The following is a 60,948-nucleotide window of genomic DNA, read 5'->3' as shown; positions in this document are numbered from 1 at the left end:
TTGTTAAAACTTTCGATTACAAAGAGTAGCTAAAACTAACATATTGAGTCAATGTAAAATGATATAACGAGACTATACACAGTAATAAACAATAAACAATCTTTGTTCAACACTAAATACAAACAAAATGTGTGCACTTGTAAAGAACGTATGTTGAATGATCACTCTAAGTAACTTCTCTGAGATTTATTTGGTAAATATCAAGTTATAGAAACGACTGACCTGTTAAAGTATAAGTTTCAAATTACCAACTATCAGGTTTCTCAATATCATTGACATATAATTTACCCAAAACGGCATGCGATATATATCCAACGTGATTGATTATTCTTGCTGCAACTTAAATGAAGCCAAGGTCGAGTGATTTCCCCTGAACAGTCTTTGATGAACATTTTTGCTGATATTTTTAAAAATATTTCCGAGTTCTTGGTGAGTAACAAGCAAAATAATAAAAATAATGTGAAAAACAACAACAAGAAACAAATGTAACGGTTTTCCTGTATATATTCATAATAGAAAATATATTCAGAATAAATATCAGAACGTTACAGAAGATTAGATACAAGCAGTACATTCATTTTTCACATTAATAATTTATCTGTTGGGTGGTTCAATTTCACCTGCGAATATATATATGTATGTATTAAATTCAAGATTTCTTTTATTCATATTCATTCTCAAATTCCGGTTGTTATTTATTTACTTATTATTATATAACTTTCACAATTAATTTGCACTCTGCAAGATCTACACTGACGCACTAGTTACCTAAAGTTTTAATAAACTTAACTTTAATTGTTTGAAACTTGCAAAAGTATATTATTTTGTTTTCGAAATATCAATGATCTTTTAATAAGAGTGGTTCGTTACGTGATTCAGGAATGTAGTGGAAACTTTTACAATATTAATATGACTCTCTCTCTTCCTACACTTTAAACATTGTTTGAAATTAGTTTCTTCGTGTTATTGAAAGTATTTACAAGGAGTTTTATGGGATGGAGTTTGGGGTCCCAGTCTTAGGGCATTTGAAAAGTTGCGTTTCTCATATATGTCTCCTTCCACAGTGATTCTGCAGTAAACATGGCAATTTATAACAGTAAGAATAAATTTCGATACTCACAGTTGGCGCACCACAAATGACCCATTATGTAGCGTTTTGCTCAACAATGAACTAAACAAATAAATCCTCATATATAATAAGTATACCATTATCATTTTTAAATATAAATATAATATCTAAAACGTATAGGTTTACCTGTAGAAAATTATGACAACCGTTTCGATACTTGTTTAATAAAAACGATGAGATCATGATTATATGAAGGCTACGTGGTTGAGGAGCTCAACTCGCAATTTGTGTGTTCAAATACTCTACACACTAAACATGTTTGCCTTTTCAGCCTTAGAATCCCACTATTCGTTCGTAAAATAGTATTTCAAGAGTTGATGGTGGGTCATGATGATTTGTTGCCTTCCCTCTAGGACGGATAGCGCAGATATGTTAATTTGTTACTCTATCTTAAATATATTGCTTCATATCCATATATTTATTTAAACTATAAATCACATTATCAGGTAACACTGCACAACAATTTTTTTAAAAGTTTTGCTTCCCGAAAAGTTTTTGTTGATTGTGACAGGTACCTGGTGGGTATGCACAAATATAGTCTTGGTTTTGCTTCATCACGTAGGAACTCTGAGAAATAGACAGTTAACTGTTTACCGGCAATAACGTATTTAATTGCGTTTATGTTTCTAATGCGCTGTTAAGTTCAACATAATTAAGAGTATTTTGCTCCTGATTTTCGATTGTATTCAATGTCCGGTGCATCACGTTGCAGTGTCCGACAGTAGTCAGCAAACATTGACGGATCCCAGCCAGTTGCCCTGATATGGTTTTTCCATTGTAGCAATGTCCTGGTGAAAACTGAAGATTTCGATGAAACGGTACGTGATGGGCAAATCTGGATGTGATTTTTGTGATCAGCAACCAAAAATCTAAAACAAAAAGGAACACCCAACAGTGTTCAAGAAGCAAAAACTTTGTTGTGCAGTGCAATCATTGTAGAAAATTTAAACCCTAACTAACAAAAGACAAAACTGAGAGTTTGTGAATAAGAATGCATCAAGACTTTGGATATTTTAAACTATTACAGCTATTGCATAATGGAAAAAAGTTGTAACTATCAAATTAAAAATTAACTAATCTTTTTTACTATTCGAGATATTTTATGTAAATAATATGAATGTCAAGTTGCTGTTTGAATTATATTTTAATTCAAAATATTGAGAAATGTTTTAAACTGTTTTACCTGGCGGTAAAAACAATCAGTTGAAAATAAATTTAATAACATGTGGATTTCATTGAATAACTAATATGGCGGAAATCGTGAAGGAAGTGTTAGCTCGTGCATCTGAGGCAGTAGAAACATTTAAGCCTGTGACGATTTCGAAAGATATTGATGTAGGCTTTGATCTTGGAAATCTTTTAGTATGTGATCCAAACCCGATTGATACAAAACTGTTAAGGTAAGCTCTCGAAAATTTGTATAACAAAAGTTATGGTCAGTGTCAGAATTGCTCAATAAAGTTAGACTACGCTGATCTGGTGACAGATTTATTTGACTTGAACTGATAAAGATCCAAAATGTTAAAAGCTTGAGGGTATAATTACCACATCTTACAAATGCGTATTTTTACAAGTTGTTCCGTGACGAAAGAAAGTTTATCCTTATTTCTTAGTTCCCAGTGTAAAATATCCGTAACTTCCGATTAAGTGTAAACGAAATTTTAAATTTAATTAAGCTGTAAAGTTAACCATATGAATTATGATTATAAAGTCTACTTTTGGAAGGATCCTGCCAAAACACGTAAAATAAACTTTAAAGTAAGTATATACGATTTATTTTCCTTTTGAAAATTACGTACAAGACCCATAAAATAAATTACTTTTTACACAGAGTAAACTCTGAACGTGATATGACCTGGTGATGAAAGGTGCTCGACTTGCGGGTTGCAGGATTAAAACACGTCACTGATCATGTTAGCCCTTTCAGTAGGGAGCACTATAAAATAGTGGTAAATCCCATATTCATTTGGAAGATGTTTTCGATGAGTGGGTGATGTTGACATGCTTCCACATTAGTGATAGATCTCAAGTGGCAGCAAACAAGTACAGTGAAGAAAAGTTGAAGCTTGGATCTTTCCAATCTCTTGATTTCAAACATACATAAAAGTGTTTAGACACAGATCACTGGACTCTTGAAAGCTGATGATAGGTAGATTTATCCAGTAGATGGTTGTAAATGCAGAATTCTGGACCCATCAAAGCTGGAGCAATATTTTCCAACTTTCTTATTTGGGGCAATTCCCTCTGTCTGTAGAATACAATCTCTGGTTGATTTGTCCTAAGAATGCAGTCCTTTGAAGAGCTGCTGGGAGAACCAGTAAGGAATAAATTGTTGAAGCTTTCTGTAAAACTGATGTTGTGTATCTAGACTCCAGAACTCTGTCACTTTCAGACAGAAATCTTCACAAGAAGTAACTTAGTTTGGATTTACTTGGATTATGGTATACAGTTTTAGTATCCTTACCTATGATAGGATATTGAATTATTGAAATATCTCAGAGGAATATTAGGAAGATAATTTCATGGATAGAATTGTTATCTTATAGGTTAAGATGTTATTTTTTCTCTCTGAAGTTTACAAATATCTCCAGAAGATATATAATAATATCTGACTTATTTGTGCCATATTTTAAAGACAATAGGATGAGAAGGCAAAAGTTTAATATTTAGAAAAGATTGGCAAGGCTTCATTTAAAGCAGTTGTATCTTTGATATTGTGAGTGGCTTATAGAAAGTTGCTGTTGGTAACTATAGTAGAGGTTGGTTCCTTATAAGAGTTTAAAAGGAGAATCTGTGGTTTCATGAAAATTAAAGGATTGGTTTTACCTTTTCTTAGTGGTGGGTCTGCAGGACAGCCTAGAAAAGTGAAATGACTCTTGTTGTCTGTGCTTAGATTTTCATGAAATTGGGTAATAACATTTAAAAAGTGGGTTAGAAACTGGTTTGAAAGGGGTGAAATGAGATTGTGATAATTGGATACCTTTTTTAGTTGGAAACATGAATAGTGCAATCCCAAAAGGTTTATTTACTCATAGGATACATTTTGTTATCTGTTCCAATGATATGAACTAGTGTATAATCAAAATATTTGTAACTTTGTTGATAAAAATATCTGATTCTTTGGAAAATACTTTTGTAATGCAGAATTACTTGGCTTGAACAGTCTTGCTTAGTATGATAATCTGTATAAATTTAGTTTCAGTATTGACAATAAAATAATGTGGTGTTTTTAGGTTACTGATCTTGCAAGGATATTTTTAGTGTGTGGGTGAGTTTGAAACATCAGTATTGTGAAAAGAGAGAAGAATTAGTGTGTAATGATTGATAAGAGCTGTAAGCTTTCATTTGAATGTTTGGGAGCAATGACAAAAATAGATTGTGGGATCTCTCTAGAGAAAGTAAGGAGGTAACATTTAATAAATTTTGGTAAGGGTAAATTTGGAATAGTGTGTTCAGTTTTGGTCCTTATTTTACTGATCAAGATATGAATACATATTTCTACAATAAAGTCACTAATCACATAGTAAAGAATAAAAATCACTTTAAACTAATTTTTCCAGTAAACATAACTGATACAAATACAAGATCCGATACAGATTATGCAAGCACATTACTAAGAAATGAAATATCCCTTCAAGAATTACTAGAAGCAATAAAAAACACAAAAAACAAAGCACCAGGTGAAGACGAAATACAAGCTATCCTCCTAAAAAAGGGCACTCCGAAATTGTTTGACCACCTAAATTCACTTTTAACTTATCACTATCCTCAGGATACATCCCAGTTTCTTGGAAGCTTACAAATATATTAATGTTCCATAAGGAAGGAAAGCCAGCGAATAAACCTAACAGCTACCGACCAATTAGCCTGACCAGCTGTGTAGGCAAAATTCTTGAAAGAATAATCAGTAATAGACTCTCCACATTCTTGGAGATAACATCAAAATTGCCAAAAGAACAAAATGAATTCAGGAAATTTAGACAAACGACAGACCATCTAATCAGATTAACCAAAACCATAATAGATAGCTTCAACAAAAAAGAATGTACAGTTGCTTGCTTCCTTGATATCGAGAAAGCATTCAACACTGTTTGGCATGATGGTCTAAGGTTCCGAATGAATGAAATGGAACTACTGCGAGGAATTATTTGCTGGTTATCTAACTTTTTGGAAAACAGAAAATGTAGAGTAAATGTTGAAGGAACTTTTTCTGAATACTTTACTCTACAAGCTGGTGTCCCTCAGGGAGGGGTGGTTAGCCCTATACTCTTCATCATGTATGTAAACAGCATGCCACTGAGGGATCCAAATCACGGATTCTCTTCACAGTTCGCAGATGATGTGGCAGTCTGGAAAAGTGCAGCAACACCCACGATAGCAGCCACAAACATACAACTGCAACTAAATAGAATAAGTGAATACTGTCAAAAATATAGAATAAAAATAAACACAGCAAAAACACAACTCATAGTCTTTACGAAATCCACAAAACACAAACAACAGCCAGAACTATATATGAATGGCACTCCACTCCAGATTGCCCCATCGGCAAAATTTTTAGGTCTGACCTATGATTCAAAACTAACTTGGATCAATCATATGAACGAAATTAAAAATAAAGTCTGGCGAAGAACTAACTATGCTAGGAGTCTAACTGGTAAAAACAGTGGAGCATCTACAGATAACATACTAAAAATCTATAAAACATATATTAGACCTGTAATAGACTATGCAGCTCTAGCATGGATAACTGTAAGCAATAAAATAATCAAAACTAAACTACAAACAATCCAAAACACACTCCTCACAACTGCATATAGAGTTCCAAGAACTATATCATCTCAGTTCATTCACAAATACTTGAACATACCAACCATACCAGATAGACTCCTACATATTACAATTATGTACTTTAATAAGAATTGGATGAAAACCGAATTACTATGCGAACTATACAGGTACCTCATACATGATGAAGCTAGTCCTAAATATCTCTCCCCAGTTAACTTATATTTCAAATATAAAAATAAATAAAAAGGAAAAAAATATAAAAACTTTAAATAATAATAAAAATATATATATAAACTTTAAATAATAAAATAAAAACTAAATAAAAATTAAAAAAATATATTTATAGTTTATTTATTTATGTATTAAGAAAAAAATGCCACCAGCAAACTTGACATTCTGCTAATAGAATAAAAACTGTATACGAGCCAAAATACATGGACATTGCCCTGAAAAGGACCAAATAAAATTCAGTTCACAGTCATAAATATCAATCAGCCAAGAATATAAGTACTGGGAGGAGGAAGAGGTCACAGAGAACCTGACCCTCCAGGGTATGAACTTTTATTACCCAAACACCAAGACATTCATTCCTTATTTTAGGAAAAGATACTGATTTACTTGAAAAGACGTGATACTAATAAACTATCTGTTTTTAAACACTTTTAACTATTGGAGAGAAACCCAAAAATTGTTAGAGGCTTAGATAAGCTACCTATGAAAGGTTTATTTGAATGGTGTGTAGATAAGATTGGAGAAGAAATAATAAACAGTAGAGGTAATAAGTATGAGGCATGGAAATCCAGGTAGAGATGGTCTGAGTCATGTGTTTAGAAAAACATTTTTAAAGGCTAAGAAATTTTCTATGAAAGGTTTATCAGAGTGGTGAGAAAATAGAGTTGAAAAATAAGTGTGAGCTACAGAGGTCAAGGTTCAGGCTGGTTTACAGGTGTAATGTTTTCCTTCTTACAGATACTTGTAAAATAGGTTGTTAGATGTTGTGTTCACTGGTAGAATATATATATATAGGTTACATTGGTGACATCAGTGGGTCAAATGGTCTTTTGTTAGTACATGCCCCCACTGGCTTAGTGGTAAATTTGGTTTTGATATTTGGGATGGGCATATCACAGAAAGCTCTATATAACTTTGCACTTGACAACAATGATATAAAAACAAAAGCACACACACATCATGTATAAGCTATCATCATGTGTCCAGTCAAGGTCTAGTAAAAAAAACAAACAACTTAATTTGTGTTGTATCACTTTTGTGGGCTTTTCAACACCATGAGTAATTGAGCAGTTATACTTGGTGTGGAAAGCTTTATAGTTTACTGTCTTGGAGAAGAAAAACATCAATAGAGAATCTATTCACTTGGAAAGGTTTAGTTTATTGACCATTTAGTTATAAATCTAAGATTTAATAGTTTGGATATTTCTTTGTGATTAATTCATGCAGTACATGATGAAAATTTGGGGATAAAGGGTTAATATTTTGGCTTTGAAGTGAACTTTAATGAGCTAATTAATTATTTTAACAATGTTTTGAATATCTTTGTACCTTTTATATGTTGTGACAACAGAAACATCTGAAAACAAAGCATATATAATATCACACTTATATTTTACACATTACAAACATGCAAATTAATAATCAATATAAAACATTTTTCACAGTTTTTGTTGTTTAAGATAATACTGATTTTAAATTTTCTTATTCAATATAGTATTTCAAAAAATATTGACCAATAATATTATAAAAAATATAAAAATATTGTGTGATTAGTTTATTTTATAGCTGAATATATGTTTAAAAGGTATTAACTGTATGGGTATATCTTATGGCTATATCTATTGTCATATTATTACACTGTTTGCTTCTAATTTATAATTTTTCAAATCAAAATGTTATATGTACATTTTTAAAACAAATGTGTTCAAGATATGTTTGTGAAATTGTAAAGCTTCTAATCATCTGGTTTATTTTTGTGAGAATTAAGTTAAGTTATTTACAATACTGATGTGTACGATTGAAGATTCTAATTTGTTATTAATACTTGCTTTTAGAATCTTTGTGATCATTTAGGGTTTTTATGTAGGCTAACCTAACCCTCAGTTTTCCTAACTGAAATGTGTAAATGTTTTTATTTTCTTAATAGAACAGAGCAAGAAGTCTACATAAAAAATTTAGCCCGAGACAATACACAACTTATTATTAACAAAATTTGGGAGGTAAGTTATTAAGTTTTATTTTTTTTGCACCTAATGGTTTGAATTATAAAAGTATCAATTATAAGTTGGTTGCTTGAAAAGCTTTTAAGTTGAAACAACTTTAGATTCTTGCATCTGGTGGCTAGTACTGATTAAATGTGATTTCAGTTTTTATATTTATTTTATACAACTAGGTGGGCTTACTTGTTTTTACACACTAAGAACAGAAAGTATTTTATAAGAAACATGTTAAGTGATTACTGACGATAAAAACTGTAGACAACAAAGAACCATTGTTTTTCATTCATATTGTAAAATTCTAAAAAAAGTGTAAAGTGCTGGCTTCTAACATTGTTGGTAGCAATTAATTCCACAAGTCAATCAACTGTTAGTTATTAAAAAAAATTGATTTTCTTTCAGTTTAAACTATAAATTATGAGTCATAAAAGATCCTTTATAGCCTCTTTTTTTCTAGATTGCAATTTGTTCCACAGATTTACTGCTGTGTTGAAGAAATAAAACTGCCTCGATTGGAGATGTCTTTCCAAGTCTCAAATTTCTGATCTCTCATCCTATGCCCTCAGAATATAGCATAAAGAAATCTGATGTATAATTTGATCAGTTCTTTTAATCATTTTAAGTAATTCAGCTATATCAACTTTGACCCTTTGCTTCTCAAGTTATCTCAGACTGCCCTTATATAACCACATATCCATTCCTGTAGGTTTAATTTAGCTGTTAAGTATACTCTAAACTTCTTACTAAAACATTATATACTGCATGATAGAAGTTCATTCTTGAAAGATTGAAGTTATAATCTATGGAAATGAACAGCTCTATTAGAAAACATTTTTCAACAATGTAAAAACAAATTGACAGACATTTTTCATCTTTATTGTTCATGGATACAATGTGGTAGTTTTAAAAGATGTGTGTGTGTGTGTGTGTGTATATATATATATATAAAATTATTTTACTTACAAATGTCAAGATTTATTATTTTTTGTTATATTTTGATTTCACAAAAGAGTTTTGTTTTCAGCTCCCAACAGAGAGGTTTGAAGGTGCTTTGGTTGTTAAGGTGAGTTCATCTATCTCTAAACATTAACATACCTGAGAAATAGTTTAATTTTTTAAATACGTTCTGTATTATCGAAAGTGTTGTGTACTACAAAGGTTGATGTCTTTTTTTTTTTAAATTAATGTATCATAATTACAATATTATGTTATACATGAGTGACGTTTTTCTGTGGGTTTCTTTTGTCAGTGTTGGTCATTCTTGAGATCAGTATAAATTTGGTATTTATTTAGTTGTGTCATCTTGCAGTAGGCATTTAGAAACACAGTTTCTAACGGTGTTTTGCAAACTGTTATGCGATTTGACGAAATGTGTTGATTGATTAAAAACTCTGGAACCTCAAAAGTTTCAATTATCATTCATGTCAGAAGCAACATGATAGCAAAACAACTGGAATATTGTGATATTTTAAATACACAAGAATGGCAAAAAGTGTAAAGACTCACAGAATATGTTATTGATGAGACAAAGGATTAAAGAACAAACTTAAGTGGAACTAAAAGAGTCAAGTTGTGATGAAGCAGCTCACTTACATGCTTCTTGAGCACTTTTGAAAAAGTTAACACTATCAAATAGGCAAATGTGACTTGTGTGAAAATCTCACAAGTCAGCCCTTTATTTGTTAAAAACTGTCATTAACATTTTTGGATGGGTTTATCACTGATATATTTTGATCTTTTAAACCAAATGGCATGAAACATGGGATAAACTTAAGTATCTAATTTTAGCTTTAAAAACATTTTTATAACAGGTAGTTTCCTCAGAAAATTGTGTTGTGAAACGTTTCAAAATTTTGTCCAAATTTTAATTTTTGTTTGTTATGAGACAAATTGTTAACAAGTTTATTCCGGGTAGTTCTGTATGACATGTGTGAAACTTTGCACATTCACTGCTGAGCATCCAAAGTCTGCAATGGCGAAGTCCACGCTCACTAGGTGAAGTTTAACGTCACTCAACGTCAATAACGAGTATGCCCCCCATGAGCATCAATAATTGCTTGGCATCTCCTGCCCATGGAAGCGATGAGATGATGAATCACATCCTGTGGAATGGCTGTCCACTCAGCCTGCAAAGCTGCTGCAAGCTGAGGTAGAGTCTGCGGTTGAGGTTGTCGCCGTCCCAGACGTTGGTCCAACTCGTCTTAAAGATGTTCGATGGGGTTTAAATCTGGTGATCTGAAGGGCCAGGGAAGAACGTTGATGTTGTGGTGTCTCAAGAAGACAGTGGTGAGTCAGGCTGTGTGAGGACGGGCGTTGTCGTGTTGAAAAACGTCGTTGACGTTCACCATGATGGGTTGCACATGGGGCCTAGGAATCTCGTCGATGGTTGCATACGGTCTGATCGGAAATCCTACGCAGCCCTGGTATGGTTGAGGCAGTAGACGTCGCAGTGGTGGTCCTATCCCGAAGGTGACGTAACTGGATGTAGTGATCTTGTGTGGGCGTGGTCACACGAGGTCTGCCAGATCGTGGACGGCCACAAGTTGATCCATGTTGTTGGTGACGATTCCATAGCCTTGTGATGGTGCTTGGGTGGACATTCACAGCTCTGGCAACATCTGATCAAGATTCGCCTGCTTCCAAACGACCAATGGCATTGTTGCGTTGTGCTTCAGTCAGTCTTGGCGTAACTGTATTGCATGTCGGTGGCTTAACACTGAGCTATGGAAACCGAGAACCTGTCACTTTTATAGGGATTTTGCACATGTTGCACTTGCAGAACATGCAGATCTCTCAAACAAATTTATTGGACACGAATGCGTTTTGGCGAAAAATCCGATGTTTTCCTCCATTTTCAAAGTGCACAACTTTTATTGTCATTTTGGTCTGACAGTCAGTGCCTTAACACGTGTAACATTACATACTCTGAGCTTGTAACGTTATTACATATATTTTTCTTTAAAATAACAAAAATATCCCTTTTACGTTTCTTTTTTTGAAGAGTATATAAATCCTTTAAACAATGGTGGTGTATGTTTTAATTTTGAAAATTCTTCATTTCACATATTTCATCATACTTTCTTGTTCATGGACACACGTGATGGTTTCAAAGCGGTTCTATCTCTTTTTTCTACTTTTTCAAACTGTGATAAAAGCTCATTCTTAAAATATCAAAGTAACATTTATAATTTATGGTAATGAGCAGTTGTAACAGAAAACCTTTTCAACCTGGCTTTATATCAGTATTGATTAGCTATGTGTAAAATAATTTTGTGCATTAGTTTGTTCTCAATTGTACACTTTCCAGTGGAGATGGTAAAATATATAAAACTCCTAGTGATCTGATAAATGGGGTGTTCTATCTTGGATAATACTTGATAAACCACTTGTATGAAAAACGATTTTCACCTTTGTTTCGAACATGGCCTGCATTTTTTGTTTGTTTTTTATACTAATATAAGTTCTTTGATAGATTGTTTAGACAATATTCAGGATAAGTACACTGGAGTGGACAACATCTGTAGAGGATAACATTTCTGAAAGTCTTCCATCTTCAAATTCCGAAGATGGAAGACTTTACACATCGTTCTCTACATGTGTTTCTACAAGAGGCAGTTGCCAGTCGTTCTACTGTACTCATAATGTAGTATAATTTGTAAATTACAAACAATGAACTAGCATGTAGTACTTATGTATTACTTTATCTATAAACATGAAACATACAATTTTTATATAGTATATCTTATTTAATCAGTATTAACTAGATTCAGTTAGTAGTTAGTTAATAGTAGAAAATATGCAAAAGAAGTTGGAGCGAAGAAAAGAATGCCAAAAAAATACTGCTTTCTACTTTATGTTAAACAAAAGAGTAGTCTGAATTGAACAAAGTACATTTCATATGAAAATCTTTAAATATTTTCGAAAATTACATTAACAGCAAGTAAAATGTAGAAAAATATTTTTATAGATAATAAATATTATATCTGTCATAAGATTGTAGTATATAGGGTCTTATTCTGAAGAATACTATTTAATACTATTTCAACTACACTGTTTGTTCTATCCACTACTGATGACACATTTTACTCAATACCAGAATTCATCAGTATGTTTTGGACACAACAAACGCTGCAGTGATTGGGACAATATTTATATAACCTATTTACTGCATGAACAGTTGCTGGTAAATCATGATCATAATTTATAATTGTCAAATTATATTTTTTGAACACTATATTCTTTATTTAGGTCCTTTTACAATGATTTTTCCCTAAGATAAACTTTAATATTACAGAAAAACTATGAAGTCTTGTACGTCAATCACGGTTACAGGTTCATGATATTTTTTTTATTAAATTATCAAGGTTTTCTCAATGCAGTCAAACATATTTATCCACTAAAACTTGTTGGAATAAAAAAACATCTGGAATTAGATATGAATTTTCTTGATAAAGTATTTAAGTTGACAGTTTTTTTTGTGAAACAGATGATTTTAACTTTAATGTTAATTCTATTAACAATATTGGTTAGAATGCTTAATATAGTACGATATTTTTATCACACAGCTTCCACCACCAACGACAATTGTACCTCGAGAGAAACCAGTAAGTTACATTGTCTTATATCATTATTTCATTAGCTATAGTAAAATAATTTAGTTTGTTCTTAACTGTACACTCTACCAGTGAAAATGGTAGAGACTTGAAAAGCAGAAAAAGTTTTCTGTAAACTTTACAAGTGAGATGTGGTTCTACAAATATGCTTGATAGATCAGTTGTGGTTGTGTAAACCTTCTCCGTAAATTAACTGTCATTCTTCAAAACTGTTTGGTATGTAAGCTGTGGTTCTGTAAATCTGCTCCACATATCAATCATGTTTGTTTTAAACTGTTTCTTTACTCTTTAAAATTTTAACATTTGAGTTTCATGTTATATTTTTCTATAGAATTTAGTTTCTGGTTTTTATTTATTAACCATAAAATGTTTGCCTGTATAAAATTATTTCCCTGTGTTCTGTTTATGAGCGAGTAAAGTCCATGATAATTAATCTCTACTTCAGAGAATGTTGAATTGTTTTTTAGCTTCCTAAAGCTAAGCCTCCTACAAGATGGGAACAGTACGCTAAGAAAAAGGGCATTCAAAAAAGGAAAAAGGAAAAACTTGTGTGGGATGAGACAACACAGGTAAGTTTAGAATTTTTCTTTCTTGAATTATTAATTATAATGCTGTCAATTTACAAGATTTTGAGACAGTATTACTCTGAAAATTGCATATTAGGAACATGACTAATAGAGGTTCAGTGGTAATTTTGTGTGTGTATTCCATACCTATAGGTCAAATGTTTGTTGGTGTAAGTTGACTTTTGTTTCTTTCAAATGCATAGGGATAGCATCATTGCAGGATGTTTTATTTTATCAACAAACTAGCTTTTTAACCCTTTTATTATGTGTGAATTGGTGCCACCCAACTTGTACCCTCCAAAGTAACCATAAAGTAGTTATAACATAACTTTTTAAAAATGCACACACATCTTCATGAAATTTGGCAGATTGTCAGTTGACATTACCAGGGTTTTATACACAAAATATCAGGTTTTTAAGTTAATGATTTCCTTGTGCTTTTTTTTGTTTTCAAGTGTTGACTATCTAATTATCTAATATACAAAATAATTTTGATTTTAAGATTAAAAATACTTTTATGCATCAGAAAATTGCCAAATTTCTTGTGTAAAATCTCTCTAAGCCCCAGATAAATCAACATTTTTTTTAGAAAAAAAAAACCTGTATTTTATCTGCTATTTTCACTATTTTGTCTCTGTGTGGATATGGTCAATTTAACTGATTTCATAATAACCATAAAAAATTATGAAACAGTTATTCATTATGCTTTTTTTTGTTATAGAATGACAACAAATTATAACACGAAATTATAAATGTTTGACCTAAATAGCACAAATTTCATAATATCATACATTTATGTGTATATATAATATTTCTATTTATTGACCTTTCAGCCATATCTAACTAACATTACAGAAATTATAATGATGAGGCATGCATGCACTTCTTATAGTACCCAATAGTATAAATCTGATTTTTACAAAGTAACCTGTCTTGGCTTTGTTCTAGTGGACCAGTATTTTATAAAATATATCCACATTTCAGTTATTTTTTCTTAAAACATAGAAGTGTAAATAAAGAAGTATAGAAAAAAACGATCTCTTCTACATATGGACTTTGTACTCATTTGCTGTTTACCCTAAGTTGCTAAGCCTTGTCTAATTTTTCACAAGGAGGATGTGAAACAAAATTTCTTTAGGTTTTATATATACATTTGAAATAACAAGAAAATTGTTAATTCTATATCAGTACCACAGAATTCAAGTATAATTTATCAAGCTTAGTAAATGAGCTCTATTTGGGTCTAAAACAATATGCTTTTGCAAGCTCTGTAATCTCCTACCTTACAACTTTGATTTTGTCATAAAAAGAAAGATTTCCACATGTAAACACTTCGTAGTGATCTAATAAACTACTTGGGGGTGGGGGCATTCTGAGCTTACAACTGATTACAAGTGTACTATTGAGTGAAGTAAGTAAAAACAAGTATTTCCAAAAATGGTAAAGGCAAGAAGGGGCCACCTTGGTTGATTCACTAAATATAATAATATTTCAGTAAATAGAAATGATAGGAGGTTCTTGTCTTGTATTCTAGATTTTCAGTATTGGTAATTTGAGTTTCTAATTTATAAGAATTCACTTGTAGCTATCTATATGAATAATCTTATCTTATCTGAAACTTTGCTTTCAAATTTCTTGGCCAATTGTAAAATACTTCAAACACTTAACTGGTCTATAAATTTCTAAAAAATAATTAGCATTACACTAGAAACAATTTCTATGGGCTTTGTTTTAGGTCTAAAGTACATATGCATATTTCTTTAAAACCACATGCTTATCACCTTGTGAAACACATTCATCTAAGTTTGTCTTCATTATAACTTTAAATTTACATTACAATAATTTAGGTTCATTTCATTTCACAGGTTGCTGTAATCACCTTTTAGCTACCTTTTTCCTCTATTATGTGTTTTATACATCATTTTTGGAAGTTTTTTGTTTCAACTTGTAACATTGTTTCATATAGTGAATACTTGTAATTATTTTGTACTTTATATGCTATTATAAATACCATTACTTAACTTTGTGTATATTTGTTAAATATGTTTGACAAGGTAAACTCTTTTTAAAACAGACTCAGATTTATCAGCCTTACACGTAATGTCTGCAAGAAACTGTAATTTAAATGATGTGCATAAAAATGGTAGAATAAGATAATCCTCATTTGTTAGGTATAACACAAGAAGTATCTGCCTTCAAAATATGTCTATATTTGTTTCTGTAAGATGTAACTCTGTTCATGTGGGAGGATCAAGGTGCAAATATCATAACTTTGTTTACATGTGACACTCAAAATTTAATTATATTACTTTACCATGAGTATATTTAATAAACTTGGCATCATTTATAATTCAAATGTTGGTGTTATCTAAGTTTCAATTTCAAAAAGAAATATTCAGATTCTTTATGTATCTCTCTGAGTTGCATGATGTGGTAGTGTCTGGCTTCTCATTTATAGCTTTTTTTTTTTCTTTCTCTTCTCTTGCAAGGGTTTCAATTTGTTCAACCAATTAGAAAGTTGTACTTTAAATAGTTAGAAGGTAGAATACAAAATATTGACCTATTCTTACTTTACTGAGATATTGCTATTTGTTCCCCTCTCGTCTTTGTCTTTGAAGAAATGTTTGTATGATCTTCCATTGAGAAATGAATGCAGGCTTCTGTTGAGTGGCATAACTTGACAATTTGTTTACCCTAAGATCTCACTGGGTGACATATTGTTTTATTACGCTAAGTAGACATAGTTCAAAGTACAATAAAATTAAAGTAAACTGGTTGTGAAAAGGTTGGAGTCCTAAAGCTGTTGGGATAAATAAAACTTTTGTTTTCCTACAGTCTGCAGTGATTCTTCTATGCTAAAGGTATTTATTTGGTTTTCATATTTTTCAATACTGTATGTTGATGATTTCACTACAGTTAGTGTTAGGGTATAAAACAATAGGTACAGACTCTTACCAAACACTTTTTATACTTCAGAATATTCTGGAGGCTACAAAATGAAATAGCAAAGTTGTATAATGAAAATAAATATTAGTAGCATGATGTATCACCTTTTCCTCAGACTGATCCTATAAAATCTACTTAGATTCACAGACCAATCTTTAGTTAAAATACTTAAAGATTCTGATTTTTTTTTGTGTATTATACTTGTAAAGTTTAGTAAGAGATTTGTTAAATTTCTTGAAGGTAAATGTAGTAAATTCAGGGTTATATATAGTATCATAGTTACAAGGTTGGGTAAGTTGACTAATGGATTAGCATTGGGTTAATTAGTTACAGTGTAGCACCTCCTCAGGGGAGATTTCGATAAAAGTAACATATATTAGGCGGGAAGAAGTATGTAATAGTTAAATAAGGTGTAATAGTAATAAATTTTTCAAACTATTTTAACTCCTTTGACCGGTCACTGTGTGAAGAGTCTGAAATATAATGTATCTCAGTATCCTTGTGCTTCAGTTTAAGATTTGGTGAGTAATTGTCAATTGAAATTCTCAGTGTCTTTATTTATTTTTCAGGACTGGAAACCTCGATGGGGATTCAGAAGAGTTAATGACGACAAGAATGATTGGTTAATTGAAATTCCAGAAAACTCTGGTAAGATGGAATGTTTCAACTTTCATGTAATGGTATTTCTTTTTTATTGCAAGTTACCTGAAAGTAAGGTGTGGTGTATTTAGAGTCACAAATAATATAATGTGTGATTGAATAATGTATTGAAGTTAAAAGTTGTGATTTGTTCAATGTTTGATTTTCTCTACTAGTTGCCTTGGTTTCTTTTTAAGACCCCAATGTAGATTACTTTGGGAAAAAGAAGGAAGAAAAGAAGGAAAGAATTGCCAAGAATGAGTTCCAGAGACTTAGGAATATTGCTAGAGCTCAGAAGACTAAAGGTTAGGATTTAATACATTTATTTTTAATGTTTTTTCTTATTGTGGCAGTAAAGAGTAAATAGATAATTATTATTATTTTTTTAAGCATCAAAAGTGATAAATCTAAAACTTACACTTGGTAATCCTATCACTGAAGAATGTATTCTATTCTCATGCATTCATGGTCCATATAATATGGTAGCTTAAGATAGCAGTTTCATATCAACTTGTCATAAATAACTGATATTTTTATACAGACAATTTACATACTGAATTATGTTGTGGTCTCACAAAAACAGTAGCAACAAACAAACAAAAAGGTTAAATTATAACAAAGCTGAAGTAATTTATTTTCCTGAAGTGAGTTATATGTAACCGATAAAAATAATATTTTCTTTGCTACGTGTCTTCATATATTGATATCTTATCAATAAGTTAATCTTGTAGCGAAAATATTAATTTTAACACAAATCTTTTCAGATGTAATCGGGAATTGTGCCATGGAGAAGTCGATGATTAACTCGATTATCTATGACCTTCAATTAATGTAATTTAAAATAATCAAAATATTGAGTTGTATTTATTACTGTCAATGTTCCTGATAATTCCAGTAATCCAAGTAATTATTATTTATTATTTTCGGGTTAAGTCAGGTTTGACCAGCTTGATCAGAAATTATCACAACTCATGAGAATAATGAAGTAACAGAAATGGTGTTTTCAGTTGTTACTTTCTTCTTCTTTTTCAATTTTCCGAGTTTTGTGAAAATAATCTATTAGTTGAATGTAATCAATGAGTTATTTTGTAGGCATATGTGTACTGTACTTATAAGCTGTGAAATATGAGCTTACCAATGTTTTATTATGTAAAAAGGAAGTAACTTAATGAAGTATACCTGCTACTCTGTAAGTCTGCTGTAGTTTTTTGGTGTTAATTTTGATGACATGAAAAATTACATAAAACCACAAGTAGGGGAAATCTTAATCAATCATCTTTAGCCATTTTATTTTAAACTTTTGTCTCCCTAACATTGAAACAACATAGAATGGCATAAATGATCTAGGATACATAAGGAATGTTTTCTGCATTCTTGTAACTTTTTCCCAAGTGTAGTTTCTGGAATTAACGTCTAGGATGTGTTCCAACAGATATTGTTGTAAATTACAGGAGGTATTTCTAGACACATTACACATACATTCTGAGGAGAGAGTATTGTAAGATATGTTTTTATAGAATATGTACACTTATGGATCACACTGGCTTTGCACAAACATATGTTGAGACAAGTATAACCTTATAGTACTGAAAGGATTAAATATGCAGAAAACAGAATTGCAGTCTGGGGTTGGGATGGGGGACAAGGTACAACTGCATGTACTGTTGATACAGGACCTATCTGTGAGTTTCATTAATGAATACTTTCAAAGATAATATTAGAATTCCTTAAGCTACACTTGTAAAATTAGATTAACACCTTTGCTGTCACCAGTGCTAATAATCCCAACCCTAGTGCCAGCCATGCTTTTTTTTCCCCCTAACCCAGTTGTCTACTATATACATGGTTACCTATACATTATTTAATTATTTTATTGAAGACACTTGTATGTGTTCCACAGGTGGGGCATATGGCACTTAAAATGTTATTTTTTAATGTAGCTTCAAAGTGTTGTTGAATATCAGTAACCAGGTGTTTTTAAGGTTAACATAACTTTGTTAAAACTAATCATATAAATGGTGCCTAGGCTGTTACAACATGTTGTATCCCAGCTGGCCTCATGAGATCTAACCTCATTATTACTGGATGTGGCAGACACAGACCCAAGCCACAACTATGTCATTTCCCAGCTTGCCTGATTAACTCTGGTCTCATCATCACTGAATGTGGTAGGCCTAGGCCACAACTATATCATATCCCAGCCAGCCCAATGAGCACTGGTCTCATCGATACTGAGTATGGTAGGCCTAGGCCACGAGTATGTTGAATCCCAACTGGCCTCATGAGTACTGGTCTCATCACAACTGAATATAGCAGGTTTAGCATGATTCACATGACATATTCCACTTTGCTAAAACTCTCAAGTTCTTAGAATAAATCTAAAACTTGTATAAAGACATAGTACTTAGCAAGATTTATAATTAAAACTTAAAATTGGCTAGTACAAATATTTGGATTTTAAGAAGAATGCTGAAACATTAGATAAATTGAGAGGATGAGAAATTAGGAAGTATTGCAAAGAGCAGTAAGAAAGGCTGTCTTGGGGGTTTGACAAGATAAGGACTTGGCAACAGTGTGCATCATTGATAAGACTGAAAGCAAAAGATAAAGGAAGGTATAGAAGTAAGTAAATGAACATCTCGAAATGGTTTCAATCATTAGGACAGATTGAAAAGAAGTGAGTATCTGGTTGACATCTTGAAGGAAGAGATTGAGATCCAAGATTAATAATGATGATGACAATTAAATTTAATGAGAAAATGTATAAGATAAAGTTTAACCATTTTTAATATAAAAATCAAGTAACCTAAACCAAAAGTTTTTTTCAGTATTAGTTTATTATAATCACATTTCACCAGTAATGCAACAAGAGGTTTTCAGACCATAACAGATGTCTATTTATTTTGGAAAGATGTGGTCATTGGTGAGCATCTTTAGTAGACTATGAAGTTTCTTCTCCATAAAATGATTGTTTGCTTATTTTACATCTCTTAAGAGGAATATTTTTACCTGTACTGATGCAGTGATGAAGGTTTAAATGTGCTTTAATCTTTAAGGTGTTAAATTTAATAGTTTGTAAATGCTATTAATCCTTTTCCTAAGAAATTAATTTTGATCAATGTGTGCGTGTGTGTATCAATTAAATTTTTAAGGCAGTAATTTTTATATATATTTTTAATCTTGACAGGAGGAGATTAGTATGAGGGGTTACATAAGGTATTTGGGTTTAAATTTTTTATGGTTAATTCGTTTTTTGCAGTCCCTGGGGTAGGCATAACTCCATCAGAGACACCCAGCAAACAACAGGTAAACATAATTTTTCTAGAACCCAGACTAACTATTAAAGGTTTTAAGACAAAGTAATTATCCTGGAAGTTTTGAATGTGGTAAGCACTTTACTGCTTTGAACAATGTTTGAACTTGTGGTGTAAGTTTAAATATTGAGTAACATTGATTAGAAAGAGAGGGTGGATACTGTTCTATGGAAACATGTTTGAATATAAATTGTACTTGAAAGAACAAATAGAAGTTTAATTAAATGTGAATATAGCCCTGTACTGTATATGTGTTATTTAAATATATAAATGATTATTCAACAAATTTTGAGTAATCATGAGAGTTGGGATATTTCATATTATTATCATCACACAAAATTTATAATTTTGGCAATAAAATGAAAAAGAATTACCTTTCCAGATAATAATAAAAGAAGAAAACTATTTCAACCAGAGTTTTCTCACTGTGACTTTATTACAGCCAGAACTATAGTAGCCATTCTTGTACCATTAACCCTGAGGGAGCACTAACCAAAATATACTTTTCATTATTATCTAAAGAGCAAAGATTTTTTTTCTTTTTTACCATAACCTTACTGCCAAAATGCCCAAGTACCCTCAGTATGTTACATTACTGTTTTATTTCTACTACTGTCTTTGTTAGAGATTGGCATGATGAATATTTCTGTGGAAGTATCTGTTCATCCAGTGGATTTTAAGATTTAAAATATGATTGCTTGAAGAGATATTGGAAAAATTTCAAAATCAGATTTGTCTGTTTTTTTATTTTCTTTATTTGATATTGTCAGTGTTCAAAATCATCCAAGTTTACTTAATAATAATGACAAGCTAAGAATTAACATTTAGACAGCTGTGTGGTTCATCATGTGACAATTGGTCCATAACGATAAATAATATAAAAATTACATTGGTATTATAGCTGGACAAAATATGCATGTTTTAAAATAAGAATTAATATGAGTAGAATTTTAAAAGGTGGAACAAAACTAACATGTTAATTTGAAGTGTATCCTCCACTTAAACTAAATGATCTATAGAAATAAAATTATGTACTGCTTAAAATAAAACCTGATTGTTATAGTAAACTGGAACTGCAGAAAAAGTTGTTTACTGATGTGAAGTGAAGCAAGTCCAGTATTGAAATCTATGATTGGTATTATGTATATGTATAGGAAGTTACTGGATTATTGTGCACTAAAATCTCATTTTGTATTAAACTTCCCAGGTGAAGACAGCTCTAGCAGTGGCTAAAACCTCTGTGGCTTCTGTTGGAAAATTCACATCAAAATTACCCAATGAAAAGCCACCACAAAATCTGGGGAAGAAACGAAAGGTAGCAACATGCATACCAGTTACAAGAATCCAATATCTTAGTCTTAAAGTTTGGGCTTAGAAGTCAAGAAAAAAACATTGTGTTTTGCTGTGGTCCACTTCCATGTGGTATATCCGTATGAGTATTAGTATGTGACAAAGGGAGTGAGATATTTTATTGTGAGGTAGAATGTATCGGGTTTTAGTTACTTTAACAATATTTGAATTAAAAACACATAAAATCACAAGTCACGTGACAGTTGAGAATACCACCATTATTTCTGTCTTTAATCTTATTTTGTATACTTGTTTAACAGTCAGTAAAAACTGGTGAATTCTATTTTTTCTAGTCTGCTGTACCTAACTTAGCATATTGTAATTTTTCCTGATATTTGAACGTAGACTTTGCTTGGTCTAAGCTGACACCAGCAGTTTTGTCCATGAAGTTTAATGGATGTTTATACCACGTTTTGACAGGCCCCAGACTGACTAATGGGTTTGGAAATAGAGGTTTAAGGACCCGAAGGTGGTGACAGTAGGGAAGTGATATTGTGGGGAAGAGGTGTCTTTGTAACATTACTGAACAACTAATACATGCTAAATGTATATTTAATACATTTCCATCATTATAAATGCTATTAACAAACATTTTATTATTGGATACTACGCGTATGAAAACATGATATAACGTCCACCTCCTACGTCTTTCTGTTTGGAACTATAAGTTTATAGCAAGTGCCTTCCTTTTTTTCCCATAAGTATGTTAGGTACTTGATGAGGGTATTGCAATAGGTTAAGTAACTGTTGTAACTCTTAACCTCTTTCAAATCCAACAACATCCTATTCATAACTGTGAAAAGGGCAGGGTTTATGTAATCATTTCAATGGTATTTTTACCTCTAGTGTAAAACCTTGTTATAACCTATAGTTTGTTCAAGTATTTAGCTAATGGTGTTAGTAGTACTGTTGTAATTCAGTCAGTAAAATGGAACATGTAACACCTTTATGTAAGAACATGTCCTGTAAAAACAAGTGGCTTCTTGAATATTACCATAATTAAGGGTTATTTTTAAAGAATTACTGCTACAGCTATAATATCCTTACTTTATTTTGATAATCTGTAATTGTTATGCAGTTTGAGGCAAACTTAGTCAATTTCAATAAGGAAAAGGAGAAAAGTCTACAGATTCTGAAAGAGCTGCACAGTAAGAAACCAAAGTTTGATGTCGACAAGGTCTGTCACGTTTTCACATCATAGAATTTACAATACTGTAACTATTAATGAAATGTATTTGTCTGGAAATTAACAACTTTAATATTTCTTGATGTTAGGATTAACTGTTAGCAGCAAACCAAACGTTCAATAAAATGTTTGTTGTGCCATGCAGTATAATAATGCTTTTCTGTATGAAACTATTAAAATAGACTTGTGTTCTAGCACTTTACACTTCTGAAAATAACTTTGTAGCCTATTTTAAAATTCTAATAATTTTTATCATACATTAAGTAATTTTAGAATTAATGTATTTTAACCAAAAGTATACAATTTTCAGTTTTCTAGAATTGTCAATTATTAAAAAACCTGGCATGGCCATGTGATTAAGGCACTAGACTTGTAATCTGAGGGTTGTGGGTTTGATTCCCCATCACACCAAACATGCTCACCTTTTCAGCCGTGGGGGTTTATAATGTTATGATCAATCCCACTTTCATTGGTAAAAGAGTAGCCCAAGAGTTGACAGTGGGTGGTGATGACTAGCTGGCTTCCTTCTAGTTTTCCACTGCTAAATTAGGGACAGTTAGTGCAGATAGCTAGCCCTTGAGTAGCTTTGCATAAATTCAAAACAAACCAAACCAATCACTTAAATGTTGTTATTTATTGCTTATTTTGTATATATGTATATAACTGAGTTAACACAGATTTATTTTTATTTTTAGGCTGTAAAAACACTTTCCAATGAAGAAAGGTGAGTATTTTTAAAGAGATAAGTTTTTAATTTATGAATTTTAAATATTAGCAGAAAAATCACCTTGTAGGTGGCTGTCTATACTAGTAGTTACTGATTTAATATCCATACTTCATTGAGAAAAGACTTTAGAATAAAGTGTTTGTATTGTCCCAGTATAAACTGCAATGTTTTAATATATTAATAGGGGTACCCTTTATTGAAAAAAAAAAAAAAATAAGAACGAGTTTCTAAATACTAGTGAGAAGAGTAGTTTGGTAGAGAAATGGTTGTTGCACATACCAAAATTATCTTTCTAATTATCTGAATCTTGAATACCCAAAATGTTGGTTCAAGGTTACATTCACGAGATGGCGCCACTATCAATTCGCCCATAAACGTCCACGTTTGTGTAGAAGCTCCTTTCTTCACTGTAAGATTTGGGAACAAATGTACGTGGACAAAATAATTATTTTATATATAAAATGCGTGTAATAGTCAGTTTTCTGATCTGTAGACGTAGGTATGTTTTTGTGATTTTGTTTAACGAGATTTCCACTGTCCCTCTTTACTATATAGCAAAACCACATCCAATGGAATGGGCTTTAGAATACATCATAAAGGAAATTCTAGCTTGGTATCAGTACTATTGTACACTACAGAAATTCTTAAGTTCGTGCTAAATTTCTATGAGAAAATATATATTATTGATTATCCTATAACATGTTAGAACAAGGTTAAACTCTATTTTTATTTTTATTTTGTCAATTAGACCACCTTGAAAGGTGTAATTTTTTGGGGGGGTTAAATTTTGTGTGTGTGTTTATATAGAAACGTTTCATAATGCCAGTGCTCTTACTTCTTGTCGGTCAATGAGAATAAGCCCAAAATATATTCCTTTTTTGTCTTAAAGACAACTTGGTGACTACAAACAAACATCTAAGAAAAAGACAGAGTCAAAGAGACGGTGCAAAAGCGGAGGAAAGAAAGGAAGAGCTATCAGAAAACCCTTTACTGGGAAAGGAAAAAAGAAGGGTGAAAAGGGATAAACTACAATATTGAGGTGTTTAAAGTTTGTAAAAAACAAAATAATAAATATATAAATTGTTAATTGATCAGACTTGTTTAATATATTATTATATGATTATCAGAATGTAATTATGAACTGGTTACTCTGGCTTTGAAAGTGACCTGAATTTCCCTTCTTGTAATACACGACACATTTAACACTCCTACGAAAAGTGGGGCCTATAAGATTTAATGAAATCAAATGAAATGGCAATTTCATTTAAATACAAATTTATTAGCTTAATATTAATAACCTTTCAAGTTGCTCTGGGGTTTATTAGGCCCCACTTTTCGTAGGAGTGTTAATCCACTCCTACCCCCACTTAAATGAAAATTACGAAATATAATTTGTATAACTTTTAATTTTGCTTGGTTATAGAGCTATCACGTATAAATCACACCCTTCTTGCTACACTCAGATATATATATAACTAAACATGATAACTGAGCGTAGCAAGAAATCCGAAGTTAACAGCTATCAAATGACATCACGTTGTGTTCTAAACAACAGTAGTATTATAAATTTGGTTCTCATCAGAATTACTGTATGTTATTAGTCTATGTTCTTTGGTGCTTTACTACCATTAATGTAAAAATATATATTTAAGTACTTTTCCTCTTTTCTGTGTTCTTTCTTTATTTATTATTATAAAAATAACCAAAAACCAAAATTTTAGATTAGATAAAATAATTTCACCAGACATGTGGTTGTAAAAGGTTGACTCATTTTACCAGTTGTTTGGGACATTCAAAACTGTGATGATGAAAGATGAGCCTAACTCCCTCTTCTTCACAGATCATGTGACCTCTTTTTACTCATACTACTCGCTTGTACATATTATATTAAATCTTCACAAAATTTGGCAGTCCTTCAGTAAACACAAGTCTAACATACAAAAAGAAATTGTCTTTCACTAGTCCATGTGCAAATTAAGTACTTGATCACGTAAAACCTCCTAAATAAAATTTTCTGTACTTTGGTCAATTTGACCAACCTCACATAGTTAATGTTGTAACCACAAAAATAATCTAATTTACCATTTTTTCTTTTCAGAATAACTTCAAGTTGTTCACATGCATAACATGAAATATTTTTTTCATTATAACAAGTGAAAAATAAACAAATACTTTCATGAGTCTTTTTGTACTAGTGTTAGTTAGATAACTTCTTCTAACTGTGCTAGAAGAACCATTACAAAATCATCCAAGCTCATCTTTTCCCATGGGAACAAAGCTTGTACTAACAGTGAAATAGACAATACTCTGTTCATAAAATGTTATATAATACATATTTGAAAGATGAAAACCTTAGCTTTCTATTGATTATAGATAAGAGAAGATGTGATATGCAGATATGGTAAGATAATGCTGTAACCCAAAAAATCAGTTTTTCTGAGCAATGACAATTTTATATCAATTTGATTTTTTTTTTTGTGTGTGTGTGGGGGTAAATAGAGAAAATGTCACACTGGGGGACCTTTAAAATATTACTTTGTAGAATTAAAAACTTAGCTAATAATATTTTGTTTATACTAATTAGTATAATTAATAAACATTTTAATGCAAGTCCCAAAACCTGATGATAATAAGACTAATACAATGTGCTATCATTTTGAGAAGTGGTGGAAAACTTATTTAATAGCTTACTAATTGTTCAGACTCTTAAAAATCTAGATATTTGCAAAATATAAACTTAATAATTTGTAACTGACCATTATTTCAGAAATCAATCCAAATTTATTACATCATTCAATCTGTTCACCACCATTAAAACTCTGAAAAAGCCCTAATCTGTAATTATATTTTATCAGATTTCTCCAAATTTATTTACACACATACAACATACTAAATATGAATAGTGGTATATTTGTGACTATTATAAAATTTTTAAAATTACCAATGGGCTTATACCATGGATTGAGCTATTCTCAAATTTGGAGAGAGAATATATGAAAAATAAACTTTCCATAGTATTAAATATATTACACGAAATTATCTTTGTATCACACTTGTTGACTAAATTTTTTCTTAATACTTAAATTAAACAAGGTTACCATTAAAATTCAGTTAAAAGCTTTTATTGGTTTAGTCACCTAGTAGTATTAGGCTTACATGATGATGTAGTGTGGATTTCCTGTTGAAGAAATTTTCGAGACTGGATATCAGCCTGTAATAGAATATTACACTATTAGTCTTAAGGAATGGTTTTGATATAAGAATAGAAAATATGGAAAATGTGATTTCAGAACAACTTATGACTGAAATATTGCTGAATTTTCTTATGTTACTTCCTGCAATTGAATGTTCTTGGTGTTTATATAAACCCATGCAGATCAAGGCAAGATTGTGAGTGTTCCATTTGTCCCTCACCTGCCTGATAAATCAGAACCCATCTGCACTTATCAGCAGTCAGTGTGCTATCAATTTTGTGTAGGTCACCAACTCTTTTTTTGGATGAGATGCAGCCTCAAGCATTACTGTAGTTTGTATGGTGACTGAACAACTAAAAATTGGATTCATTTGCAAAGAACAGACAACTCCAACTTTACATTGCTTGTGGTTACTTCTTCTGAGGAGTACTTCATGTTCTCAACCAGTGATTTCTAACAGGTGGCACAGGGCATGGTTTTGTGTGGCCCACAAAGGTCTATTGAAAAATAACCTACTTTTATATATAATTTTGGAGTGAAGAAATGAAAAATTCTGACTTGCAAGGTAAAAATGCATGAAAGCTACAACTGACATTCACTAATGAAATTTTAAAATTTATTCTGTGTGCACATTTATGTTTATTGTTTATGCCTCTATAATTTTACAGTAATAACTGGATAGTAATAGCTTTTAAATTATATCACATATATTTTGGCATATTATATCATCATTCTTCCCTGCTAGACAAAGTGGACTTACCCCCCTGGTGGCTGTTACCAGTGTGTCCATTTGCTGTTGTGGAGGTTGACGTGTTGTTAATTATCACTGTTCATTTCTGTGGTAGATATAAACATGAGTAAAGTTTTTAAGAAACGTAAGATTGACAGTGAAAATAGCGTACCAGGAATGTTGGGAACTTGATTATTTAATTACAAACAATAACGGCAAGTTGCAGTGTTTGGTTTGTATGCAAATTATATCAGTGCCCAAAATATTTAATGTGAAAATGCATGAAGGATAAACTGAAAAAGTTCAAATTGCAGATTTCAGCAAGAAATTAAAACAACAAACGTATGTTTAACAAGTTGTCAGAAAGCCAGACGTGTGCTTTGAATGATTCATACATTGTTTCTCTTGAACTTGCAAGAGCAAAGAAACCCAAAGGTGGTTGGGAATGCCAAAATTAGTGATAAATTTGAATCAGTGGCACTTTCCAACCAAACCATAAAAAGAAGGGTCAATGATATGGGAGAATAATTAGAAAACTCACTTGTTGGATCGGTTGAAGAAAATACTTATTTCTCGCTTTGTCTTGACGAAAGTACTAATCAAGCAGATGCAAGTCAGCTGTTAATATTTGTATGCATTATTCATGAAGACTTTCCAATGAAAGAGGAATTATTGAATGTATGTGCTCTTCGTGGGACCACAAAAGGAAAGGATATCTTTGAGGCAGTGAAAAATTCAGTTGATAAAATCAGAGGTTTCAATAAATGTTCAGCAATAGTGACAAATAGCATACACCTGCAATGATTGGAAAAAATTTGACTTTGTTGGACTCTTAGGGAAAATGAAGCAACTTGTCCAACATTCCTTTGTTATTCATCAAGGAGCTTTGTGTGGGAAATCAGTGAAACAAAACAAAAAAGAGGAGGAAACAAAGCAGTTTTTACATCAGCAGCTGAAGCAGTTTTTGGGGATTTGGCTCTTTACAACCAAGTAAGGTGACTCAGTGCATAATAGTGTCTTGAACAATTCTTTGGAATAAGGAAAGAAATCTCTGCATTCCTGACTCTGTTTGTTTCATTGGGTACAACACAATTGGAAGAAGAACTCAAAAGTAAGGATTTTCTGAAACAAGTGGCTTTTCTCACAGACATCACCACACACCTTAACAATCTCAACTTGAAGCTCCAGGGGCAGAACCAGATGGTATTGGATGTAATGGAAAACATAAATGGGTTTCAAAATAAGTTAAGAAAACAACTTGGCCCACTTTCCAAGTTGTCAACACTAAACAGAACAGTTCAAAGATGTCGAGCCACTTGATTTTTCAGAATTTTTGTAAATATTGAAGATATCATAGATGAGTTAAATGCAAGATTTGAAGAGTTTGAAATGTTAAAAAGCAGGATAGAACTGTTCAATAATTCTCTTTGTGTTGACATAGAAAATCAACAAGCTCATGTTCAACTTAAGTTATGTGATTTGCACGCTGACCCATTTCTACAAACCAGACAAGACCAAAGACCAGATTTCTTTGAACTATTTTCAAAAAATCGATTTCCAAATCTGCATACTTTTGGAGAGAAAATGACATTAATGTTTGGTAGCATACATATGTGAAAATGTGTTCTCCTCAATGAAATTAAGAACTACAACAGAAGTCACCTCACAGATTATTCTCTGCCTTCACCTCCTGAGACTAGCAACGGCAGAACTCCATGTCGACATAACTGCTTTGGTCAGTACTGCTGAGTGACCATAAAGTTCACATTGAAAATTTTATGTCCTTGCTACATTAAATATCATGGGTATGTTTGCTATTCTATTTTCTTTTATATGCAGCATTTTTTCATTAAATTTATTTATTACATAATTGAACATGTTTAAATTACACTTTCCTTTTATTTTCACACTGAAATATGTACATCTTTTTTCACAAATATGTCCATCCAAATATCATGTAACGTAAAGTAAGTCACATTCAGATTAACTCCTTCTCCAATCGTAAATCATTTTACCATGTTAAAAGGACATAAATTAACCCTACTATGGATCTATTTACTCTATTTTGCATTACATAATACACCAACAAGCCCTAATTTGAGAAAAATATAATGCTGCCCACCATTAGACTCGTGAATATAGTTGTGGCCCTCAGGCACACTTAAGTTGGAAACCCGTGTTCTAAGCTAACATTCATACCAATGTCTGTATTCAATCATCATATCCCTTGAAATACTTTAATGTTACTTTTGGTGTTTTCAACCTTGGTTACTAACATTGCCAATTTCACATAACCTTCAAGATTTTTGACCAAAACTCTGATATCAACATTAATATATATTTCAGTCTGGCTTTCTTCTGACTGGTTGGATGACAACCAGTTACAGCAACTGTCAGCACACTGCTACTCTGGTTCAGTTCATTTTCACAAGATAAAGCAAAGTTATTCCTATAGTATGTCTTTTATACCCTATTCACAATTATTTTCAGTAATTAATAATAATAGAATAAATAAAGTATTAGATTAGATATGTGATTAATGAGAAATATTAGTGGTCATCCAATCATAAATACATTAACTGAAGATTAATGGAGATAATATAATAGTGATCTAAACACGTACCAGGCGAGTAGGTTCTGGAACTCTGTAAATAGAACACAGTTTAACAACAGCTATAGCAGATTCCAGTGAGCATCTATGACCTTGAGAGACAAAAACTGGATTCTTTGCAGCCTTACAGGTCTTCAGTGCCTTTGAAAAATGAATAAAATTGTTCTGAAATGTCTTTTATCCTTTCAGGAAAATACAAACAACTAGCCAACCATGTGGCTTGGTTGAAACCAAAATATTTCTTATAAAATACAAGGTAAACATGATGGATAATGTATTTAGATTAAGGTGTAACTTGCTGAAAGTGAAGTGCTGAGGTTGTGGAAGATAAAGTTTTAAGAGTAAACTAAATTAAAAAATTATGATTTCACTTTTTTATAGAAATAATAAATGAAACAATTACAAATGTTATTTATCAAAGAAAATCTTCATGCAGCACATTGATCCTCGAGTAAATCATTTGCACCCTTCATTCGTGTTCTACTAGTTACAACATTCTAGAAGCTTAAACACAGCTTATAAGGTATACAGAACTACAATATTAGACTTACAGCTCCTAGAATATTTCCAGTAGTTCCGAGCAGATAAAAATAATCTCCTGCCTTGTTCAAGGACTCAACCTATAGGAAACAGTGTACGTTTGTTACTTAAGTCCAAAAATATTAGGTCGTATTTGTCTCTACCAAATATGATACATGTCAGTGATTCCCCAACTTTTTCACTGCACTGACCAGCACAATCTTATGGACAATTAAGATTACAAAGGCCTATACAGTTGTTTCCTAATTCAAATTATTCAATTTCTGAATTTGTAGTTATGAGGTTAACGTATTTTACAATGAACTATGAAGGAAACAACACTTTTTTTTTTTACATATACTGAAATGCACATGATGATCGTACCTAATATTACAACTTACTTACAATGGGCACTTTCTCTAACACACGTTACATGACATCCCATGTCTATAATGTGTTGATGCCACAATGCATATCTAACAGTTTGATTCCTAGCATTATTTCCAGCATGCTAAAGACATGTACCATAACAAGTACAGCAGTCTTTCCATTTACAAAGTTTTTTCATGACTTAATTTGCACTGTATCATACAGTGTTGTCATAAATAATACAATAAAGAAAATTAGGTATAATGAATGAGCACCACATAGATTCTCCATTACTGTTTATGAACATTTAAATTGATAAAGAAAACTGAATATTATCCATGGACATAGAGGAAGCTGACATATAATAATGCCATGTTTATGTCATCAGTTAGATCTTCCAACCATAAAGAAGTACTTGGTTTTAATTTTTATAAACTAATTTTCACGTAACATGAATCTTATACCAGTATCTTCAAGGCAATGTATCAAACCTTTTGTCTGTAACTGACATCCCGTTGAAGTCCATCCACAAAATGTAGACTTTTGGCAACTCCGATACATGGTATATCTAATAAAACTCCAAGATGGCTGGCTAAACCAAACACTGGAGTTTTTAAAGAAGCATTAATTAATGGAGGCTCAAATTATATGGGCACAAACAATGAGTTAGTCTAAAACATGAAGAAAAAGGAAATTAAACTAGTCAGAACCAGCTTACTACATGAATTTATAACTAGACTAATTCTCTTTAGCTGGACAAAGTTTGAGACATCAAACTTGGATTAGGGTACTCAACTGTTACTTTTTTATTTGTGACATAACATACTTCTAACCAGATGAGAAGTTTTGGTTTGTAACATAACATACTCCTAGTTAGATCAGTTTATTAACTAAATTCTTTATCAAGTTTATTTTTAAAGTAGCTCATGACAGTTATAAATTTATTTTTCATATGTAACAATGATGACTAAGTGAAAATCAATGTGAAATAAAAATTAACACGTAAGCTGATGCGACCATAAATTGGACTCAACATATACTAGACTGCTAGGCACATACAAACATAGATATTGCTTTTGTCTTATGTGTGAAAACATTTTCAAGAGGTAATGAAAAAAAAATTTTAAACACTCACTTTTAGGATGAAGAATTCCATTTCCATCCACAAGTATCACCTTGAAATGAAGAGAAATCTTATAACAAAGCCATAACAATGTGACCAGTTTGTGTTTCACTGCTACCTTTTTTTTTTCTAAGCTACAAATAAAATATACTATATTTTTATAACTTCATTCTAAAACAGTGTGATGTCTCCAGGTATTCTGATCTCTCTCTTTTTTTTAATTGGTTAATCTTGTTAGTTTCAGTGATGCAATAAAACTTTGTAACAGTCTTGTATAAACAAAACTTCATTTATTGGAAAATATAGATTTAATTTTGCTCTTTAAAAAATCATACTATAATGGAACTCTTGCTTATATGATACTAGAAAAACTTCACAAAGTTGTGCAACACCCAACTTTGCAAAATTTTTATCCTGTATGCATGTAAGTTTGCAATAAGATCACAATTTTCCCATTTCATCTCTGTTTTCTGCCATGGAAAACTTTATTCTTCTCCATTCTCAAGGTAAAAATATGATGTCATGAATGACATATGTGGATTAATACTCTGGCACTATCTATATAAATATAATAGTACTGTATGTTGTATGTCCCTATAAATACTTGCTTATATGATACTGTAAACTTTTTTTTATTACACAATGTGAAACCTCCAACTCTGTAAAACTTTTATCCTGTGTGCATGTAGATTTGCAACAAGGTCACAATTTTCCCATTTGACCTCTGTTTCCCATTACGGAAAACGTTATTCTTCTCCATTCTCAGGGTGAGTATATGGCATCATGAATGTGTCACACATGAAATAATACACTGGTATCATCTATATAAATATAACAGTACTGTTTATTGTATGTCTCTATAAATACTTCACAGGGTGTGGATGGAACTTCACTAAACTTTGTATGGATGTTCATTAGGTCCATGAGGAAATACATACAAATTTTAAATTTTGCATTCTGAAGTTTTTATGAGTATTTTTGTGGTGTTATTTTACCATTACTTTGGCCCTTTAATGAATTTTCCCCAAATTTGGCATGATGGTTTATTGGGTCTATGAGGATATACATGCAAATTTACAGTTTTGCTGTTTTTATGGGTGTTTGAAGGGTTTTATAAATTATATACAAAGGAAACAACTTTTCATGTCCTAAGATAACCTTTCATTAATCATGAATTTACATAACTTCCATTCAGAATACAGGTTCTCCAGCTAATAAATAATACTTACACAAAAGTTAGAAACTGAAATCTTCTAAGTATATAAAACATATGTAACAACTCCTTATTCTATGTTTCCCAGTTAAATACTGATGAAATAAATCATGATATAAAACCACTAAAATAGATCAAAACTTATTATAACATTAAGCCTAAATGTAAGATCAAAACTGTTATTATAACATTAAGCCTAAATATCTATTGTAATATCAAACTTTTCTATAAAAAAAAAGAAAAACTGATCAAATTAATTATAAGAGTTGCAGTGAAATAAAAGCAGCAGCTTTCCAATTAAATAATTAAAATTATAAAAAGAAATAAAGAAAAACAGGAGTTGAAAGTATACATTCATGAAACAATTTTAAAATGTTTCCTTCACGGATTTTAAATAAAACACCAAATCAAGCAGGAAAGTTTCAGGACTAACTACATCTGTCTCTTCAACTCTGATTAAAACTTATTCACTAACACATTTTTCATTTCTTTTTCAACCAGTGAAAAAAGATAATTGTAATCTGTTTCACTTCATCTCAGGTGTATGTTATGTTACAGTAAGTTTAATATAAAAATGTTATGCCTACTAAACTTTCAATGCATCAATTGATCTGTTATGCATCACAATAAACACTGTGGCTTCATTACCTATCCTATCTAGTTTCTTTAAAATTTGAATATTCATAAACCTTAGATCAGCACACTTTACAATCTTTGTAAACAGTGATAACTTCATATGACATGATCTGTACAACTGACAGAAGGTTCAACTTAAAATTACTTGTATGTTACCTTTAGAATTACAAAGGCTATGGACTCTAACAGCTTTTAAATACACATTTTTTCTAAACTACTTGTGCATCAAGTTGTGTGTCCATTACTATGTTGGTTACAGTGTCCCTAATAATGTAATACAACTCACACCATCTATCTTTCAAAATGTGTCCCTTTGTATACAAAAAAAGATACGAATTTTAAGGTTAAAAGAGAATTTTAAAAAAAACCTTCAAAATTAACTTTTTTAGGTACAATTTCATCCCATGAAAATACAATATTAAAACCATAGCTTTTTGTTTCCTCATCTTTGAAAATACTGCTAAATGTTAATATGGAATAGAGTATGATATGATAACAAGAACCACTTCTCAGTAAAGATGATTAGAAATGAGATCCCACATCAAAGGACCCACATGGTGGACTTTTTAATCATAAAAACTATGAAAAGTTTTGTCATGAGATATCTGTAGTAGATATCTATATAACCTTGAATATATTGAGTTAACTTTCACTACAATATTATAATTTTATGGTAAAAATCAAGAACGTTATGGCAACTTGTGGATCAGTCTAAAACTCTGAAAAAAAACAACAAAATGTTACCTTCTTTTTTATTAGCTTGAGCAGTTTAACTAATGAATAAATATGATTAAAGTAAAATTAATACCTGAGGAAAGTACTCCGAAGAGTTAGCTTTTAATTCATTGACAGTCTTCATAAAAAACTCTACCTCCCGAAAAGCAAGGAATCCTGGAATGTAGGGCTTGGTTACTTCAACCATAAAACAGCTTTCATACACAAGCTAAACAAAATTAAAATGCTTGTTTATGATATGAGAAATATTCTGACATTAATCATTTCACTAACTCACTTAGAAAAAACTTCTACCTCAGAGAAATTCTTTTAAGAAAATTAATATACCAAATAAAACAACAAAGCATTTCTATTTATAATAAATGAGAAACAAATCAAATGATTAAAGTTTATTGAAACTAATTCATTACAAATTTGTTTAGAGTACCTACAACTCTTCCAAACACACACTTTATGACAATATTATTTGTTTAGAAAGTACAATTCCTAAAATTAAGGAAAATGGAATAGTTCAACTCTTAGGACATAAGGGTTTCAACATTTCTTTTGTACAGTGTACCATTGAAAAAAGAAAAATACATTTCTTAACTAAAGAAATATTAACATACAGATTTATAGACAAAAACACAGTGTAATGGAATGTTAACAAATGAAAACAGATCAATTAAACTTAACTGTGACTGAAGAATTATACATATTACTACATGATAATTCTCACCAATGCTATAACATAAGGTTGATGCAATACCATATTGTTTACATTGTTTCTGATGGCCTGATGTTAGCCATCCCTACATTTACTTCTTTTATCAAAAAATTCTTCTTTTCAATTCAGTGTTTCAGTGGACATAGAAAGGTATTTACAGTCATCCCTACACAGCCAGTGCTGCAACCCGATACCTTATTTAAAATATTCTAAGAAAGGCTTAAATAATTGCAACAATTTCTTATATGTTTTTCTACAAGTCTCACAGATGTGATTTCCATCTCACAACCTTAGTCTTATCTGTTCTAAAGTTAATGAAAATGAATTAATTCAGTGGTTGTTCCATTCCCCTGATCACAGAGTATTCTATTCTTGATTTCTCACATGTATGGTAATATGAAGTTTGTAGCTCCTGATATTCACAGATTCATATTTTATTAAATTCAATGGGTAAACTGATGTATCTTTACATTCCTAGATCTATAAAAATTTCCCACATACATAACATCTTTAAAAATATTTTCAGGTAATTATATTACAATAAACAGCATTATCATGGATGGAAAGCCATTCTTTTGCTGAGGGGTCCATAGGTAGCCTACCCACTCCCACATTTGAAGAGTCTATCTCACTCACTAATTGGAATACTTAAAAGTTAATTCCTCTTGTATTTTGTTTAACATGAAAATAATGATTATTTCATTTTGATTTTCAAATTTGGTAGAGATTTAGTATGTGTAAATGTCTCAGTCTGTGGTCCTTGTTAACAATCATTTCAACTTTAGCAAGTTACATCCAGACTTTCTTAAAAGGATGAATTACTGTACATTTTTGGTGGATAAGTACATCATGTGTTAAAAGTTACATTAAATTGGATTAATGTTTGTTCTTCACTGTTTGAAGGTCAAGGTAAATAACATAAATCTAACGACTTTATCTCACTTTGCTCAAACTGAATTTCAAGCTTACCTCCATTCCAGAAAATATTGAAACTTAAATAGACAATAGTTTAAAGTTACTATCTGAAAATTCATAAATATTTGTGAATCTAGGCCTATATTTATAAACGAAAAATAAATCACTGATTTTAAGACAAATAAATATTGCTTTAACCATTTAATATATTACCAACTCATTCCTATGATACATATGAGATGTCTTAGCTTTAAAATATGATATAATGTCTAATTTTTGGATAGTTAGCTTTCAAAGGAAAATTGACCATGTACCTTAAGCTCAGGGTAAGAAATTACAACAAGCGCAACACAGGCATTATTGTCGTCTTTTCTATAGGATATATCAAGTCCACCAATAAAGGACAATAGACTAGAACTGGGGGTCTTGAAAAGGTTTACAGCTGATTCATTTGATTGTTCTGCAATTTGCATTGGCTTCAATAAAGGACAAAGTTCTGTTGCAGTATCTATAGTTTCTCTACTGATGTCAGACTTGTCCAATGTTAGCAAATACTGATGAGTAACTGGCTTACTTCTTTCTGCACAATTATCTAACTCTATAAGTGCTTTCTGTCATAATTCTGTGTCCTTTAAATACAGTTTTTTCTTCAGTATTTCTTGTTCTCTAAAAAACAGAATTAAAAGATAAATGTGTAACGTACATATAACATAAAACTACACTCAATATATCAGATATATGACATTATAAAAATACGATGTATTTATCTTTATCAAGCAAAGCACTTAACTTCCACGTTCCATACAAAAACCGAGGTTACCGCTTTATTTGGACTTACTCTTCCCACTGTGTTGTGTCTTCACGCACACTGTCATTTTCGCCCATTTTTCCACTAACTGGAAGCCTAAGATAATCACTGTTTTAATGTTGTAACAACTTCTTATCCTGGTCCTACAACGTATTTTCCTACAATAATAATATTATATGTGTATTACAAAAAAAACAAAAACGATTTTACTTTTCATTTACAGGCACTGTTGTTGTAATTTTGTAAGCAGTTAATTCATGTTACACTACAGTTATGTTAGTACTAAACTTGCACTAAAGACTGTATACAGAATATAGTACTAGTTTAATAGTAGTAATACTGTTACTAAACCGTAATTCTAAGTTATACTTTTAGTTAACTACTGTTAGTGTGTAACACCTACTCTATGATATGCTGTTACCAATGTGTGTTTTTGCAATTTTAAGTTCCTACTGATTACTCGGTTTTACATTTTATTTCAACTAGCCTACACTAATATTTTTTTTATAATTACTGAACATTACCTTTGTATTTACGTTAACATAATTAAGTTAACGTAAATATATGGCTAATGTTAAGCAATTATTATAATAAATTCACAGATTTTATACAATTATTCCGAGTTTTATTTTTTAGTTATAGAAGAAATCTCACCTTAAATTAGAAACTTGTTATCGCCTCCTCAGTGTTTAATAACTTACACCAACAAATTACATCATAATTTGAAATCCATTCACTGTGTATGACGTATCCAGTTTGATACTGGGTACTGTAAATATTATATATTACATTATATATATATCGATTACAATTACTGCTGATAACGTTACAACGTGGACAGCCACATGGTTTTTTTTTCTGACGTGATTGTTCTTTCTCCCTCAGTGTTTGGGTAAGATATGTTCATACCCAAGAGGGTCAAGTTCTCTTTGACCTCTTCCTCCTCCCCGTACTTGTGGTCTTGCAGTATTGGAAATTATAATTATGGAACTGAATATTATTCTGATCCTTTTCAGAGCAATGTCCATGTATTGTGGTACATACACCTTTGTGCATATTAATTGAAATAAAATGGTTTGTTTGTTTGTTTGTTTTGGAATTTCGCACAAAGCTACTCGAGGGCTATCTGTGCTAGCCGTCCCTAATTTAGCAGTGTAAGACTAGAGGGAAGGCAGCTAGTCATCACCACCCACCGCCAACTCTTGGGCTACTCTTTTACCAACGAAAAGTGGGATTGACCGTCACATTATAACGCTCCCACGGCTGGGAGGGCGAGCATGTTTGTCGCAACTCGGGCGCGAACCCGCGACCCTCAGATTACGAAGCGCACGCCTTAACGCGCTCGGCCATGCCAGGCCAAGAAATAAGATGGAAAATTACGATTTTTTTTTCAATTTTTTGCGTTTTATTTCTGAGAATCCAAAAATTTCTCACAAATTAATACATGATATAACCGCCTTTATTTTTCAGAAGATCATTAATTAACTTTAGAATCAACTCCACGAGTTGACTGCAATCTTTACTAATTTTTGGATCGCGGTACCACACCTCAGTTATGGCCTCAATTAGCTTACCTTTCGTAGTACAGTCTTTTCCTCGAAGTCTTTCTTTACAAATCGCCCAAAGATTTTCAATAGGATTTAGTCCGGAGAGTTTCCAGGCCAGTCTAGCACCTTTATTCGCGTTGTAGTCATAAAATTTTTCACAAGTTTCGATGTGTGGCATGGAGCCAGATCTTGCTGAAAAATGCCAGATCCATCTGGAAATCTCTTTTCAATTCTGGAACGACTCTTCTCTGCAAAACTTCGATGTACTGTGGTCCTCGTATCATACCTTCTACAATATATAAGCCTCCGACGCTATAGTAGCTGAAAAAGCCCCGAAACATCTTCTTCAATGAATGTTTTACGAACTGATTGATGTGAAATTCTCGAAGTTTCTCACCAGTAAATCTGCAAACAATCAGACTTCTTTGATCCTGTACGAATAAATTAGTCTCGTCACTGAATAACACCTTCCTCCATTATTCTTGCGTCCAGTTCTTGTATTTCAGACCCCATTGATACCGTTTTTTCTTCATTGAGTTGGTAAGAAGTTGTTTTTTGACTGGTCTCCTTACCCTTCTAACGCAATTTCGAATGACGTAATATTCCTCAATATTTCGTCATATATCCCAAAAATAGGTTGACCGTACTGCAAAACATAGCTAATGACGCTGTCTGTGTGAAAAAAAAATGACTATTAAAGGAAATCAGCGGGTCCAACAAGCCTACACCGGCCGCCATGCTGAAAATATTGTAAAATGACCATTTGTTTCAATTAATTTGCAAAAGGGTGTATATAGTTATTATTTTGCTCTATCAGCAGAATGTCAAGTTTGTTGGTGGCACTTTTCCCCCTTTCTTTTTTTTTTAATTAATTTTTATTATTTTTGTTTATTTATTTATTTATTTTATGCTTAAAATATAAATAGACTGGGGAGAGACGTTTAGGACTAACTTCATCATGTATGAGGTACCTATCTAGTTCCATAGTAGTTCGTTTCTCATCCAATTTTATCTGGTGTGGTTGGTATGTTCGAATATTTGTGTATTAATTGAGATGATATAGTTCTTGGAACTCTGTATGCTGTTGTGAGGAGTGTGTTTTGGATTGTTTGTAATTTAGTTTTAATTATTTTATTAGTTTAGTTAGTTAGTTATCACCATTAGATTCCATCTAGGAACATAGGGCCGCAATCGCTTGCGGATTCTTCAACAAGTATTTAAGTGAGTAGGTTGTTAGCCCACTGCACCGAGCAGTCCCTAATTTAGCAGTGTAAGACTAGAGGGAAGGCAGCTAGTCATCACCACCCACCGCCAACTCTTGGGCTACTCTTTTACCAACGAATAGTGGGATTGACCGTAACATTATAACGCCCCCACGGCTGAAAGGGCGAGCATGTTTAGCGCGACGCGGGCGCGAACCCGCGACCCTCGGATTATAAGTCGCACGCCTTACGCGCTTGGCCATGCCAGGCCAATTATTTTATTGCTTACAGTTATCCATGCTGGAGCTGCATAATCTATTGCTGGTCTAATATATGTTTTATAGATTTTTAGTATGTTATCTGTAGATGCTCCACTGTTTTTGCCAGTTAGACTCCTAGCATAGTTAGTTCTTCGGCAGATTTATTTTTAATTTCGTTGACATGGTTGATGCAAGTTAATTTTGAATCATAGGTTACACCTAAAACTTTTGCCGATGGAGCAGTCTGAAGTAGTGTGCCATTTATATATAATTGTGGCTGTTGTTTTTTGTGTTTTGTCAATTTCGTAAAGACTACGAGCTGTGTTTTTGCTGTGTTTATTTTTATTCTATATTTTTGACAGTATTCACTTATTCTATTTAGTTGCGGCCCGGCATGACCAAGCGTGTTAAGGCGTGTGACTCGTAATCTGAGGGTCGCGGTTTCGCATCCCCGTCGCGCCAAACATGTTCGCCATTTCAGCCGTGGGGGCGTTATAATGTTACGGTCAATCCCACTATTCGTTGGTAAAAGGGTAGCCCAAGAGTTGGCGGTGGGTGGTGATGACTAGCTGCCTTCCCTCTAGTCTTACACTGCTAAATTAGGGACGGCTAGCACAGATAGCCCTCGAGTAGCTTTGTGCGAAATTAAAAAAAAAAAAAAGTTTCGGTTGTATGTTGGTGGCTGCTATCGTTGGTGTTGCGGCACTTTTCCAGACTGCCACGTCATCTACGAACTGTGAAGAGAATTCGTGATTTGGATCCTTCAATGGCATATTGTTTACATACATGATGAAGAGTATAAGGCTAACCACCCCTCTCTGAGGGACTCCATCTTCTGGAGTAAAATACTCGGAAAAGGTACCATCTACATTTACTCTACACTTTCTATTTTCCAAAAAGTTAGATAGCCAGCGAATAATTCCACGCGGTAGTCACATTTCATTCATTCGGAACCTTAGACCATCGTGCCATACAGTGTCGAATGCTTTCTTGATATCAAGGAAGCAAGCGACAAGTGCATTCTTTTTTATTGAAGCTATTTATTATAGTTTCGGTTAATTTGATTAAGTGATCTGTTGTTTGTCTATATTTCCTGAATCCATTTTGTTCTTTTCATAACTCTGATGTTATCTCAAGAATGTGGAGAGTCTATTACTGATTATTCTTTCAAGAATTTTGCCTATACAGTTGGTCAGGCTAATTGGTCGGTAGCTATTAGGTTTATTTGCTGGCTTTCCTTCCTTATGGAACATTAATATATTAGTGAGCTTCCAAGAAACTGGGATGTATCCTGAGGATAGAGATAGATTAAAAAGTGTTTTTAGGTGGTCAAACAATTTCGGAGTCCCCTTTTTTAGAAGGATAGCTTGTATTTCATCTTCACCTGGAGATTTGTTTTTGTGTTTTTTATTGCTTCAAGTAGTTCTTGTAGGGATATTTCATTTGTTAGTAACGTGTTTTCATAATCTGTGCTAGGTCTTGTGTTTGTCTCAGTTATGTTTATTAGATAAAATGGTTCAAATTGTTTAATATATGGTAGGTGACTTTATTGTAGAAATATGTATTCATATCTGGATCAGAGTGAGTTTTAAATGTATTTTGAAGTTGAGCTTTGAAAGCCTCGCCTTTTTCTTTATTTGTGTGTACTATTGTATTATTATGTTCGAGTGCAGGATATTTCTTTGCGACTGTATTATCGTTGATGAGTATTTTAAGGTGTGTCCAGAATTTTTTCGGATCAGTTTTATCGTTTAGTTTTTAGCAGAAGTTGTCCCATTTATCTTGTTTTTGTTGTTTTATTTGTGTTCTGATGTGATTTCTTATATTGTTTATTTGCGTTTTTGTTTCTCTGTCTCTTGTTACCATGAACTGTCTTCTTAATTGTCTTCGTTTTTTGATTAGGGTAATTATTTTGGTATTGGGTTTCCATGTGTTATTTGTTGTTTTATGGTGGTGTTTTGGTATTGTTTTCTTGGCTGCTTTCTGAAGGCATTCCGTTATTGTTTGACAGTAATTATCCATTTCAATATGGGTTTTAACTTCTTTGATAACGTTATTAGGTAAAAGGTTGTCTAATTCCTGTTTGTAATTTTGTCAATTTGCTTTACTGTAATTAAATTTTTCTTTCCCGAAGGTTAAGTTTTTATGGGGGTCGAGATTGAAGACTCAATATATTGGTAGGTGATCACTATCAACATCTTTTCCCACCTGGAATTTTATTAGTTTTGGGCTCAGATTACATGTGCAAATGCACAGGTTAAGTATGTCACTGGAGTTAATTTTGTTTGTTTGTTTGTTTGTTTGGAAATTTCGCACAAAGCTACTCGAGAGCTATCTGTGTTAGCCGTCCCTAATTTTGCAGTGTAAGACTAGAGGGAAGGCAGCTAGTCATCACCACCCACCGCCAACTCTTAGGCTACTCTTTACCAACGAATAGTGGGATTGACCGTCACATTATACACCCCCACGGCTGAAAGGACGAAGCATGTTTAGCGCGACGCGCGCGCGAACCCGCGACCCTCGGATTACGAGTCGCACGCCTTACGCGCTTGGCCATGCCGGGCCGACAGTGGAGATAATGGCATACGCTATGTGTGTAGGAGTGGTATTGTTTAATAGGACTATATTGTTGTCATCTATGAACTATAAGAGACTTCTTCCATTGTTGTTTGTTCAAAGTTAACATTTTTACTATTTAGGTCTCCCATAACTATAGAGTTTGTTTATTTGGTGAGCAGTAAATTCCTGCTACAGTTACTTTTGTTTTGTTTCTTTGCAGGATGTCTACTGTAACATGTTCGTTGTTACTGCTCAATCTAATTTCTATGACTGATTGTTCCGCTTTGATGAGCAGCATAATTTCATCATTTTTATTTATTCTGTCTTTCCTTATTGTTGTGTAATTTGGTATTTTAAATCTATTTTTATTGTATATTAGAGTTTCACTTACTATTATAATGTGGGGGTTAGTTTCTTGTATAAGGTCTTCGATCTCATGTTTCTTGGAAGCTATTGCGCCTTGAATGTTGATATATACAACTGTGAACATTATACTGTAAGCATGTAACCAGTTAGTGTTGTTATTATGTATGGTATATGAGGTGTGATGTGTTTTTTCAAGATATTAATTAGCATATCGATACAGTTGGTTGTTTGGTTTGCTTTTGTGTATTCTGTTATAAATTCTATAAATATGTTTTTGATTATGGTAGTCATAAGGCTTGTTTTATCAGGTGTGTTAGCATTTGTTACTTGGAATGTGGTGCTATTTTCTTGTGACTTTTGTGTTTGTGTTAAGGTGTTATTTTCTTGAGAATTAATATTCTGTTTTTGCTGTTTTGGGGGTTTGTTTCCTTTTACCATTTGTGCATATGTGGTTTTAGTTGTTTTGTTAAATTCTGTTGTCATGTCGGTTTTTTGTTGCTTATTTGTACTTGGTTGTTCCTGTTCTGACGATGCTGTTCTTATCTGATATATACGTTGTTTTATTTGTTTATATTTGTCGCATCCTTTGTAGTTGGCTGTGTGGGTTTGTCCACAGTTACAACATTTGGGGGTTTCTTTTTTTCAATTGAGAGATATGGTGTTCCCCGCCAAAGCCGCAGCACCTCGGTGTTGCTAAGCAGGCCGAAGAAACGTGACCATATCCTTGACAATTGTAACATTGTGTTACCACAATTGCCGCAGTTTTTAACTGTTCCACTTGGTATCTTTGATATCAAAGCATTATTCCATTATTTATGAGATTTAATATGTTGTAACTGTCGTCTATATCGATTTGTATAAGGTTTGTGGGTGCTTGTGTGTTTTTAGAAATTATCCGTTGTATGTTGGTATGTAGTATGTTTTGTTCGTCTAACGCTTGGGTAATAATATCAAGGTTAATACAGTGTAGCGCCATTAAGCAGCGGACCAGTAAACCGCGAAATCGCTTAAGCCGCGGTAGCAAGTCTTGTGAGCGATGTGAGCGAGGATTATCGCGGCTCACCGCTAATTTAAAAACGTGTAAAAACGCGGCTTACGAATTTAATCCTGGCTTTATAACTTCAAGGGGATATTTAAAAAGGATTTGCTTTAATTTAGGAAATAAATAAAATATATTACAATAGAAATCGACCGTTGATCTACCTTATCCGCTCTCTATGTCAGCTTTATGGAGCCCGCCATTGTTACCGAATCACACCTCTCCATACATTAAAGTTAATCCACGGTAAATCCGTGAAAAAAGTGATCAATAATTAAAGTATTATTTTTAATTCGATAATCCGATATAATGATCACGCAATGGCCCGGATGAGTCTCCTCGGCGGAGCTGTTGGCGACTTCGGCTTTTCAGTCACAAAGGTTTAAGCCGCGGACCACTTAAACCGCGGTTAAGCAGGTTGACCCCCCAAATACCGCGGCTTAACGGCGCTCCACTGTAGTTTGGTGAACCCCTCTAACGACAATAGCTTTAGGCTGTGGCTTACTTCCTGGCAGGTGGATTTTGATTTTGCCAGGTTTTAATGCATCTGCTGGCCATTCTTTCACTAACCTATTTAGGTCAGCAGCGTCTTGCCCTTGAACAAGGACACCGCCTCTGGGCAGATGCTTGGTACTAACAATGGACACATGTGGCTTGCAGCGTTTGACCTCTGTCGCAAGTAGGGGTTGATTATAGTGACCTTCTATTGTAACTGAATATTGTGGAGGTTTGGGTTTTGTTGCAAAACTATTGTAAAGCCATCTTGATCGTCAGAGTCTGGCTCACTATTTGTGGGATTTTTCATGATATTGTTTTGAATGTTTTTAGTTGCTTTATCAACATCCAAGGTGTTCGATTTTTCTCCTGTTACATTTATTTTGTTAGGTTTGTTAACTGCAGGAGAAGCTACTTCTACCTCAGAATTAGTTGCTACGCCTGCTTCTTCTTCATTTTCAGAATTTTCCGTGGAATTGGTAAGTTTAATAATTTTTCTTTTAACTTTGCGTCTTTTTCTTATATTATTTTCATTAGTTTTATCCACAGTACTTAGTTCTTTTTTTTTTTGCTATTGTACATAACGCTAGCAAGGGTGAACTTGTTACATTATTGTTTTGCCACCAACAAGACTTGACTTGTTTTCTGTGTTAAGTGATCAGCATCGGTACTTTTTCCGTCTGCCAGAGCGTGTCCTTGCCCAGTTGTAGCCTCCAGGTATGACTTGAACGGGGTTTCCCGCTCTATAGTGGATGATTTCTTCGGGTGTCCACCTATGAAGTTGTATTCTTTATAGTCAATCGCCCAGGTAAGTAAATATAAATATTTTAAGCTGTAGTAGTTATGGGAGCCTACTTATTCAATCTTTCGTTTTAGCGTTGAGAAAACACGTCTATCTCCTTTATCACTCTCGCCAAAGAATCCCCCACGTGATTGGTTTGGTTTGTTTTTAAATTTCGCGCAAAGCTACTCAAGGGCTATATGCGATAGCCGTCCCTAATTTAGCAGTGTAAGACAAGAGGGAAGGCAGCTAGTCATCAACATCACCGCCAACTGTTGGGCTACTCTTTTACCAGCCCCGCTTCCCCCGTGGCATAGAGGAATATCTGCAAATTTATATTGCTAGAAAAAGGGTTTCGATATCCGTGGTAAATAGAGCACAGATAACCCTTTGTGCAGCTTTGTGCTTAATAATAAACAGTCTCTTTTACCAACGATTAGTTGTATTGACCGTCATATTATAACGCCCTCACGGTAGAACCAGCGACCCTCAAATTACGCGAATCGAGCGCCCTAACCACCTAGCCATGCTTGGCTAAAGATTTATGAAGTACAACTGTATAATCAAGTTACAGTTTCGTAAGAATGTACTGTTTCATGTTTGAATATGAAACTCTGCAATCTAAATATAATTCATTCAATAATTATTGGATTAATAGGTTAATTAACTCATTACTGTTACACTGAAACAGCGTGGTTCTATTCTAGGTTCTGTGTTAAATCACTAGGGTTTCACACAATGTATCAAAAATCAGTGAATTTATATACATGCATGAAATCCCCTATTCTCCGAGGTGTGACAAGTGTAAAGCAGTGACTGTCCGGGTGTGTGTGTTGTATTTAGGTGTATCTCTATAGCTGTCCCCACTTCTGAACTGATGAACTAGAATGGAGAAAGCTAAGCAAAAGCACTCACCACTCTACACTTGTCGAATGGAATAATGGGATTTAACCATCACTTTTATAATTTAACCACGACCTCAAAGTGCAGGGCGCATTTTTGCGGCAACAGGATGCAAACCATGAACCTTCGGATTCACAGTCCTAGTACACCAACCACGAGCTAGGTTTTACATGGAGTTTCACAAATAGTTTATGTATTAAGCATAGTGGTATAAGAAGTTATATGCCTGATAAATATATAGTCAGAACCAGAGAGAATTGTTCGAGCAAAACTTGTTTACAAGTATAAAAGGTAAAACACTTTCATCTCCCCCTTCGTTAAGCCTTCATGTTAAGACAGAGTTGAAACATTCCTTTAGAGCTATAATGAACTAACCTGCAGTCTCTACTCTTTATGTTGATTATTGTGTTAATATCTTTCGATAGTGTAATAAATAACTTAATCATAATTAAACAATGAAAACAAGAATATATTCAACTGCAGTAGAAGTTTCTTGTGGTAATGATTACAAACTAGGGCTTTCTGTATCTGTGGTCTTGTACTCGCTTATTATTAATCATCTGATATTTGTATATTTTGTCACAACGATCAGCAAACCAAAACCTCTTGTGATTACGAGTCGAACGCCTTAATCCACCTGGCCAAGCCGGGCCCTTAATATGATATAAGTTACGTCATAAAAATAATTTTCATACATAAATGTGTATGTCTTAGTTTAGGCCCGGCATGGCCAAGCGTGTTAAGGCGTGCGACTCGTTATCTGAGGGTCGCGGGTTCGCATCTCCGTCGCGCCTAACATGCTCGCCCTTTCAGCCGTGGGGGCTATGTAAAGTGACGGTCAATCCCACTATTTGTTAGTAAAAGAGTAGCTCAAGAGTTGGCGGTGGGTGGTGATGACTAGCTGCCTTCCCTCTAGTCTTACACTACTAAATTAGGGACGGCTAGCGCAGATAGCCCTCGTGTAGCTTTGAACGAAATTCAAAAACAAAAAAACGTCTTAGTTTATTCTCTAAATTAATTATCAAAGACAAATTGTTATTTTGTTTTGAGCAAAATTTATACACGAGATTCTCCAAAAAGTTATATAATTTTAAAACGTATCTAGTAAATATGCTTTTTATGTCATCATCCTCCGTCTAGATAACTTATCTGGAAATACCCGGATAATACGTCACTTTAACTTCGCATTCAACTGACAAGGCGTTCCCAGTGGGTACAGCCATACTGTATGACGTCATAACTCAAGCAATGAATACTGTCCCTTAGGCAATGAAATAAGTTCAGACATGTTGCTCCCCTAATATACTTATTTACACATTACTGTGTTATACTCTGGCTCAATAGCATGTCCCGACATACTTTTCTATTAGGCTCAAACACTTGACTAATCAAGATATTTCATTAATTTATAACCTTATCAACAATTCATATTAATAGGCCCCTCACAAACCACTGGTGGGCCGATATTTTTATTGAAAAAGTACCCAATCCACTTTTCCTTAATTTGAATTGAATTTTTTAGGCATTTTCTCCACTTTCTTTACCGTTTTAACTGCGAAAGGTGATTGAAGTGGTAAAATAATTAAAACCCGTCAGTGCATGAAGAGGTTAAAGGCTAAGCACAAGAAGCATGGAAGTCTCCAAATAGTATGTAGAGACATTGAAGAAGCGTTTAGAACCAACTTGATAGATATTGTACATAAACTTGTTACAGTATTATGCTTATAGCTGCTTTTAATGTTCCTGTCTGCTCATCCTACTGCTGATTATCGTGATGCTTCGATCTTCCCTTCCAAAATGCAGGAGAAATAATATACATCTCACTTGAAGGTCTGAAGCAGTAAAGGTTGGCAATTACTAAATTAACGATGTTAAGAATGTAGCTTTATTGATATACACAGAATTTACTCCCTTGCGGGTAGATCTTAGTTTGGAGACTTGAGGATGCTATGTTTCACTTAAAATTCATCAATTAACAAATGAAACTTGTCTCGAAGTTGTCTTGAAAAGATACATTCTAAACGACCTTTTTATAAGTTTCCGGATGGAACTTACTTTTCATATTAAACAAACTGTAGTGTAAAGACACCCTCGATTTAGTTTGTTTTTAATTTCGCGCAAAGCTACACGAGGGCTATCTGCGCTAGCTGTCACTAATTTAGTAGTGTAAGACTAGAGGGAAGACAGCTAGTCATTACCACCCACTGCCATTTCTTGGGCTGCTCTTTTACAAACGAATAGTGGGATTGACCTCACATTATAACGCCCCTACGGTTGTAACAAGGATTCGAACCCGCGACCCGCGGATTGCGAGTCGAGTGCCTGGCCAGCACCCCTCGGTTTCTAAGGGACATGCTTAAAGTCCATATTTATCCACAAATTATAGATGGTGATCAGCTAATAGAACGGTCTTCTCTCATTCATTGTAGTTTATCGAACAATGAACCAACTATCCACAGAACTTAAAACTTATTATTCATACAAATATGTAAATTTGCCATATAACACGATGGTTAAGAAAACATTAAATCACTATTGCCATAGCTGCCTTTTGTTATGTGTCATTCAACTAGAATATCACTTTTTGTTTTCGTGTAGTAAAAATAGCGGCTAGGTCACGTGAAGCATATGAAATTAGAAAATTATTTGTTTCTAATAGGTTCAGGTTATGTCCTCTCTTATGTCTCTTTGGGATGACCGATCACTTGGTTAGTGATAGTATCTCCGGGTAAGCCTGATTAATAAATACGGCCTTAAAGAACTTTTTTCATACAAACTTAACTAAATAGATTAGAGACCATTTTAAAGTTAACCCTAAAATGAAAGCGACCGTTCGTCATGGAAAGTAAATTGTACGAGCACTGTGTTGTTCGAATAAAGATTGTTTGTGCATTTGTATTCAGTATCTACTTCGCACGTGGTAGGTAGATAGGTATTTCATGTTTATTGGCACAAAGCTACTAGGCTGTCTGTGCCAAACAAGATGTAGTATATTATAATGGTACATGGAAATGAAAGTAAAATTACGTAAAATATGTAAAAATAAGACCTGCCAGGAAGACTGAAGCATTAAGTTCAAACATGCTGTCAGTCACCTAAGTTGGCCTTTCCAGTCCTGGGTTCAGGTCAAAATAAAATTAAAATGTGTAAAAGAAATCACGCTAAAACAGTGTATAGTCCAATAAAAACCTTGAGTTAAAAAGACCAATGGCTCTTAAAAACGTAAAAATATGAGTGAGGCGGCCAATATCATCTATGACATTGGCTAATGTCAAGGGCAAACCTACCTTAAAAATATGTTTAAAATGGCGTCGTCATTCTTGGTTGTAACGACGGCATGATAACAAAATATGTACGATTGTGACCTGAGTGCCACACAGACCACACATTAGTGCATCAGTACCAGATAAAAGGAAGTGATGAGTTAAAAAACTGTGACCAACGAGTAGCCTAGCCAATACAACTTCCTCCATTTGATCTTTACAGAAACAACATGGCCAAAAAGCTACAGAAGGATTGATTTGAAAATGCTTATTATTTTGTTGCTCACTCCAGGTCGACTGCCAAATGGTGTATAGTCGGGTTTTGATAACTGGACCATAGTGGTGGTGATAGAGCCAGAGCAGACAGACTTTGCCACTCTGTCAGCTAGCTCATTCCCACAAATACCAACATGACCTTGTTTATATCCAAAAAAATGGACAGAGAGAGATGGACCAGTTTGTTTTGGATATTGATGAGAATAGGATGGTAACTAACATGGAATGATGTCAGGGCCAATAGACAGCTGAGTGAATCAGTATAGATCGTACAATTCATATATTGCATAGTTTCAATATGATTCAGGGCAAGAGAAATGGCATACAGTTCGGCAGTGAACACAGAAACTGTAGAGGAGATTCTGTGTGCTACAACCAAACTGTAACAAACCATGGCAGAGCCTACAGAGTCACCTGATTTTGAACCATCCATATATATGGGAATGGATGGATTGTTTGAAAGATGTTCAACAAATAAAGAGCGATATTTCCAATTGGGAGTACCGGCCTTCCTCAGATTACTCAAAGATAGGTCATAGTTAGGGATAGTAATTAGCCATGGTGGAAGAGGCCGAACAGTTGATACTGTTATGCTATTCAAAGATATATCCAATTTCCCTGATTGTTCCCGAATACGAAGGCTAAAAGGAACAATGGCAGATTTTCTATTATAGAAAAGTGTGGCCCACTAAGGATGAAAAACGCAACCCCAAGTAGGATGCTGTGGTAAAGAGTGAAGTTTGGGCATACATAAGAGACAGTTGCAAACGGCGAATATACAGAAGGGGTTCATGGGACTCTACATACATACTTTGGACTGAAGAAGTACGAAAGGCCCTAGTACAAAGCTGAAGATGGTGGATGGGATCCAGCATTTTCATTGCTGAGATTCTGGCAGAACCATAAACCATAGACCCATAGTCAAGTTTGGATCGGATAAGGGCACGATAAATTTTAAGCATGGAGTATCAATCCGCTCTCCAAGAGGTGGAAGAAAGCACATGGAGGATGTTCAGTGCTCTTCTACATTTGACACGAAGTTGCTTGATATGGGAAATAAAGTTTAATTTACAGTCAAATATAAGACCTAAAAACTTTGCCTCAGGGACGACAGGAAGGACAGCATCATCAATGCGAAGTTCTGGATCTGGATGAATACCCCGTTAACAGCAGAAATGTACACAGGTTTAGGAAGAGAAAGTCGAAAACCATTTGTTGTGGTCCACTTTAGTATATGATTGATTGCAGTTTGTAGCTGCCTCTCAATAAACCTCATGTTTGATGACCAACATGAGATGTGAAAGTCATCAACGAAAAGACCATTTGCAACTGTAGGGGGTAGCTGTTCACTGATGGCATTAATCGTTATAACTGTGGGAAAAAACGGGAAAGTGTTGAGCCCACACGGACCTGGAATCGGGGGTTCATTAAAATTGCTTAATAAAAAGTGGCAAATTGCCACCCAATCGGTATGAGTGAAGGTCTCACAAGATGCCATATCTCCATGTTGTATCATAAGCTTTCTCTAAGTAAAAAAATAGAAACAAGATGTTGTTGCTTCAAAAAGGCTTCTCTAACTGATGTTTCAAGGCGAATTAAGTGGTTTATCATGGAGCATTGTCTTCAGAACTCACAATGAGTGGGAGGAGAAAGTTGTTTGATTCAAAGAACGAAACAAGACGAGCATTAATCATCCTTTCTAAGGTCTTACTGAGACAACTCGTTAAAGTAATGGGACGGTAATTCGAAGGAATCTTTCCCAGGTTTAAGAAAAGGGAGTGCAATAACTTGGCGGCAAGCATCAGGAAAGACATTCTCCTGCCATATCTGGTTAAAGACAGCCAGGAGAAAGGTGGCGTAGTATTTCATTGTGTATGTTATCAGGTCCAAATGATGTATTGCCAGACCAATGAAGGATAAGTTTGAGTTCCACCAGTGTAAGAGTCATGGGGATGATCAGTCGAAAAGGAAAGAGGCAGATGTTCAGCTCGTGTTTTAGTAGCTAAAAAGGAAGGTGACGAGTTTGAAGAGGTAGATACATGAGAGAAACATTCACGAAAAGTATTGGCAATGCTCTGAGCATCAGCAACTTCATGGCCATTGAATATTAAGATAGAGGGCAGAAGTATACCATCCACTCACTTTTCAGATATTGTCCCATGTGATTTTGAACTGGTAGTTGAAGAAATGCTGGAGGTATATTTAATCCAAGATTCCTTTTGGCTTTGACGTCTAATTAGGCGAGCCTGTGCGCAGGCTTGCTGAAATGCAATGCGGTTTGTAAGCGTGGGATATCTATGAAATGTATCCCAAGCATGTTTCTGAGCTTTCCTGTTATAGAACAAGCAGAATTCCACCAAGAGCGGGGATGCCGTGGAAGGATGTCGAGGTTTTGGGGATGCACTGAGCAGCTGCTTAGACAATACAGTTAGTTACTGCTACACAATCATCTATCGATGATTTACATAAGATGGCAGAATCAAGTTCCAAGAGGGCAGCTGGCCTTGTCCAACTTCTACTGAGGCACACGGGTCAGGTGGCACTGACCACAGCCAATTTCTCTTAATGTGATAGAAAAATGATCACTATCCCGTGTATTGATGTCAACCTCCCAAGAAAAGCAAGTGAAAAGCAAAGGGAGCAGATATAAAGATCTATAGCAGTAAATGACTGACTGGGTGCATGAGAATAAGAGTAAGAGCCAGTATTGAAGAGTGACAGGTTGTGATTCAGGAGCATATGCTCTATAGCACGACCCCTCACATCAATACTAGAACCACCCTAGAAGGGATTGTGCCCATTTAGATCCCCAAAATTAAAAAAGGGGTTGGAAGTTGCTCTATGAGGGCATCAAAGTCTGAGAGATAATAATATTTTTCCAGGGATAAGGTACAGAAAGCAAACAGTGATGGTACGACTCAAGGAGATACAAATGGTTACAGCCTCCAAGGGTGTATTCAATGACGAGGACCGGGTGGGCACATGTTGATCAACCAGCAGTGCTACTCCCAATGTCCTTATCCTACACATAACCTGTCATGTCGGTATAAGGAATATTGTGGAATTGTGACTGTATTAGTAGGTTTTAAAAATGTTTCCTGTAAAGAAAGACATTTGGGATGATAAAAATAAATCAAATCCTTGATGTCATTGACACCTAATTGAAAACCTCGACAGTCCCACTGGATTAGTGTGGCCATTTTTCTTTATTTTGGAAGAGAATATGACATGAAGACCTTCTGCTTGCAACCAAGCTTTTTTTTCTTCATTGGATGTGGGTCAGTCACTCTAGTGATCCTGTTGTGGATCAAGTAGGCAGGTTGGTGTTTGAAGACATACGTTCCAGTGACTAAGGACGTGAACAAATGGGTTGTCTAATTTTGGGGTGTCAAGATAGGAAAACCCCATGGAAACACCTGGGCTTGAACAAGGTGAAGTTGGGCAATGACTGGAAGATGTGATAAGGAAAGAGATAGAAGTAGATACTGATTCGTTAACTTTGTTGATTTTGGAGGGTACGAGATTAAGATGCACTGTTAAGGATTCTGTAGGAGGCACAGAAAGGTCTTCTGGACTCTTACTGTAGTAGTGGAATATATTACAGTCGCATAAGTCTGAGGTGGAATTGGGAATAGTAATTTCCGAGCCTCTGGGTAAGTAATATTGTGAACTGTCTTAAGATGTTGTACTTCTTTCTCTTCCACCCATTTAGGACAAGAAGTAAAATAGAAAGGATGTGGACCATTACAGTTAACCCAATGCAGTTCTAGTTGGCATTCAAAAACATCATGGTCTTTACCAGCACAATGGGCACATGTTAAGGAACCACGGCAGGATATTTTCGAGTGATCAAATCTTTTACAACGAAAACATCTAAAAGGGTTAAGAATATAAGGCCGTACCTTACAATTCAGATATCCTGCCTTAATTGTGGTAGGAGGACGCGATGTTGTAAATGTTAATATTAGAACATTTGTTGGCTCCATAATCCCGTCTCTACGAGTAAAAATTCGGTGCACGGTTATAACACCTTGGCTGGTGAAACCTGCGAGGATCTTTGACTCTGGAATGGTCTTTAAATCCCTCTCAACTATAACTCCTCTGGAAGAATTCAAAGTAGAATGAGGAGTAACCTCCATGGGTATATCCCCAATGGCCTTCGACTTCAAGAGGAGTTTGCAATGTTGTGATGAAGCTGTTTCCACTAAAATGTCCCCAGACCGTAATTTTTTACCGATTTGGGTGAGTCAGCAAGCCCTTCTAAACCATTCTGAATAAAAAAAATGGATACATCTGCCCTAAGGGTTTATCAGTTAAAGAATGTATAATCAAAAATCGCGGGACAGATTCAAGTTGTGAGTTTGACCATACAGAGTCATCAATGCATGGTCGTTTGCCACTAGTCGGATTTTTCTCTATGCTTTCATGCTTGTTTATGTTTTTATTTAAGGGGTATCTATAATAAAATAAAAGAATATTTCAGTGCCCACTGACCCCACCCACCATGGAGCCCTACGAGGGTACGCATTACAGTGCCATATAAGATCACTGCATCGACGCCAGGGTGTAGTGGGCACTGTAGCCGAACACCAGTATTAGACATAATGTCCACTACACCTGTTGCGGATGTCCTACGCTGGCACTCAGATGACCCTGGCCCAAATGGACTAGCCGATTGATCTTTGGGGGCCACTCAAGACCGCCCGTCTACAGGAATTCAAGGCCAAAGTGGTGTGTTGGAGTTGGACCCCTCAACCACCAGGATCCTCTTATCCCTTTAACGTTTCACTACGCACGGCAAACACGCAGGTGGATGTTTAGATTCCAGAGGAGGTAAACTGAAAGTACAGAACTTTCTCTGGGAGGTACCCTCACCACGTACAACAATCCACATCAAGGGGTTAGCACGAGGTCAATAAGAGAACAAAAATCTCTACGCAATAAATATCTCGACGAATCTCCAGTAGTTATGAAACCCTATCTTGTCACTATCGTGTGAAATCAGCGCTATCTGAAAAGACATTAACTCAACTGGTGGTAAGATGTTCCTCGATTTCTTGAAAGTCAAATCAAAAGTGATTTTTAAGTGAAGCTACTTTAGTTAGACACTAATCACCAATGTGCAGAGAGGAAAACCAACTGGTTGGTTTACGAGGTTTTTGACCATGTCAAGGATCCCGGATTTAACTGTTGCGAAGCTTTAGGCAGTTTCAAACGTTTTAAATCCCACATACTATTTTTTCGCCATTTAAACTCTTATAAACATTTCTATTATTGCAAACATCAGGTACATACTTGTATGCCAATAGTTCATTAAATGGGTTTGATATAATACGCTCATTTCTTCCCCTAATATCTCAGTAGTAATTGCATTGACTTACAATGCTAAAATTTGGGAGTTTAATCCCCCGTATTTGACAAACTGTGCACACAGTTTTGAGTCAAAATGAGAACCACGGCTGACGACATACAAACAGTTAATCTCGTATTTTATTAGAATCACTCGTGAGTATTTTATTATTTAACAATTATAATGCATGGCCAGGTGGGTTAAGGCGTTCGACTAGTCTTCTGAGGGTCGCGGGTTCGCATCCCCGTCGCACCAAATATGCTCGCATTTTCAACCGTGGGGGCGTTATAAAGTTACGGTCAATACCACTATTCGTTGGTAAAAAAGTAGCCCAAGAGTTGGCGGTGGGTGATGATGACTAGTTGCCTCCCCTATAATCTTACACTGCTAAATTAGGGACGGCTAGCGCAGATAGCCATGGTGTAGCTTTGCGCGAAATTCCAAACAAGCAATTATAACATCTTTAAATAAATTTTCGGTCCATCAAAAGATTTGTTTAAATTTCACGCAAAGCTACACGAGGGCTGAGTTAGTCAGTCTCTAATTTAGCAGCGTAAGATTAGATTGAAGCAGCTAGTCATCACCACCCATCGCCAATTCTTAAGCTACTCTTTAGCAACGAATAGTGGGACTGACCGTCACATTTAAACCGTTCCCACGGGTGAAAAGATTATGAGTTAAGCTCCGTAACTACCTGGCCATGTCGGACCGAAAAAGGATATTCGAGTGATGATGATACCTAGAAAAACTGTTTTGAGAAAGATTGTCAAAATAATAAATGTAATGAAAATTAGCTAGTTGAGACACAGGAAGGTTTTACAAAAAAGAGTCTCAACTTATGAAGTGAGAACAAGAGTTGCTGAATTACGAAGAAAACTAATACAGTTACATCACTGTAGTATTTGAATTAATTCATTCGGGTACATTGGTGAATTTTGACTATGAGTCAATAATTTTTAATGTATTTTATTTGGGCTTTTGGTTTCTTAACTTTGTACTCACAGCAGTGCCCGTGTTCTTTATGATGGAACAGTCTTGAGACGTTATAGAATTAATTTAGGCCCAAAGACATTGTTTTCCCTTTTTCATTTTTTCACAACTTGCATGCATATTGGCTTAATTACTAAAGAGATCCGGCTTGGCCAGATGGTTAAGGGACTCTACTCGTAATCTGAGGGTCGTGGGTTCGAGTCCTCGTCACACCAAACATGTTCGCCCTTTCAGCCGTGGGGGCGTTATAACGTCACGGTCAATCCCACTAGCCGTTGGTAAAAGAGTAGCCCAAGAGTTGGCGATGGTGGTGATGACTAGCTCCCTTCCCTCTAGTCTTACACTGCTAAATTAGGGGCGGCTAGCGCAGATAACCCTTGTGTCGATTGGCGCAAAATTCAAACCAAACCAAATATGTCCCACCTCTATAAAAGTAATTGGGCACCCTAAATTTACTTTCTAGAACTAGTTACAGTTCGGACCCTCTTTTGTCGCCCCTTCATCTGCGATTTAAAGTTAATTAAAGATACAGGACATCTTAACGTGTTTTAGTGATCCTTCTGTAGTTGTCTTCTTTCTGGATATATTAAACATTATGATAGTTTGTATCATAAACACACGTTATTCGAGTTTTAATTAATATCTACGTGTTTTATTATTGTTTAATTTACTTTAAATACCGTGCAATTGGTTGAGTGATTTTTTTAATATTTGCCTCACGTGTAGCATACAGACTATCCTAATATGTTTAAATTCACAATTAATATTAATTACTCTGGCACTTATATCTCTGCGCTAATCGACAAAGAAATTTCAGTTCGATGGAGTGGTTTCTGTTGCACGTTTTCCGTTGTTTTCAGTCAAATAAACAAGTTATATTTACTGGACGGAAACAGTTCACGAACTAATTGCAAGACCTGATAGCAACGTCAGAGAACGAGTATCGCATCAGCAGGCAGTGTTTGACACTCAAACTGTCCATGGGGGAGTCCCAGGATTAATCTGTAGAATTTGGCTCAATATTTCATATTTGTGTTTGGAAGTATATTATACTAATACAACAATAAACTAATAAGCAAGATTTCATAACCATTTCATCATTTCAAGTAATAAAGACTTTGATTCTCACCAAGAAATGATTTGCATGGTGTACAACGTAATGCACCATAGTCCTGCGAGAAAGACACCTGGAATTATTCTATATTAAGACAACCAGTGTCGTAATTTGGTTTTCAAAAATGGAGAGGGGGAGATAGTTTTAATCGCTAGGATATTCAAAAGAGTATTCTATATAAATACTTCCATTTTTGTAAAAATGTGGGGTCATGCACCCCTTGAAACTTACACCTGTAACGAAAAAAAATTACATTAAGTTCAAATGCTGTGGGAAGGGTTGTACAGCTAATTTTTTATACTACGTGGACATATTGTCGAACAGTACATTTGTTTCTCGTAAACACGATAAAATATCAACGTAATATCTCCTCACGTCGTAACTGAAACGCACACGTTGACCTGAGCTCACATTTCACCACTGGCTCTTTTAGACACGAACCAAAGAGTAATAAATATACGATAGTAAGCACTTGAAGAACAGATTTGGTTTCTAGCGTTGTTGCCAGTTCCTGTAGTTTTGGTCGGTTTATTTCCAAGAACAAAGTTACACAATGAGTTATTATGGTCTGTTTGGTTTGAATTTTCGCACACAGCTACACGAGGGTTAGCTGCGATAGTCATCCATAATTTAGCAGTGTAAAACTAGAGGGAGGGCAGCTAGTCATCACCATCCACCACCAGCTCTTGGTCTACTCTTTTACCAACGAATAATGGGTTTGATCGTACATCATAATATTCCTACGGCTGAAAGGGCGAGCATGTTTTGTGTGACGGGGATTCAAACCCACGACCCTCAAATTACGAGTAGTCAAGCCCATTTCTGCTGTGCTCACAACGAGTATGTAACTCTCTCTCGAGATGTGGGTAATCATATGTACCCTGGGAGGTCAGGTGCGCTTTGACCTCTTCCTCCTTCTTTTACTTACATGATCATGCAGTGTAGGTTGGTATGGGTACTGCTTTAGGGTCCGAGTGGTCCGAGTTTACTCAGACCCTTTTCAGGGTAATGTCCATGTTCTAGTTTCATATATTTATAGATATTTGCCCTATAAGTAGGAAGCCTAGTTTGATGGTGGCCTCTTTTTTTTTTTTTTTACATTTATTATAGCTACCGACGGTAGCGTGGCCGAGGGGTCTAAAGCGCTGGTTTTAGGCACCAGTCTGAAAAGGCATGGGTGCAAATTCTTTTTTTTTTATGTAACTTGGTGGATGAAGAGGGAATGTGGGTAATGTATTTCGGAGGACAATACTTGTGGTGGGTCCAGTAAAAAAAGCCTATGTAACCCTAATTTTTTGTGTCGTAAGCCTACAAATTTATCGCTGAGCCACTCGAAAGCAGTGTCCGTGGCTAAAGTTCAAATCACCTGCTTGGGCGAGTTATTTTTTATTCACTACGAACTTGAGGAAATATTTGAAACTTTATATCTCGACTCGTTAGCTAAATGTACAAGAAAGGAAATTTTATTTCTGATGAACTAAGTCGTGGTTTCGGGTATCGATATTCTATTCAATACAGTGAGACTTCCACTTTACTGGTATTAAATTTCAGTCTTCATGCGACATTAAACTCATGATATAAGCCTTTAGTTCTAGATGCATTCTATAATCACAAGTATACCGCATAGAAAACTTTTACAATATGAGCAAAAAAAATTATTTTGCTAAAAATGCCATAATTATATCAGTAGAACAAGGTACTTTTGATAAATCAAAGTACTTGCGACTTCACAAGTTTATTAGTCACAGGGCCAATAGAAACATAGGAGACATAAAAATAGTCAAACAAAAACAAAGTAGTATATAGTTGTTAAAATTTCTTTTCTTCGTCGGAACGCTTATTTCAGTGAAGAAATAAGTTGCACGATAACGTAGAGGACTAATCTCTTCTCTGATTCGCTACTTCCGCTGCAGCAAACGAGTTTCTTAGATTCAAAACTCACCAGCGTTGCCTGAAAAAGCGGAGCGTGTAACAAAATAGGCTTAACTTAGTAGTGAGAGTAAGCAGTTTGGCAACATTCATCAAAACCAAAGTAACGTAAAACTGCAGTTACTCTAGCAGTATTTTGATGGAAAATGAGAGACTTAACGTTTTTTTGTCTGTTCATTACAATGAATGTTATGGCAGATAAAAGCATAATTTTTTCTCTGTTTTTTTTTAGCAATATGTGTACTCCAGCGGTGGTGAGCAGTAGGCGAAGAAATCGGTAATTTTAGAGTTAAGTTAAACTAGCCGAGTTGGATATTTATATTTAATGAAAAATATTTGTTTATTTTGAATTTCGCGCAGAACTACTAGAGGGTTATTTGTGCTAGTCGTCTCTAATTTAGCAGTGATATATTAGAGCGAAGGAACCAATTAAACACCACCCTACGAGTTTTTTTTTTACCAACTAAAAGTAGTATTGACCGTGACTTCAGAATATTTTCGGGTATGGATTCAAACCCGGGACTCTCATTTTGCGAGTTGAGCACTTTGACTAGCAAACCATGCCAATCCTGAAAACTGTCAGAGCAAGAACTAACCATTGTTGTAAAAAAAAAAAAAAAAAGTGTATACGACAGGTTCGTTTTATGCAATTCTCTCTTTTGGTATACATTTTTCCACAAAAATCGAAGATATCCTTTAATTATTATGCAAATAAAACTCTTCATCGTTTCAAAATGTCTCTTCAAACTTAAATTCTTCAAATAGTTTACTCATTTCTCTCACCTAGTTTCACAGATTCGTTTGTTTGTTTAATTTCGCGCAAAAGCTACACGAGGGCTATCGGCATCAGCTGTCCCTAATTCAGCGGTGTAAGACTAAAGGGAAGGCAGCTAGTCATAACAACCTACCACCAACTTTTTTTGCCAACGCACAGTGGGACTGACCTTAGAATTACAACGTCCCCACGGCTAAAGGGGAGCATGTTTGGTGTGACAGGGATACGAACCCGTGATTCTCACATTCACAGATCCGTACCGCTTATCATTTATTTCCGCTAGTCCAAATTAAATTAATTCTCAACGTTTCACTGTCTCATGCGTATCACACATGAACATAAACGGAAAACCATGTGGTGTCGTACTTATTACAGATTTAAAATAGCTGCTACGTTTCAGTTGGTAATTCCATTTTGTGATATAACCTTCGCTACATTTCGTAACCTTGCGAGTCTGTGGTAAATTTGCGAACTTACAACCTTAAAATCTGAGGTTCGATTCCCCGCGATGCAGCGAACAGTGTGTAGCTTTGCATAACGAAACCAGCCATAGCACATTTGAAATAAAAAAAAGGTCATTTTTAAGCTATGATTATCTAGGAAGGTCGAAACGTTGTTTTCTGTTTATCAATAAAAGTGATAATTCCCATACCAGCCGTTTGGAGATACCACAGCACAACTGAGTTTAAAACTGAAGATTAATTGACAGCCACGTGCATCGTCAGCGAGACGTTGTTCGAGCTCATTTTATATATAATTTTCTATTCAACCCAAATATTATGTAAAGTTTTTTACTTACTATTTTCAAGGTTTACGTCATCTTACGTGACAACAGAGACTGTATGACCAGATCAGACACCATTAATGTGGACAAATAGTTAGGCATGTGAAAATACAAAAAGCGTATTCAGGGGAATATCGGAGCTCGATCCTTGGACTCTCGTATACATAGCCCTGCATTTTAACCATCAGGATTCGTCTAGTCACTCTAGTGCAAGCATTTCAACATTTATATACAATTAAAGCACGAAACCACGCCTACTCAAATAGT

At 34.1% G+C, this 60,948-nt stretch overlaps 3 protein-coding genes across 17 annotated transcripts in view; 1 reads left to right on the top strand and 2 right to left on the bottom strand.

The window, feature by feature from the left end:
- The first annotated feature begins 2,350 nt into the window (after nucleotides 1-2,350).
- LOC143244448 (ribosome biogenesis regulatory protein homolog) lies at nucleotides 2,351-24,576 on the top strand. Of its 2 annotated transcripts, XM_076489115.1 has the most exons (12): nucleotides 2,351-2,529; nucleotides 8,079-8,151; nucleotides 9,173-9,211; nucleotides 12,714-12,752; nucleotides 13,229-13,330; nucleotides 16,843-16,921; nucleotides 17,110-17,217; nucleotides 20,172-20,218; nucleotides 21,434-21,541; nucleotides 22,655-22,753; nucleotides 23,458-23,486; nucleotides 24,379-24,576. In XM_076489115.1, the coding sequence occupies exons 1-12, from the start codon at nucleotides 2,378-2,380 to the stop codon at nucleotides 24,512-24,514; spliced, it is 1,011 nt and encodes a 336-aa protein (XP_076345230.1). In that variant the 5' UTR covers nucleotides 2,351-2,377; the 3' UTR covers nucleotides 24,515-24,576. The 2 variants fall into 2 exon arrangements, with proteins under 2 accessions (XP_076345230.1, XP_076345231.1); XM_076489116.1 differs by lacking the exon at nucleotides 22,655-22,753.
- A 743-nt stretch (nucleotides 24,577-25,319) lies between these two features.
- On the bottom strand, nucleotides 25,320-37,825 carry LOC143244449 (endonuclease V-like). 8 transcript variants are annotated; one of them, XM_076489123.1, is made up of 9 exons: nucleotides 37,703-37,812; nucleotides 37,079-37,206; nucleotides 36,555-36,906; nucleotides 34,693-34,827; nucleotides 32,048-32,087; nucleotides 31,404-31,516; nucleotides 30,576-30,644; nucleotides 30,037-30,165; nucleotides 25,320-26,700 (listed from the first exon to the last, which is right to left on the bottom strand). In XM_076489123.1, the coding sequence occupies exons 3-9, from the start codon at nucleotides 36,711-36,713 to the stop codon at nucleotides 26,623-26,625; spliced, it is 723 nt and encodes a 240-aa protein (XP_076345238.1). In that variant the 5' UTR covers nucleotides 36,714-36,906; nucleotides 37,079-37,206; nucleotides 37,703-37,812; the 3' UTR covers nucleotides 25,320-26,622. The 8 variants fall into 8 exon arrangements, with proteins under 8 accessions (XP_076345238.1, XP_076345239.1, XP_076345234.1 ...); XM_076489124.1 differs by lacking the exon at nucleotides 37,703-37,812 and adding an exon at nucleotides 37,452-37,570; XM_076489119.1 differs by lacking the exon at nucleotides 25,320-26,700 and adding an exon at nucleotides 29,550-29,822 and having other exon boundaries at nucleotides 37,061-37,206.
- A 23,114-nt stretch (nucleotides 37,826-60,939) lies between these two features.
- The window catches only part of LOC143244447 (calcium-regulated heat-stable protein 1-like), a 19,092-nt gene continuing 19,083 nt past the window's right edge, over nucleotides 60,940-60,948 (bottom strand). For all 7 annotated transcript variants that reach the window (XM_076489110.1, XM_076489107.1, XM_076489114.1 and 4 more), the window contains one exon: nucleotides 60,940-60,948. This exon is cut by the window's right edge and continues 3,037 nt beyond it. The gene's annotated coding sequence lies outside the window, so the exon portion shown is untranslated.

This window comes from Tachypleus tridentatus, chromosome 2 (genome assembly GCF_004210375.1).
Source record: "Tachypleus tridentatus isolate NWPU-2018 chromosome 2, ASM421037v1, whole genome shotgun sequence".
NCBI classification, from domain to species: domain Eukaryota; kingdom Metazoa; phylum Arthropoda; class Merostomata; order Xiphosura; family Limulidae; genus Tachypleus; species Tachypleus tridentatus.
Note: the sequence above shows the minus strand (reverse complement) of the source record. Positions and strands in the feature narration are given on the sequence as shown.

What these genes read in the sequence shown, in the direction of transcription:
- LOC143244449 (XM_076489120.1), bottom strand. Translation starts at nt 36,713, where the DNA reads ATGCAAATTGCAGAACAATCAAATGAATCAGCTGTAAACCTTTTCAAG. An exon ending in CTGGAAATATTCTAGGAGCT is followed by an intron (nt 30,166 to 30,575) that starts GTAAGTCTAATA and finishes CATTTTTCAAAG; the next exon opens with GCACTGAAGACCTGTAAGGC. An exon ending in TTCCAGAACCTACTCGCCTG is followed by an intron (nt 29,823 to 30,036) that starts GTACGTGTTTAG and finishes GAACTGAACCAG; the next exon opens with AGTAGCAGTGTGCTGACAGT.
- LOC143244448 (XM_076489115.1), top strand. Translation starts at nt 2,378, where the DNA reads ATGGCGGAAATCGTGAAGGAAGTGTTAGCTCGTGCATCTGAGGCAGTA. An exon ending in TTATTAACAAAATTTGGGAG is followed by an intron (nt 8,152 to 9,172) that starts GTAAGTTATTAA and finishes TTTTGTTTTCAG; the next exon opens with CTCCCAACAGAGAGGTTTGA. An exon ending in TGTGGGATGAGACAACACAG is followed by an intron (nt 13,331 to 16,842) that starts GTAAGTTTAGAA and finishes TTTATTTTTCAG; the next exon opens with GACTGGAAACCTCGATGGGG.